The 72089-nt window shown below is 35.8% G+C and overlaps 3 protein-coding genes across 5 annotated transcripts in view; all 3 read right to left on the minus strand.

Moving 5' to 3' along the window:
* The window catches only part of LOC130012418 (uncharacterized), an 8525-nt gene extending 317 nt beyond the window's left edge, over window positions 1-8208 (minus strand). The window contains exons 1-5 of the mRNA XM_056100305.1: window positions 7866-8208; window positions 4816-4961; window positions 3182-4283; window positions 2000-2160; window positions 1-682 (exon numbers count right to left, since the gene is read on the minus strand). The exon at window positions 1-682 is cut by the window's left edge and continues 317 nt beyond it. Coding sequence (XP_055956280.1) covers window positions 521-682; window positions 2000-2160; window positions 3182-4283; window positions 4816-4961; window positions 7866-8058 — 1764 coding nt within the window. The 5' untranslated portion in view covers window positions 8059-8208 and the 3' untranslated portion in view covers window positions 1-520. The remainder of the gene's footprint in view (window positions 683-1999; window positions 2161-3181; window positions 4284-4815; window positions 4962-7865) is intronic.
* A 7398-nt stretch (window positions 8209-15606) lies between these two features.
* LOC126817334 (uncharacterized) lies at window positions 15607-48307 on the minus strand. 3 transcript variants are annotated; one of them, XM_056100303.1, is made up of 9 exons: window positions 47848-48307; window positions 45346-45497; window positions 44139-44583; window positions 43745-43896; window positions 23127-23529; window positions 19838-19983; window positions 18275-19298; window positions 17108-17268; window positions 15607-15931 (listed from the first exon to the last, which is right to left on the minus strand). In XM_056100303.1, exons 1-9 carry the CDS (start codon window positions 47972-47974, stop codon window positions 15770-15772), a joined length of 2772 nt encoding a protein of 923 aa, XP_055956278.1. In that variant the 5' UTR covers window positions 47975-48307; the 3' UTR covers window positions 15607-15769. The 3 variants fall into 3 exon arrangements, with proteins under 3 accessions (XP_055956278.1, XP_055956277.1, XP_055956279.1); XM_056100302.1 differs by lacking the exons at window positions 15607-15931; window positions 17108-17268; window positions 18275-19298; window positions 19838-19983; window positions 23127-23529 and adding exons at window positions 35372-37157; window positions 38159-38313; window positions 39472-40582; window positions 41145-41290; window positions 41687-42089; XM_056100304.1 differs by lacking the exons at window positions 15607-15931; window positions 17108-17268; window positions 18275-19298; window positions 19838-19983; window positions 23127-23529 and adding an exon at window positions 41297-42089.
* On the minus strand, window positions 30508-34308 carry LOC126817337 (uncharacterized). The gene is made up of 3 exons (XM_050544218.2): window positions 33647-34308; window positions 32957-33108; window positions 30508-31860 (listed from the first exon to the last, which is right to left on the minus strand). The coding sequence occupies exons 1-3, from the start codon at window positions 33891-33893 to the stop codon at window positions 31645-31647; spliced, it is 615 nt and encodes a 204-aa protein (XP_050400175.2). The 5' UTR covers window positions 33894-34308; the 3' UTR covers window positions 30508-31644.
* Window positions 48308-72089: the final 23782 nt, after the last annotated feature.

Genomic DNA, 72089 nt, shown 5'->3' on the forward strand with positions numbered 1-72089 from the left:
GGAGTCCATCGTTTCTATCATATTATTTGCATTGCACAGAAAGCGAAATCCGGAAGCGGACAGGATTGTGAAGCAATTTAAACCTGTTGTATTTCCTAGTTCATAGAAACGTACCAGTGTAAATCTCACCAGACTTTCATTTATATCTATGTTGTATATTTATTTTCCGTTTGTTAATAGCAACCACCATCAGAGAGTACAAGCCTTGAAAATTCATAATGCAATCTACAAGGGATCGTCATAATTGTAGAAACATGATCTGATCCTCTTGTCTTACATATTCTGTCCTCTAGACATTATTTTTTCCACAGATGATAAAAAAACGAAGATTTATGCGGGATGAGCAAATATTGTGTGGGCGTATTTGATTCCCGGGAGCTTGGGTGTAACAGTTTTTAAGATAAAATCATATTCCAAAATTATAAGAATAGATGGACAATTCACAAGTTTGTTAATCACTCAATTGATATGAGAACGAAGTGTTCGTGCATAAATCGTGCATGATCACGCAATTGATCTTTTAATCAATAAAACCTTCCTGCCTCATTAGATCATTCCGGATATCTGTTAATAGAGTTTTTAAAACATATTCTCCACTACTTGAGGGTTTACTTGGCTGCTCCAGTATGGTTTTAGGATAAGTGTCATACAGCTTTCTTTTTATTTCTGGGTGTTGTGTTAACTGTAATAAATGAAATGGGTTTTAAATCACTCTACAAAATCATGATAATTTCGAGACTAATGTATTATTTCACTAATTCGCTTGTATGAAGTTGTGGGCGGGGTGAGCCCACTACATTATTACTACCTCTAAATTTCAAGATATGTTGGACTAGAAAGTTCCCACGCCTATCTTTAAAGCCCGAACATGCAAGCAGGACAAGGTTTCAAAATATATGTACATGTACTATACACGATCAAATATACATTTATTCATAAATATTTGTTCACACATTATTCAAACGAATTAATTCTAAATAAAGTTATAGCCATTCAAAATCTCTATTAGTTTTCATTAATTTCAGACCGCCATCTGGGTGTGTCTTCGGCAAACAAAGTAATAACAATTCGGCGATGTTTCATTCTTCATAACAGGTTTTTATACGACCACAGTTTCATATGGAGGAAAATTGTCGTCGTCCTCATACATAAATTGAATGTTTATAACCCAAAGATCTCGATGCCTTTCGATATTCGCGCATATTGGATCGTAACTTCCTGGACCGAAACTGATCGAAACTGCTCCTTCTACGCACAGACTGTAAAAGTATGTAATACCAAGGATCTGGACCATATAGAGGTCATAATTGTGACCCGATTTTGATGAAACATTAAATATTTGTTTATATCCCAAAGTTTTCAGTTTCTTTCGAGATGACATGTACCGGACGGTAACTTTTTTGGATTATGGCGTTTTTAGATTGTGGATCCTCTAGAGGTTACAATTTTTATCCAATTTTAAAAACCGCTCAAATATATCACCGATACATCCTAATGACGTTTAAGTTCGAATTTCGTGAAAATCGGGTCGAGACTGTGGACGAAATGATCGCTTTATGTACGCTAATAGTGTAAACGTAAGTACCAAGGTGGTGAACCCTCTATAAGTCACACTATTTATCCGATTTTGATAAAATTTTAAATATATGTTTATATCCCATAGATCTTGGTTCCTTTAGATATTGTCCCATGTTGGACCGTAACATACTGGATTATAAACCCTGGTTCTCTGCCCAAAATGTAGGCGTATCTTGCATGACAACCGCTTGTTTTATACCCCGATGTGCATAATTAAATAATAACATCGGTTTTCACATTAAAATAGTATACATATTTTTTTTACTTTTGCTGTGCCTTTAAATTGTTGGATATTTTGTGAGTTTGCAAATTTTAAATAAAACCCGAGGGCAAGTGTCTCCAAAATGAGTATTTTATATATTCAATTTATTCTATTTTGATATGGGCTGCCTAAATGTAAAACTGTTTTTAAAATACATACCTTTGCTTGGTATGCTTGTGTCATATATTTGTCGGCGTTTTCACCAAACCATTTTATATTATCAAAGTTTGCTACTTCTCTACCACAATTCAGTATATCATTTTCCTCTGACAACTTCATTATTTTTGCTTTTGCCTTCCGAACGTTATCTTCAAACAATTCTACAAAAATAAATTGTATACATTATGTATAAGATTTAGATAAAGAGATGGTCGTTCTTGCTATAATGATTCAAAAATAGATAATGCAAAAATTGTGAGTGTTTAATTGACAACAAATAGCTTCGAAGGTCAGTCCTTTTATGGAGTGGTGTCCATTTAACGTTAACCGATTATATGGCACGGATGGTTACTTGTTCTTGGTCCCCAACAGAATCAAAACAAACATTTTATGTTTTTGAGGATGGGACTTTCAAGTACTGTAAGGCAGTTCTAGAATTGTTAGCTAATTTTACATGAAGTTACATAGACAAAGCCAGATATGTTTGCTTAACCAAGACAAAACAAGTACAGTTTAAGGAATTGTAAATGCTGGGATATATAATACGTCTATGATATAGAACGCTGTGTCAGTTAATAAAGAAGATATAGACTGTTAGCACATTTAATCAACTCTATGGAGTGATACATCAACTTGTCGGTCGGTTGATAAATACTGACCCAAGGTCATTAATGGTATATCTGTCAAAAGTGTGCCGGGCATAATATGAAGTATATGATCTGTAATGACATGAATGCGAAAGCGTCTTGCCGATTCTCTGGGAAAGATATTTTTTGTACTCGTGATTTATCCACATAAAATAACCCAGGGAAAAATAATTTATCCAGGCTTTATGCAAATTTTGTGTTAGTAGATTGCTTTAACTTTCGAAATTGCCAATAAACGACAAGACCGTGTTCAAAGCTTGTGGCGTGTTACATTGCAAACAATCGTAAGCAAGTACTAGAAGTTCAGATTCTAAACTAATAGAAGTAGTTCTATTTAAAATCCGTCTTTAAAACTCCAGCTCAGTCACGATCTAAAGTCGAATGTAATAGAACATGCTCGATTGCAACACCTTCCGACATTTTAAACCTTAGTCAGCAAATAGAATAACTTTTGAATTGTGACGACAGGCGACAGATACTGACACTGTAAAGCTAACGTAACTTTAGAACATGTACAATAACACAGTTTACTTACCCGTTTTCTTATATTCTACAAACTGAGTAACACTGCAAAATGTAACACCGTCTACTTCAAATTCCCACTTATAGCCCTTACTGAGTGGAGAGTCAGCTCGAATTAACTCATACTCCTTTGAAAGTTTTTGAGATAATTTCCTGTAATCTTTATACTTCAAAGCTTCTTCTTGTGGTTTAGATTCCGGTTCAACAGCAGCTGCTTCATCGGATGTATTATCTTCCTTGGGTTTATGAGGACTTTTCTCAACATGTGTTTCTAACGTACCCTTGATATTGTTTAAAACACCTTTTGGGGGTTTAGAATCGGGTTCAGTGTTCCAACTTTCTTTATCAACCGTTGGTCCATGTGTTCTATCATTTTTGTAACTGCCGTTCTGTTTGTTACCCTTTGGGGTTTTGGATTTTCGTTTTTTACTATCCTTCCACGTTTGCAAATTCTCAGAACTCTTGCGATCCACTCGTCTTTTTCTGTCACCATTCTCATTGATGGTCAAATCTTTAGCAGAACTGGATATGGAAGCATTTGCGTCATGTTTACCTGGCTCTTGGTTGTTCAACTGATCAGTATTCTCGCCAGGCACATCATTTATCCTGTCCTTTATTAAGGATATCGCCATAGCATCTTCTGACGATTCGATTTCCGTTTCCTTGCCTTTAGTTATATAAAAATCCATTGCAGACCCAGAAACTAGTACTGGGGAATCCGAATTTTCTTTGGAAGCCTCAGATTTGTCATATGTATCAGTGGGCAATTGAAATCTATTACTTTCGAAACCTGAATCAGTATCATCGGACTTTTCTGGCGTTTCAGTATGATCCTGTGAACCAGTTGGTTTAGAAGGATGTGATGTGGTTTTATGGCCATTCTCCTCGTTGTTACTTGTAGCCTTTATAGAACGATTTGAAAACTGGTCACCCTTCATAATTTCATCACGGACTTCCATTAGAATGAATTCGCTCCAATGTCGCCATTTAAAAAATGCTTCTTTACATTGATGTAGATGACGTATGATCTCCTCTCTATCTCTTTTCTGAAGATTTAATATTGTCTTTGGAAACGAATTAATAAGTAATTGTTTGAACTCTTCATTTTGGGAAATCTGAAGAATATATATAAAACTAAAATATTTTACTACTTAATCCATGAAGAAAACAAGATTTTAAAGTTAATATTCAAGTGAAACAGTGTTTTCTTAAAGCAAAGAACACCCGGTTAAGACGTTCTTAAAGAGGCGTAATCCTTTATTAATTTTATATAATGTCACATTAAAAATAACTAGCCAAAACTAATTAACGAAATTCTATTATTGATCTATTTCAACGAAGGTTTGCTGAGCTTCAAAACATACTCTGTACGACTCATATAACGAATATGAATCCTAACACCCCATATGTGGTCAAATGCAGTATAAATTCTAATCTAAAAAAACAATGTAACTATGAATAGTCAAATTAAGGCAAATCGATGTGGTGAAGATCTAATAATTACTCTTACCGATACAACTCTTTATGTATCCCCTTCCTTGATAGTTAAATCCTAAATACATAACTACCTATCTAAAATACCCTCAAATTCCACGTGTGGCAAAATATATATCTGTAAATGCTTGAGAAAACAGAAGTGTACGGTACCTTAGCTTTAACACCTTTCTTGTATATATCATTTCTTTGTTCGTACCACTGCTTTGAAGTGGAGTTAGATACCCTGTCGTCCAGTAAATCACCTGGTCTAGATATTCCAATAGCTCGTTTCTTATTTACTTCATCTTTAAAAAGATCTTGACAAAAATAAAATATAATAAATTAGACTGTATTCCAAACTGCTACCATAACAATTTGTCTAAAGAACAAAATCTACACAAGAGAGAGAGAGAGAGAGAGAGAGAGAGAGAGAGAGAGATGGGGTTTAACTCGACACAAACCAGGTAATATTTATTTCAATAATTCGTTTGTGTGTAGGGGTCTTTAGCAATGGCAGGAAACCGAGGGATCCGGAGAAAACCCACGAGGTTAAACAGGCGACCCTACAACGTACAACCAGGGGGAATCGAAGCCACGCCAGTTGAGTCAATGACATATCTTATGATACAGCGCGCATGTGCTAACCATTCGCCCCCCCCCCACACACAAACACCATCTGCACACTAAAGCTGTAATTTTTATCATTGTATGCACAACTATGAAAATTTGTAACGCAACACACTGGATAATGATAACTATGTTGTAAGTTTGTATGCTTGATAACGACTAGTATAAATTCGTCTAAACGTTGTGTGTATATATGATATAGTGATTGCTATCTATGCTTCTTTTTGGAGGGGGGGGGGGCTAGTGGACTAGAGTGTCAGGCTTCGACCTGTAGCCGGTCTTCACCCCTGGCTTGCGGTTGTGGTTTCGATCTCTGGTGTGAGCTTATATGGCTTGGAGATAGGCACGCCTTCTCAGCCTCGTGGGGTTATACCTGCGCGTGCGCTAAATTAATAAATACGAAAATAAAGACAAACTGACTGCAATATCACCTTCGGTGGAAGCGGACGCTGAACTCTAAGAACAATAACATCTATGCTTTAATCCAACAATGACCCCAAATAAACGGTGTCATGGCGGAGTGGTGTAAAATCTTAAGGGTTATAGACTGTAACTCTAAGAACAATAACATCTATGCTTTAATCCAACAATGACCCCAAATAAACGGTGTTATGGCGGAGTGGTGTAAAATCTTAAGGGTTATAGACTGTATCCTTATTGTTACTGTTCATCTTGTTCGGTAAACAAAGTTAATGATTAAAATATATGAGATATAGACTGGATCATTAGTATTACTGTTCCTCTTGTGCGGTTAACTATGTTAATGATTAAAATATTTGAGATAAGTTCAAGTTCATCAGTTAACGAGGATCTTAACATTTTATTTGCCTATCTTGCATTCCATATTTACTCATGAATCAATCAAATATATCATTAGAAACTCTTTATCACTGTATAAGGGTATCTATCACACCAATTAAAGATGGGTTGCCAGGCAACGAAGCATACGCCCACAGCAGCTAAATCGTCCGGGCAGTCAACAAGTGTTGTCGCATATTTTTACTTTTTTCGGTAATGAAACATTTATAATATAATACACTAAAATCTGATTATTTCAACAACTCATGAAGTATTTATCAGAAAACAATTAGAATTTGTTTGGTTTTTATAAAGTTCTGCCCCATGCTAACATTTAGTGTACGAAACTTTTAATATCATGAATTTAGCTGTTCAAGTCAATGAAAATCAATATACTTGTTCGTCTCAAGACCTTAAACTGTGTGTATCAATCTGAAGTGAATCGGATGATAACTTTAGCCTCTAGAGCGTCACAAGATTTTTCAAAGTGATCAAGGGCCATAACTTTGGCAGTCATCGGAAATCGTTGAAAATCAATAGGATTCTTCGTCTTATGATCTCAAACACTGTGTATAAATTTAAAGTCAATCCACAAGATTTTTTGAAGTGATCAAGGGCCATAACTCTGGCAGAAAATCACTGAAAATGAACAGACTTCTTCGTCTCATGACCTTAAACACTGTGTATAAATTTAAAGTCAATCGGATATTAACTTTAGCCTCTAGAGTGTCCACAAGATTTTTTTAAGGGATCAAGGGCCATAACTTTGGCAGTTATTATCGGAAATCTCTTCTTCGTTGCATGGCCTTAAACACTGTATATAAATTTAAAGTCAATCGGATTTTAACTTTAGTCTCTCGAGCGTCCACAAGTAATTGTGGACGCCGGACGAACGGACGGACGGGGGCGACGGCAATATACGACCACATTTCAATGTGAGCGTATAAAAATAATATATCTTTATAAATTGTAAAGGCGTTGTAAAATTATTGTACACCAGTTTATATACACTAATCATATTACATTAATGGTGGGGAGTCAAAAGATCGTATCTGGATTTTGCGAAATTGTCCAGGAGAGCCAAAAAAACACACAGGGGTTAAGAATCAAAATGTCTAATTAAACCGTCACGTCAAAATGTCGTATGTAAAATGTCGTATTTCTGAAGCTTTCTTAAATATTTCTGTACAAAGTGTATGTGTAGCCATTAAAACAATATGTAACTATCCGCGCTTATCAAGCTCAACATTTAGTGCAGAAATAAAGAGTAAAAGCTAGTTATTTGCAATTTTATACAGCAAAGACGTATCTCAAGAAAATATTCACCTTTACCTGCTTCAATTTCATAGAATTCACACAGTAGACGCTCAACAATAATTTCTATAATACATATTTAACTATAAAACAATACTGGCTACATTTTGTTTGATTGTAATACTTTGGTTAGACACAAAAGTGATATTTTTAAAAAAAAAATACGGCATTTTCACTCTTAATATTTTGTTGTTTTTTTGAGAACACCCCATATACGACATTTTGAAACAATATCTATAAAACCTCTTTTTATTGGCTTAGAAATAAGACAACTAGATGAAAAGATGAGGAAGAAAATCCTCATTCTGAAGAAGCAAAAAAGTAAATTTCGCAAAATATGCCGGATACGACCTTTTGACTCCCCACCGACGAACGTGGTTTTCACTCATTTTCGTTCATTTTAGGTCTATGGGGTACATAACCACGTTGACAGACCTCTGGCTAGATTTATTAATTTTACTATACTTCGTAACATTTCTTACCTGCTTTACAATAAAACATGTATTGATCCAGAAAACAAAATTCAACACCATCAACAACAAACTTAATACAATGACGATTACTTAATGGTGAATCATTATCGAAGAATAAAAACTTCTCTGAACGATCCGGGCTTTCCCTGCTGTTCGAAGTTTCCTTAACGGGGGGGTGAATATTTGGGCTTTCTTGTATCATTGGTTCGACGAGAAACGTTTTCCTTGGCTCTTAGCTTATCACGCACATCCATTAATATCAAATCCCTCCAAAACCATATCTTGTTCTCACGTTTCGTTAAGAGATTTGGCCCTTGTTTTTTTATGTCCCGTCTCTCATATCCTTTCACTTGAAGTATTTTCTTTGGATATGATTTTAACAAAGTATTCTTTAGAGATTCATTTTGTGTAAACTGAAACAAAGGGAATATTATTTTATAAAACCATCAAAGAGTCCATTAGCTCCCGAAATCAATTGTGTATTAAACGAAACATGCACTTTAATTTTACAAATAGTAAGATACATGTATTTATCTTAGAAATGCTGTTGATATCGGTTATTTCCTATTTCTCTACATCATAGGTTCATACTATATTAAATTCAAATTTTAAAAGGTCACAAATGAAGGGGAATAATGAATGCCTGTTTTTTTTTATTACAATTGGTGTATTTATTCGTTTTGCCCGTAGATTAAGATCAATGCTTGTATATAATCGTTTTTGTTCGAAGATAAAGGTTAATATTTGTAAAAATAAAGACCAACTTCCAATGTATCTGTTGTAATCAGGATTTAATCTGACAGAGTGCACCCAACCCAGAGAACAAATACACGATATGCAACACATTATTTGGACGAAAAGCAAAGAAACGGTTTATAAGAGCCAGAATAGTCTGTTGTTATTAATCCGTTTTTTATCGTATTAATTGTTAAATATGCATATTAATTTAGAAATTCTCTAACAGTTTCAACTCCATGATATGTATTATTCTTGTCCATCATTAATTTCTCTACAACATCATTTACTTTAAACAAACGTTATTCTGGCAGCCTACTAATTTCAGAATAAAAGTTTTCAGAAGTTCTATTAGAGAAATGATTGTATATGACCATTAATAGTGTATGTTTTAGCCCCGTGTAATGGCTGGGGGTGGCTGGTTTTAGTAAGTTAATAACTCTAGGACTGCTTTAATAAATTCGGATTCAAACAATACCTTGGCTTCAACTCCTTTTCTATAGCTAACTTGGCTTTCCTTATACCACGTTTCTTCATGATAATTATCTACCTTGTCTTCTATATTATATAATTCATGGGCTGATTTTATAATTAGCGCTTTCTCCATCTGAACTCTGTCTTTAAATAACGCTGAAAAGATGAAAACAAATGTTACAATTCCATTTGGTGAGATCGACCATATTAAAAACAAAAGAATAGTGTTACATTGGGCGACATGTGGGTTTGCGAGACGGATGGACATTTTAATTCAAATATACATTCTCATTTATAAGATTTACCAAACAGAGGTTCAGTAGCAATTTTACAAAACCTGGATGCCGCACCTATGCAGATAGATCGGCGTTATAAGAAATATACAATCTTATACGTACCCGCTTTTCTATAGAACATATAATGTTCTACCGAATAGAACGTTTTATCATCAACAATAAACTCACAAGGAGATTCGGAATGAAATGGTGATTCCTTCCCCAAATAGAACAAACACTTATTAGAATTGGGTTCTCTCTGTTTATCCTTGAATCTCCTTTCGAATACTAGAGCGGTTTCTGTTGTCTCGAATTCCCTCTGATCACGTTGTAGAGTAGGGATAGTGGGTTCTTTTATTAGATTTTCTTTCATCATTAGTTCATCTCGTACATTTGTCAGAATTTGCCCTAGCAAATTTCGTCCCCTCCAACAGTCTGTATGTAAAGCTCTTGGGTCCTGTTTGGCGAGCCCGATGCCCCATCTCGTGTCACTGAAACTACATTCCACTAATAACCTTGGGTACGTTTCAAACAACATTTCCTTCAAGGATGTGTTCTGTGAAAACTTAAAATTAAAATTATATATATTTTATATAATTTGTTTACGAAGTGATAATACATAATGAACATTCCACTGCATTCCACTTATAACTTTGGGTTGTGTTCTGTGAAAACTTAAAATTAAAATGATATATATTTTATATAATTTTTTTACGAAATGATAATACATAATAAACATCCCTTTGAAATGGAAGGGGGTTTAACGAAGATGGGAACACCTCATTCGGTGTGGCGGTGTTTCCGCCTGCGCTTCATCGTTTTCCAACTTACCCGGCCGGGATCGAGGACCTTTTGGTTGGTGAGCGCTATACTCACTGAAAAACCGTGGCTCCCAATTAAAATATACACTCTAATTAAAATATACATTCACAGCCATTTTAATATAGTAAGAGTAAGAGTAGCAAAGGCCAATGAATTGATGCAGTGCAAGAGTAAGGGTTTCTAATGGTAATGCAATCTTTGACACGAAGGATTATTGCCACTGCTCTATTTGTGTTCAATATTGTTATTTTCTGAATCCACCATTATCGCTCGGTGTTAAAAGAACGTCGACTATTTGATTTGTCCAGTACAATATATTCTGAAGTGGACTGATTAGTAATTAATATAAACATTACGCTTGTAAAAATTCGAATGGACAAAAAATATTTTAGGTGGAATATTTCATGGTATTTAACAAGTTTTAAGTAAATGTGTTCGAGACAACGGTTTTGATAGAGACATATTCCAGAGTGGTTTCCCCATGTCAGTGTTGCAGGAGAAATTGTCTGGCAAGGACAGTGCCTCGTCGTACGAGTGGTACGAAAACCAAGTAGAAGTGTACCTTAGCAAGATTTGCTGTTTTAACTTTATCTACTGCATGTTCCATCCATGGTATGATTTCAAAATTCTTCACTTCTCGTCCCAGAAGTGTGATTTCAACAGGATCCGTTGCCTTCAAAATCTTCTCTTTTATGATTTCGTCTTCAATTACAACTATGGTAAAAAGAAAATAAAACAATTTGTATAGTTTGTATAAATTAAGATCAAAACTCAAGATGATACAAATTATGCTGTAGTCTATAAACAATAATATCATCATGGTAACGCTAAGTTTCGTAAATACATCCTGCAATCAGGGGCGTAAAAAATAGTCGGTCGCAAAATATATACAGTCGGTCATAAAATAAGTGCAGTCGATCTCAAAATAAGTGCTCACTGAATTAATGAGGTAAACAAACAATGCCAAAATGTAAGGAAAAATCCCAATTTTTATGTATTTTCGTCAATCCGTGCACCTAAATTGCATACGTCACGCTACCCACCAAAACTTTAGTATAAGATAAGTTGTTAACTTTTCATGTTTGAACAAATGTTTTTTACCTCTATTCTGTTGTGAGTTGGAGAAAAAAATTCCCCCAGAGAGAAAAATAGTCGGTCTCAAAATAAGTGCAGTCACTGCAGTCGGTCTCAAAATAAGTGCAGTCACTACAATCGGTCTCAAAATTATGCATGGTCTCAAAATATGTGGTCACTGCAGTCGGTCTCAGACTAAATGAATTAATGAGGTAAACAACGCTAAAATAGAAGGGAAAAATTTTGTGTGAATCCGTGCAACGGTATAATAAAATAACTTAGTCAACTTGTCAATTTCCCTGTTATGAGTATGTTGGTCTAGTAGTAAGTGCAGGGGGGCTGCACCATACGTAATTTACAACAAAATAATGTATGTGGACAAGAAATAATACGCAGAAATCACAAACAAACGAACAATTTAAAACAAAAGTGAATGGATCCGGGGGCTAGCCGTAAGCGTCCACTGCGCTGTGCAGTCCCGGGCCTGTAGTGACACATACTTCACTCAAATTTGAAAACAATCGGGAATATAACCCAGAGAAACCATTGTGTAATGCCGGCATCAGTCATGATCTGCTATATGTTACAAGAAATGTGAATGTAAGTATACTGAAGAAAAATTTAACTATACAAGCAACCACGTCGGTGAAATGTATAAAAATCCAGGTAGTCTAAAACTAAATGTTCTAAGTCAACTAGGAAACGTTTTAGTATTCAATAGATTGAGAGAGCTTTTACGAAAATTTTGATACTTTAAATTATATTATTGATTGTCATACGAATAACATTAGTTGAACAGTTGGTAAGACGTTATCGGAAGCATAGTTTGTTTCAGAAATACGTAAAAATTCTTTAAATAATGAAATGTTATGGCGATCAGATTCTATTGAACTTGAGAATTTTTATTTGTTGCATATTTAATCCCAGTAGAAATTAAAACGTATTTTACTCATATTACTCACCATACAATAAAAGAGAATCGAGCAAGCATATATAAAATAAGAAAAATGAGTTTTGTATTTAACAGAAATTCCTTAAATTAATTTACAAAAATTGTAGAAATTCGACGGGCTTTTTCGTTTTACTAATTTAAATACAGCATATAAATTTCATACAGATACGATGATGATTTTTGTCGTTCGAGCGTTCATAAGGTTCAAGTAAGGTGGAAGTAATTTACAAAAATTGTTAAATTCGATAGGCTTCTTCGTTTTACTATTCTAAATAATGCATACAAATTTCATAATTATCGGAAGATAACTTTTGTCATTAGAGTGTTCACAAGAGGTTCAACAAAGTGAAACAAGGGCCACTAATGAACAAGTTCTTAACGGAAATTGCTGGAATTCAATATGATTCTTCGTGTTACTAATTTGAATAATACATGTAAGTTTGGGAGGGGAGGGGACTTTCTGCTCGTTTTGCATACCAATGGCCAAGATAATATTTACTACCATCGCGCAGGCGTAGACTACCATCCTGTTTTTGTCCGGTCAGATCCACTAGATATTTTAGACAATGCTTTGCCAGGTAATCTGGGCACCGTAGCATCGATGTCATACATAAACAAATGATAAATACTTTTAATGACACCCTTTACGTTTCGTAGCTAATAAATTACCTGCTTTACTAAACACAATATACTGCTCAGAGCAGGAGAACCTCATACCATCCACCTCGAACCGACATTTGTGATATTGACTAAATGGCGAATCACTTTCATGAAATAATTCATATTGGTCGACCATTCTGCTTCTTAAATACTCCCTGTACTTTAGAACCGATAACATCATGTTGTGAAATCCTACTTTCACATTAAGTACGATTGATAAAAGTCAGTTCGCAGAAAACTATGGTGTTCTATTTCAGCCACTTCCATCGTCGCTTATGTTAAACTATGGCGAAAAAAAGCGACGTCGACATTATAACACGGCGTCACACCTGCATTTTTGAAAGTTTTTTGGTCTTGTTTTCATTAAAATTATTATATCCTAATAAATATTTTTTCCAGATATTTTGTACTGGTAGCTGACATTCATTCCAATATTTCATTCAGTGATTATAGATTGCATGTCTGGGTTAAATAATGCAGAAGTGAACGTCATCTTGGATTCTTTCAACATCGGTCTTAATCTGATTTCCTCGGGGTTTGCTTATATATTTGTCGTCAGAAAACCATTAGAATTTGTTTGGTTTTTATAAAGTTCTGCCCCATGCTAACGTTTAGTATACGAAACTTCAATATCAATATCATTTAGCTGTTCAAGTCATATAAATTCATTGAAAATCAATATACTTGTTCATCTCAAGATCTTAAACTCTGTGTATCAATCTGAAGTCAACCGGATGAAAACTTTAGCCTCTAGAGCGTCACAAGATTTTTCAAAGTGATCAAGAGTCATAACTTTGGCAGTAATTATCTAGAGCCTCCACAAGATTAAAAAAGTGATCAAGGGCCATAACTCTGGCAGTAATTATCGGAAATCGCTGAAAATAAACAGGCTTCTTCGTCTCATGACTTTCAATGTGTATAAATTTAAAGTCAATCGGATATTAACTTTGGCCTCTAGAGCATCCACAAGACTTTTTGAAGTGATCAAGGGCCATAACTTTGGCAGTAATTATTGGAAATCAATAGGTTTCTTCGTCTCATGACCTTAAACACTGTGTATAAATTTAAAGTCAATCGGATATTTACTTTAGCCTCTAGAGCGTCCACAAGCAACCGACGGGGGCGACGACAATATACGACCACATTTCAATTTGAGCGTATAAAAAGCAACCTGTGACACAAAGGGCAACGCGTCGCTTTTTGAAGGCCGACGTCGTGTTAAAAAGTGGACGTCAATATTGTCCTTTAACACGGACATGTTTGATATTAAATAATATAGAATTTAGCACCAAATACGAAGAAAAATAAAGAAGTTAAAAAAATATTGAAAAATATGAAGAAAAAGAAACAACAGAAAATCAAAAAATTTGAAAAATCACCTGTACCTAGTTTTCGAACCGCTCTTTCCTGCTCAACAGTTGGTTAATGGGAGATAATTCCCACTATTGACGTCAATGTTACATAATTGAACTGTAACACAATCATCTGATGAAAATATTGAAGGGTATTGGTCATTTCGACTTTTTGCTACTCTCGATCAAAGGAATCTATGGGCTCTCAGACATACTTTAGCACATGATTCCCCTAAATTCATGTCTGATTACTTCCAGATCCTTCCGCCCCTAAACCACGACTTCTCATTAAAACCTGGCAGAAAATGTAAACTCAAACACTCTTCTTTCCATCTAGATCAAAAAGCCAACCATAATTGCAATGCAAGGCGGGATGCGGGTGGCGAGAAAGAGGGGATGTTATATTTATGAATAGCCCCAAGACAGGCAAAAAATATGCTAAAATGTTATTAAACTATTTCTGAAATCAGTTTGTGTCGATATATCTATTATCTTTTCATCGTTTACCGTGAAACAAAGTAGTGCGAGAGAAAGAGAGAGAGAGAGAGAAATGGGGTTTAACGTCATTTCGGGACTCACACATGGTTGAATTTTATTTCAATAATTCGCTTGCGCGTAGGGGTCTTTGGCAGTGGGAGGAAACCAGGGGACCCGGAGAAAATCCACGAGGTCGGCAAGCGACCCTACTCCTTGTCACGTACAACCGGAGATCGAAACCACGCGAGTTGACTCAATGATTGATACAGCGCGCACGTGCTAACCATTCGGCCATCCAACCCCCACAAAGTAGTGCAGCTTTACGGTTGTGCCAGTATTTTTGGATATATGGGAAACCAAAGTCTGAGACCAACCTTATAATCTTAACAGCCGACTGATGGGTATACTTGTTACTTATTTGGAGGAGGGTGGGGTGGTGCAAATATAAAGGCCATATTTACTGCTTATTCATTATTATGTGTCCATCGTTTCTATCATATTATTTGCATTGCACAGAAAGCGAAATCCGGAAGCGGACAGGATTGTGAAGCAATTTAAACCTGTTGTATTTCCTAGTTCATAGAAACGTACCAGTGTAAATCTCACCAGACTTTCATTTTTTTCTATGTTGTATATTTATTTTCCGTTTTTTAATAGCAACCACCATCAGAGAGTACAAGCCTTGAAAATTCATAATGCAATCTACAAGGGATCGTCGTTATTGTAGAAAAATGAAACATGATCTGATCCTCTTGTCTTACATATTCTGTCCTCTAGACATTATTTTTTCCACAGATGATAAAAAAACGAAGAATTATGCCGGATGAGCAAATATTGTGTGGGCGTATTTGATTCCCGGGAACTTGGGTGTAACAGCTTTAAGACAAAATCATTAGTAATGCCAGACCCCATTAGACAATAAGCCAATATCCAAAATATAAAGCGTATTTTCGAAGAAAAATTCCACAATTATAGGAATAGATGGACAATTCACAAGTTTTTTAATCACTCAATTGATATGAACGAAGTGTTCGTGCATAAATCATGCCAAATCAAGGCTTAAACATCGATGATGATCACGCAATTGACCTTTTAATCAATTAATCCTTCCTGCCTCATCAGCTCATTCCGGATATCTGTTAACAAAGTTTTTAAAACATATTCTCCGCTACTCGAGGGTTTACTTGTCTGCTCCAGTATGGTTTTAGGATAAGTGTCATACAGCTTTCTTTTTATTTCTGGATGTTGTGTTAACTGTAATAAATGAAATGGGTTTTAAATCACTCTACAAAATCATGATAATTTCGAGACTAATGTATTATTTCACTAATTCGCTTGTATGAAGTTGTGGGCGGGGTGAGCCCACTAAATTATTACTACCACTAAATTTCAAGATATTTTGGACTAGACAGTTTCCATGCCTATCTTTAAAGCCCGAACATGCAAGGACAAAGTTTCAAAAGTATGTACTAGACACGATCAAATATACTTTTATTCATAAATATTTGTTCACATAAATTAATTCTAAATACAGTAATTAGTTTTTATTAATTTCACACCGCCATCTGCGTGTGTCTTGGGCAAACAAAGTAATAACAATTCGACGATGTTTCATTCTTCATGACAGGTTTTTATACGACCACAGTTTCATATGGAGGAAAATTGTCGTCGTCCTCATACATAAATTGTATGTTTATAACCCAAAGATCTCGATGCCTTTCGATATTCGCGCATATTGGGTCGTAACGTCCTGGACCGAAACTATAGAGGTCATAATTTTGGTCCGATTTTGATGAAACTTTCGAGATGACATGTATCCGACGGTAACTTTTTGGATTATGGCGTTTTTAGATTGTGGATCCTCTAGAGGTTACAACTTTTATCCGATTTTAAAAACCGTTCAAATATATCACCGATACATCCTAATGACGTTTGAGTTCGAATTTCGTGAAAATCGGATCGAGACTGCCGGACGAAATGACCGCTTTATGTACGCTAATAGTGTAAACGTAAGTACCAAGGTGGTGAACCCTCTATAAGTCACACTATTTATCCGATTATGATAAAATTTTAAATATATGTTTATATCCCATAGATCTTGGTTCCTTTAGATATTGTCACATGTTGGACCGTAACATACTGGATTATAAACCCTGGTTCTCTGCCCAAAATGTAGGCGTATCTTGCATGACAACCGCTTGTTTTATACCCCGATGTGCATAATTAAATAATAACATCGGTTTTCACATTAAAATAGTATACATATTTTTTTTACTTTTGCTGTGCCTTTAAATTGTTGGATATTTTGTGAGTTTGCAAATTTTAAATAAAACCCGAGGGCAAGTGTCTTCAAAATGAGTATTTTATATATTCAATTTATTCTATTTTGATATGGGCTGCCTAAATGTAAAACTGTTTTAAAATGCTTACCTTTGCTTGGTATGCTTGTGTCATATATTTGTCGGCGTTTTCACCAAAACATTTTATATTATCAAAGTCTGCTACTTCTCTACCACATTTCAGTATATCATTTTCCTCTGACAACTTCATTATTTTTGCTTTTGCCTTCCGAACGTTATCTTCAAACAATTCTACAAAAATAAATTGTATACATTATGTATAAGATTTAGATAAAGAGATGGTCGTTCTTGCTATAATGATTCAAAAATAGATAATGCAAAAATTGTGAGTGTTTAATTGACAACAAATAGCTTCGAAGGTCAGTCCTTTTATGGAGTGGTGTCCATTTAACGTTAACCGATTATATGGCACGGATGGTTACTTGTTCTTGGTCCCCAACAGAATCAAAACAAACATTTTATGTTTTTGAGGATGGGACTTTCAAGTACTGTAAGGCAGTTCTAGAATTGTTAGCTAATTTTACATGAAGTTACATAGACAAGGCCAGATATGTTTGCTTAACCAAGACAGAATAAATACAGTTTGAGGAATTGTAAATATATAATACGTTTGTGATATAGAAAGCGTGTCAGTTAATAAAGACGATATATAGACTTTTAGCACATTTAATCAACTCTATAGAGTGATACATCAACTTGTCGGTCGGTTGATAAATACTGACCCAAAGTCAATAATGGTATATCTGTCAAAAGTGTGCCGGGCATAATATGAAGTATATGATCTGTAATGACATAAAGGTGAAAGCGTCTTGCCGATTCTCTGGGAAAGATATTATTGTACTCGTGATTTATCCACATAAAATAACTCTGGGAAAAATACTTAATGCAGGCTTTATGCAAATTTTGTGTTAGTAGATTGCTTTAACTTTCGAAATTGCCAATAAACGACAAGACCGTGTTCAAAGCTTGTGGCGTGTTACATTGCAAACAATCGTAAGCAAGTACTAGAAGTTCAGGTTCTAAACTAAAAGAAGTAGTTCTATTTAAAATCCGTCTTCAAAACTCCAGCTCCGTCAAGATCTAAAGTCGAATATAATAGAACATGCTCGATTGCAACACCTTCCGACATTTTAAACCTTAGTCGGCAAATAGAACAACCTTCGAATTGTGACGACAGATACTGACACTGTAAAGCTAGCATAACTGTAGAACATGTACAATAACACAGTTTACTTACCCGCTTTCTTATATTCTACAAACTGAGTAACACTGCAAAATGTAACACCATCTACTTCAAATTCCCACTTATAGCCCTTACTGAGTGGAGAGCCAGCTCGAATCAACTCGTACTCCTTTGAAAGTTTCTGGGATAATTTCCTGTAATCTTTATACTTAAAAGCTTCTTCTAGTGGTTTAGATTCCGGTTCAACAGCAGCTGCTTCATCGGATGTATTATCTTCCTTGGGTTTATGAGGACTTTTCTCAACACGTGTTTCTAAGATGTCCTTTCTATTGTTTAAAACATATTTTAGGGGTTTAGTTGGGGAGGTTTTGCAACCTTCTTTATCTTTACCAATAGTTGTTTCGTGTGTTCTATCATTTCTGTAACTGCCGTTCTGTTTGTTACCCTTTGGGGTTTTGGATTTTTGTTTTTTAGTATCCTTCCATGTTTGCAAATCCTCAGGACTCTTACGATCCACTCGTCGTTTTCTGTCACCATTCTCACTGTTGGTCGAATCAGGCACACCATGTATTCTGTCCTTACTTAACGCTCTCACCATATCATCTGACCATTCCGTTTCTGCTTCATTTCCTTTAGTTATTTCAAAATCGATTTCAGATCCAGAGACTAGTACTGAGGAATCCGAATTTTCTTTGGACGTGTCAAATTTCTCATGTTTATCAGTGAGCAATTGAAATCTATTACTCTCGAAACCTGCACCAACATCCTCGATCTCTTTGGGCGTTTCAGTATGATCCTGTGAACCATTTAGTTTAGACGGGCGTGCTGTGGTTTTATGGCAATTCTCCTCGTTGTTTCCCGTAGACTGATTAGAACGATTTGAAAAATGGTCATCCTTCATAATTTCATCACGGACTTCCATTAGAATGAATTCGCTCCAATGTCGCCATTTAAAAAATGGTTCTTTCAATTGATGTGGATGACGTATGATCTGCTGTCTATCTCCTTTCTGAAGATTTAGTATTGTCTTTGGAAACGAATTAATGAGTAATTGTTTGAACTCTTCATTTTGGGAAATCTGAAGAATATAGATAAAACTAAAATATTTTACTACTAAATCAGTGAAGAAAACAAGATTTTACCGTTAATATTCAATGTTTTCTTAATGCAAAGAACATCCATTAAAGACGTTCTTAAAGAGGCGTAATCCTTTATTAATTTTATATAAAAATAACGAGACAAACCTATCTAACGAAAATTTATTATTGATCTATTTAGACCACAGATATTTCCACAAATGTTTGCTGAGCTACAGCCTATACTCTGTACGATTCGTATAACAAATATGAATCCTAACACCCCATATTTCATGTGGTCAAAGATCAGTCTCCAATGCTGAATAAAATATAATCTAAAAAAATGTAACTATGAATAGTCACATTAAGGCACATCGACATGGTGAAGATATAAAAATATTATTACAACTCGTTATGTATCACATGCCTTGATAGTTAAAACATGAATATATACATAACTACCTATCCAAAATACACTCAAATTCCACGTGTGGCAAAATATATATCTGTAAATGCTTGAGAAAAAAGAAGTGTACAGTACCTTAGCTTTAACACCTTTCTTGTATATATCATTTCTTTGCTTGTGCCACTGTTTTGAAATGAAGTTAGATACCTGGCTGTTCAGTAAATCATCTGGTGTAGATATTCCAATAGCTCGTTTTTTACTTGCGTCATCTTTAAAAAAATCTGAACAGAAAATAACATATTATAAATTACATTGACATCCATGGCTGCTACCATAACATTCTGTCTAAAGAACAAAATCTACAAACTACACACTTTTATCATTTTGTTTGAGTATATAACACAACACAATGGTATGGATAATGATCACTATATACAATGTCGTGTGTATATATGATAGTGGTTGTTATCTATGCTTTAATCCAGCAATGCCCCCAAATAAACGGTGTTATGGCAGAGAGGTGTGGAAACTTAAGTAAGCAAAGGATTATAGACTGTATCATTATTATTACTGCCCATCTTGTACGGTTAACAATGTCAATGATTAAAATATATGAGATAAGTTCATGTGTTATCGGTTAACAAATATCTTAAAGTTTCTTTACTTATTTTGCCTTCCAAATTTACTCATGAATCAATCAAATATATCATTACAAACTCTCTATCACTGTATAAGGTTATCTATTACTCCAATTACACATACGGTAACGACTCGGCTAGTTCAACGGACATTGACAGGAATATCGGTAGAAACCAGGTGTCATTGTGGGGGAAGTCTGTAAGGGGTTTGAAGACACTGATCAGACGGAGGATGACCACAGCCAGGTTGAGCACCACAGCAACGAGGACCTCTTACCAACTGATGCTACTCAGGCCGACATGGAGTCAGAGCCAGATGATACAAACCCTCAAGAACAACAACAGAAAACCAACAGTACAATGGTCATCAACAGACGAAAAGAGATGGGAAGCATTTGACCAACAGATCCCACGGAACACACTGGTTGGTGATGTGCAGAGAAAGATAACATCATTATCAACAATATGCATTAGACATGGAAAGTTTTGGGGCTACAGAATGGAAGAATTGGGGGAAACCACAGGAAATACCAAACAGACACTAGCAAGATACAAAACCCAAGAACCCAGATTAATAAGATCACTAGATAGTACAGAACAGCAAGGGAATATGAAAAGATATGCCTCAGTGAGTTACGATCAATCCTGGGGGAGAAGAGGAACAACTTACTGGGAGCAGAGAGAATAAGGAAAGAGGGCAATGTTTATATCAAATCCATACAGATTTACGAAAACAACTCTTGTTAAGAAGGGCATCAGCACCTGGCCCCAACAGTATCCCATATAAAGTTGACAAGAGATGCCCAAAGATTTTGAGTCACCGGTGGAAGCTACTGAAAGTGGTATGGAGGAAAGGAAAGATTCCATCTTGTTGGCAGATGGCTGGGGATGCTTTGTATCAAAGAAGGACAACTCTGAAGGAATAAATCAATTCCGTACAATATCTCTGTTAAATGTAGAAGGGAAAATAATCTTCTTCTCAGTACTAGTCCGGAGAATGACACCATACATGAAAAAGTACAGAACGGAGGAGTGCCTGGGTTCTCCGAATGCATTGAACACACCAGCTTCCCAACATAATTAATCCACGAAGCAAAGATCAACAAGAGAGATCTCACTGTAGTATGGCTGGATTTAGCGAATGCCTATGAACCATTCCACATATGCTCATAGAGTAGGCTCTTGTACACTACCATATACCTGAACACTTCAAAGGGCTGATTAGAAGTTACTTAAATATACATTATGTAAGAGTTAAACCTGCCTACATTTCTGTAGGCCTGAAATGTTATATAAACTATTAATTAGACATTAATTAACAAAACAAGACCATGATCAACTCCCGATGGCATCGGATACTCGAGATTTTACCTAGATTAGAACGGTTCGCCATTTAAAAATTAAATTGAAAAATTATGGGAAAACGAAGCTATGTCTTGAATATACTAGTTCCAGGGTTACCACAATGGACACATCTTGTCAAAACTACAAACAGTAATAACATGGCTCAGAATTAAGTAATTTGAATGAAATTTGCAATATTTTCATGTTAAATTATCTATTTTGAGCTATATAGCAAGAATGGTCAGTTAACGTAAAGTTTTACTCTAGAAAAGTTGGGTCTGGTTTTGTGCCAATTTGATGGACCCCCCCCCCCCGCGCTTAGTCTCCGGTCTAATGGGCATGAACGTGACACTCAAAGCATGAGAAACAGAAACTAGGGGCCCAAAGACACCAGGCAACATCCAAACAGGGGCTTTATGGACAATCTCGCCATCACTCAAATACAAGCTAGGTGGATACGAAATACGTTAGAGGAAACTGCATCATGGGCAAGAATGACCTTAAAACCCAGGAAGTCGAAATCCCTTAATAAAAGGGAAGGAAAAGTTTCAAGGCAGTAAAAGCTCAAGATCCAGGATGAGAACATTCCATCTATCATTGGGAATCCAGTCAAGTGTTTAGGCACACATCAAAAGGATTGAACAGCAAGTTAATGAGGGGATTCGGAACACAGGGCTTCCTGGGAAATTCAAGGCATGGGTCTACCAGAATGGTCTCTTACCATGCATACCCTGGCCCTTGATGCTTTATGAGATATCTGTTTAAACGGTGGAGACGCATCAACAAAAACCTCAGGAATCAATGGTTGGAGAATTAAAGACTGGCAAGACAAGACTTCTCGTGACATTAAAAGATTCCAAAGATGACGAGGTGAGATTAGCAGGAGTGGAAGTATGAACAGACAGGAAGTGGCTTGTGAACAATTGCTGGGGCATAACGGGGTGACCCCTTATCTATAGAACTGTGTTGTGATATGTTCAATGATAGCATTAATGCTATACAAAGAATATTTGATTGATTGGGAAATATCGAGTAGACGATTAAAGATCGTAAAGCTATAACTAAATATTACCTAGAGTATTCGACATTAGAACCACGAATTATTGGTCCATTCAAATAAATAGTGATGTTGATATTTTATCGTGAAAATATGGGCTCTGTATCAATTATTTAAGACACAGAGAACTATTTTAAAAACAGTACAAGCCGGCGTATACTCTATGCTCTCGAGCGCGATTTATGACGAGGCGACTTCATGAAAGAGGCTATAAGCGTCAGTGCGTAAGTGGAATTTCAAAATGTACTTCCTATGTAGACTGGACTAACCAAATGAATGTGAACCAGTTTATATACATTCATATTGCATCATACGGGGACATAACCACGTTGACGGAACACTGGCTAGATTTAATAATTTTATTATACTTTGTAATAGTTCTTACCTGCTTTACAATAAAACATGTATTGGCCCAGAAAACAAAATTCAACACCATCAACAACAAACTTACTACAATGACGATTACTTAACGGTGAATCATTATCGAAGAATAAAAACTTCTCTGAACGATCTCGGCTCTCCCTGCTGTTCGAAATTTCCTTGATGGGGGTTGAATATTTGGGCTTTCTTGTATCATTGGTTCGACGAGAAACGTTTTTTTTGGCCCAAAGCTTATCACGGACATCCACCAATATCAAATCCCTCCAAAACCAGTCCTTGTTCTCACTTGTCGTTAAGAGATTTGGCCCTTGTTTTATTATATCCTGTCTCTCATATCCATTCACTTGAAGTATTTTCTTTGGATATGATTTTAGCAAAGTATTCTTTAGAGATTCATTTTGTGAAAACTGAAACAAAAAGATTATTATTTTATAAAATCATGAAAGAGTCCATTAGCTCCCGAAACCAATTGTTTAATAAACGAAACATGCACTTTAATATTACAAATAATAAGATACATGTATTTATCTTAGAAATGCTGTTGATATCGGTTTTTTCCTAGTTCTACAAATCATAGTTCATACTATATTAAATTGAAAATGGAGGGGAATAATGGGTGCCCGTTTTGATTACAACTGATGTGTTTATTCGTTTTGTCGGTAGATCAAAGTTAATATTTGTAAAAATAAAGACCAACTTCCAATGTATCTGTTGTATTCGGGATTTAATCTGTCAGGGTGCACCCACCCCAGATATGCAACACCTTATTTGGACGAAAAGCAAAGAAACGTTTTACAATAGCTAGAATAGTTTGTTGTTATTACGCCTGTCCAACCTCGTGGGTTTTCTCCGGGTTCTCCGGTTTCCTCCCACTGCTAACGACCCCTCTCTCTCTCTCTCTCTCTCTCTCACTCCCTGTTTGTTGTCATTAATCAGCTTTTTATCGTACTAATTGTTCCATTTGCATATTAATTTAGAAATTCTAAACCCCATGACATGTATTATTCTTATCCATTATTTCTCTATAACCTCATTATTTTGGTAGCCTACCAATTAAAGAATTAAAGTTTTCAAAAGTTGTATTAGAAAAATGTGGAAGATTCAATAAGTTTATCTGTGTAGGATAAAGCACGAGGCTGAGGTTATGCTGGGGAAAGAAAGACTGAAGAAAATAACTCGAGAAAAAGAAAAGCCGGGGCCGACAGGCCGAGGTTTTTCTTTCGAGGTTTTTTTTCTGAAGTCTTTCTTCCCCAGCATAACCGAAGTCGAGGACTTTGTCTTGCTTATAAACCGTCTATGTTTATATGTTCGTAAAATGAGACTATTCGAGAATTCCAGGAAGAAAACCTTATATCATGTTTTCTTATAGAAAATAAAAACCTATCCTGGAAGAATAACCCGATACAGGTTTAAAGTAAAACTTTCAGAAGAATAACCCCAAATTCCCCTGTATATATTCAAAGCGGCCCCGACTCTCGGGCAAGTTATTCCAGGCATAGAATATACCGACAAACATCAAAGAGATTTACTGTTAAAGGTTTATAAGTGACCATAATATTGTATGTTTTAATCCCGTACAAAGGCTAGGCGTGGTTATTTTTAGTAAATTAATAACTCTATTGCTGCTTTAATAAACTCAGATTCAAACAATACCTTGGCTTCAAATCCTATCTTATAGCTAACTTGGCTTTCCTCATACCACGTATCTTCATCATAATTATCTACCTTGTCTTCTATATCATATAATTCACGGGCGGATTTTATACTTAGCGCCTTCTCCATCTGAACTCTGTCTTTAAATAACGCTGAAAAGATGAAAACAAATGTTACAATTCAATTTGCTGAGATCGACCATATTAAAAACGATAGAATAGTGTTACATGTGGATTGGCGAGCCGGATGGACATTTTAATTCAAATGTACATTCTCATTTATAATATTTACCCAACAGAGGTTCAGTAGCAATTTTTACAAAACCTGGATACCGTACCTATGCAGATAGATGGGCGTTATAAGAAATATATCATCTTATACCTACCTGCTTTTCTATAGAACACATAATGTTCTACCGAATAGAACGTTTTATCATCCACAATAAAGTCACAAGGATATTCTGAATGAAATGGTGATTCCATCCCCCAATAGAACACATACTTATTAGAATTGGGTTCTCTCTGTTTATCCTTGAATCTCCTTCTTTTTGTTGTCTCGAATTCCCTCTGATCACTTTGTAGAGTAGGGATGGTGGGTTCTTTTATTTGACTTTCTTTCATCATTAGTTCATCTCGCACATTTGTCAGAATTTGTCCTAGCAAATTTCGTCCCCTCCAACAGTCTTTATGTAAAGCTCCTGGGTCCTGTTTGGAGAGCCCTATGCCCCATCTCGTGTCACTGGAACTACATTTCACTAATAACCTTGGGTAAGTTGTAAACAAACTTTCTTTTAAATATTTGTTCTGCGAAAACTTAAAAATAAAATGATATATATTTTATACGCACACCCCTTTGAAATTGAAGGGGCTTTGACGAAGATCGGCGTACGCCATTAAGTGTCAGGATTTGTCTTAGCAAATTCCGCCCCCTTCAACAATCTTTCTGTAATGCACTAGGGTCATATGTGGCATATACGGAGTAACCTATGCCCCATCTCGTGCCACTCGGAATACGTGTCAAATAAACTCTGTTTTACAACTTTTAACCATTCGTTCTGGGAAAACTTAAAAATAAAATTATATATATTTTATACGTACACCCCTTTAAAATGAAAGGGGATTTAACGAAGAAGGTCGTACGTCGTTCAGTGTGGCTGTGTTTCCGCCTACTCTTCATCGTATTCCATCTTTCCCGGCCAGCGCCGCGACCTCCTGGTTAGTAAGCACCCTACTCACTGATCAACCGTGGCTCCCAAAATACACCCTGATTAAACATTCACAGCCACTTAATTATAGTACCGTAAGTGTAGTAAAGACGAATGAGTTGATAATGATCGTAATCATGTGATGTGGAATGTACCAACGTAACACGCATTCCCATTGGCAGATGTCTCAAAATAAGTCAGCATACTCTGCCATTCAAATAGGAATATTTCCTTGTAAACCGTAATAGCTTATATCTAAATTTAGCATGCAGTGCGAGAGTAGGGGTTCTAATGGTAATGCAATCTTTGACATGAATGATTGTTGCCACTGCCCTATTTGTGGTGTAAAATACGACTCGGTTCAATATTGTGGTGTAAAATACGACTCGGTTCAATATTGTTATTTTCTGAATCCACCATTATCCCTCGGTGTTAAAAGAACGTCTTCGATTTGATTTTTCAAATACAATATATTCTGAAGTGGACTGATTAGTAATTAATATAAACATTACTCTTGTAAAAATTCGAATGGACAAAAATAAAAAAAGGTCGAATATTTCATGGTATTTACCAAGTTCTATGTGTATGTGTTGATCGAGAAATATTCTAGTGTGGTTTCCCCTTGTCAGTGTTGTAGGACAGTGTCTCATTGTACGGGTGGGATGAAAAACCAAGTTCACGTGTACACGTTGGCGTGCACGTTGAAGCATGTTGAACAGTTGTCAATATTACAAGTCATTTATAGCACGCTTCATTCGTTAACAGGTTTAACCCCTCGGCCTTCGGCCTCTGGTTAAACCTGTTAACTCATGAAAGCCGTGCAATAAATATAACGTATTTCATTTCGTGTATGTGTTCTGTGTGACTATAAACAGAAGCATGGTGTAATATTGCAGACAGCTTCAGGGATTTTATTCACTGAGAGGTTTTTTTTACAACGTTTCACTAACGGCGAGGGTACACTCATTCAAATGTTATCAATAAAGATGCATGCATTCCTATATGTTGCTTAATAGAATGCTTGTAAAAGATGGTGTATTTTATTTTCCGACCTGTGATAATGTCCTGTGTGAATAAATATTTCACGTTTACCGAATTACATGTTGGAACGGCTTAATAGATTACTTAAACATACATTATGCAAGAGCTAAATCTGTCTATTGCAGGTCTTTCTTTTGGTCTGAAATGTTATCTAAATTATTAATTAGACATTAATTAACCTATCCAGACCATAATCAACTCTAGATGGCATCGCTAGCCTGCGATCTCTAGTGGATTATGAGCCGATTTACTGCATAACTTTCCTTCACGATTTATCGATTAAATCGATAATCGAGACTATGCTGTTTAACGTACTGACTTTCGTAATGATGACCAAGGCTAGTCGGAAATTTCAACCGCTTAGTTCCCGGTTCATAGTGTATCAATTTGAATGAAATTTTCGGCAAATCGCCTTTACATTATCTAGTTTTTAACTATTATAGTGAGAACTGCCAACTTGTTATCGAATCTCCCATAATGTATCTTTAAGCTATAACTCTTGTCAATGCATTTGTAAGGAAAGGCGTATATAATTCTATCATCGAGAACTCTTCAACTTTAATCTATATAGTAATGTATACCTTAGCAAGATTTGCTGTTTTAACTTTATCTACTGCATATTCCATCCATGGTATGTCTTCAAAATTCTTCACTTTCCGTCCCAGATGTTTTATTTCATCAGGATCCGTTGCCTTCAAAACCTTCTCTTTTATGATTTCGTCTTCAAATACAACTTTCGTAAAAAGAAAATAAACAATTTGTATAGAGTTTGTATAAATTAAGATCAAAACGCAAGATGACACAAATTATTTTGTAATCTATAAATTACATCTATAGCTTTTACAATAGTATCATTGTGGTAACGCCAAGTTTCGTAAATGTATCCCGCAATATCAATTCTATATCCGTTTCTCAACACTCAATCGGGAACTGATTAATGATATTATCCCTAGAGTATAATTAGGTCATCAGTTCGTAAAACACAATTGATATAGTATTTCTAATGACATATAAAAATAAAATGTCCCTTATATACACACTTTCATTTCTTTTGCTATCGCCGCACGTTGAGCTTTTCGGAAATGTATAGTTTCGATTTCGGTTTAGCCGACCTTTAAGTCGAAATAGAAAACCCCACCCAGGAGAAGAATACTAATCAGAAGATAGGTTGCTAGGCAACAAAACAAACGCCCACAACAGCTAAATCGTCCATGCAGTCGACAAGTGTTGTCACATATTTATGCTTTGGTAGGTAATGGAAGCATTTACAAGAAACTGATATCACTTTCATACACGTCGAATGTTCACAAGGAGGTTTAACAAAGTGAAACAAGGGTCGTAACTGTAGTTATTAACAGAAATCCCTCAATTTACAAAAATTGTTGAAATTCGACGGGCTTTTTCGTTTTACTAATTTAAATACTGCATATAAATTTCATACAGATATGATGATGACTTTTGTCGTTCGGGCGTTCAAAAGGTTAAAAAAATATAGACTTCTTCGTTTTACTATTCTAAATAATGCATATAAATTTCATACGAATCATAAGGTAACTTTTGTCATTAGAGCTTTCACAAGGAGTTCAACAAAATGAAACAAGGGCCATAACTGTAGAAGTTCTTAACGGAAATTGCTGAAATTCAATACGATTCTTCGTGTTACTAATTTGAATATTACATGTTATTTTGGGGTGGGGTCGTTGTGCATGCCAACTGCCAAGATAATATTTAAGCTTAGCCTACTACCATCGCGCAGGCGTGGTCTACCATCCCGTTGCCAGGTAATCCGGGCACCGTAGCATCAATGTCATACACAAACCAATGATAAATACTTTTTAATGACACCCTTTACGTTTCGTAGCTAATAAATTACCTGCTTTACTAAACATCATATACTGTTCAGCGCAGGAGAACTCCATACCATCCACCTCGAACCGACATTTGTGATGTTGACTAAATGGCGAATCTCTTCCATAAAATAATTCATATTGGTCGACCATTCTGCTTCTTCAAGTCCTCCTTGTACTTTAGAACCGATAACATAATGTTGTGAAATCCTACTTTCACTTTAAGTATGACTGATAAAAGGCAGTTCCCAGAAAACTATGGTGTTCTGTTTCAGCCACTTCCCGCGTCGCTCTTATCAATGTTAAACTATAGAGAAAAAAGCGACGTCGACTTTACAACACGAAGTTGAACCTGAAATCGGTAAGTTTTTTGGTTTTGTTTTCATTATAAATTATTATTTGATACTTATATCCTAATATATTGTTTTTCCCAGACATTTTGTACTGGTAGCTGACATTCATTCCAATATTTCATTTAGTGATTATAGATTGCATGTCTGGGTTAAATAATGCAGAAGTGAACGTCATCTTGGATTCTTTCAACATCTTTTAATCTGATTTCCTCGGTGTTTGCTACGTAAAGGGCGACGCGTCGCTTTTTGAAGGCCAACGTCGTGTTAAAAAGTCGATGTCGTCTTTTTTTCTCGATAGCTTAACATTTTAAAAAAAAAACCGACGCGCAGCGCGAATTTTGCGTCGCGAGTCACGCGTCGCTTTTTTTAAGGGCGACACCATATAGAACACCATAGAAAATGTACCAAATAAATATTTTTACAATTCACAATATTCTACTTTTAATTTCGTTTTCATTGTAGAGCAGCTCACCAAATATTCCCTGAAAAACACTCATGGAGCACATGCAGGACAAAAATGTACGGGCTTCCCTAATCGACAGTGTTATTTTTAGTCTTTCTCTCCCTCTCCCCCCCCCCCCTTGCATGGCGATTTTTGTGGACTTTTTGGTGTAAAATCGAAAATACATTTTCTGCCAGTTTTTGGTGAATATTCATGATTTTAAGGCGGAAGGATACAAAAGTTGAGAGGTTGGTTAGGTTGAAATGTGTGGCGGAAAATTGAGAGGTCAGCATTCCATTAATAGTTTCATCTTTCACCGACTCCATACTGATAAGCAGTGAATATTCGCTAGTCCGCTAAAATCACTAATAGGGATTACATTGGTGCGGTTAATGAGCTCGCAATATTAACTTGTTTCTTCGTTCAAATTAAATTCTAGAACATTTACTTGACGTATACGAAAAATAAATAAAGGTGTTTGAAGTATACCTAGAAAAAAAATATTTCGTTTTTAGTGTACATGGGTAGATGAAATGAGTAAAAGACACCAATATCCCTGGACCGGTATCGACGGCCCAGGGCATCAATCAAAGACGGGAATAAGAGAAGGCCGTAGCGCCGCTGTACGGGCAAATTGTCCGTTATAGCACACTGCGTGGAATATTCCAGTCTTGGTTAGCACGAGTGGGCAGAATAATAGGGTGTTAAACGCCATTTGGTATCATCTATATTTTCTGCACTGAGTTGAGTAATATTTATTTGTAGGGTAGACCTATGTAAGATTCTGGAGTATGTGTAGGCCTAGTTTATTGCTTCACGTCTATATCAAAATATAAACAAAATGCCACAAACAAATGGTTTTATTTTGCAAAGAATATTACATAAAATTTAAATATTACTAAACAATTCATACGTTTTTAATTTATCAAAATAAAGATGAAAACAAAATAGGAGTTTTATTAAATTCAAATTTAAATATGATCTGTCAAAATGTTTAAAAAAAAGTATTAGCTACACGGTCACAGTCACGCATATTAAACTAATAAAGATATGACATGAGGCTAAAAATATGCCCTCATGCGCCATTGGCATTTGTAGCTAAAATATCAAATTTCTTACGACTTAATCCGCGTTAATAGGTACTCAGATTGATTATTTAACATTTAATTAAGAAAACAAAATCAAAACAGCCACTTTACATAATGTCCTGACTTGAATTCAATCGGATTTAAACTATCCATCAGGTTTTTCCGCTACCAATAAAAGATGGCGGCGTCTTGTTTGAGCAGCATATTCTAAGATCTATAAAATTTCACTTCCACATATCTATGTAAACACTGAACGGAACTGAACCGTTTGCAAGTCTTAGTGATTCCCCTTGCTTAAAATGGCGCATCACGACTTGAACTATACTTGAGCACTATTTTCAGGCAATCGAACAGCAAAGTAGAATCGTTTTGTTAGCCTAGGCAATATTCTATCAAATGTAAATTTGACGATATACAGAATGATCAAACTGTAGGGTAGGTGAGATTTAACATGTACAGTACGAGCCGTGTGAGACGCACGGTCGAAAGATTAAGACAATGAGCAATCAATAGAAAAATCGTAGTAGCGATAATAAAATAGTAAACACTGCCCGAAACCGTTGAACGACTTCAGGGGAAACAACTCTTAATTTTCGTCATGGGTTCGCACTACGGATTCTAACCCTTTTCATTAATCTAATAATCTAATAATAAACAAAACAAAAACTGCATGTAAAAGGCGAGAAAATATAAGAGGGAATAGATATATTTATAAATAACTGACACAATTACGGTGTGAGGTCAATATTATTACATAACATTAGAAATCTCGTCTTAAATGATCGGAATAAAGCTGGTTATTTCATAACACTAAATTATTTACAAATGTTGAATATCTTTAAAAATTTGTTTCTTTTCAACACCAGTGCGCAAAATTAAAAATATGTAGATTCATCAATCAATTAAATCTTCATCTCGCATGAGTTGGTCACGTACATCAGTGAGGGCATATCCTAGAAGATTTTTACCCCTCCATGTTTTCGAATCCCAAGCCTTTTCATTTTTTCCAGACATTCCTATTCCCCACCGCCTATCTCTTGGACTGGCTTCCACTAGAATTTTAGGATAAGTGTCAAATAACTCTTTCTGTAAATCTTTGTTCTGTGAAAACTGCAAAACACAAAGTCATTTGTTAACATATCATGAGAAAATAGATGTTGCTAGTGATTGAAATAAATGTATTTACTGTCGTGGTCTTTAATTATTGATGAAAACGACACATCACGAAAAAATTTTGGACCAAAGATAGAGCTATAGTCAATGACTCAATGCATTAATCAGCAGGACTTTGTTGGTGAGAAATACAAAAAAAATCTGGATCTTTTTTAAACACCTATATAGTTCATCAACATCGATGTTTCTGTATTTATAGTAGTGGTGGATGTTATGCACGAGGCAGAGTATGCTTTACACAATTCTTTGCAATCGGAAGTCGGTTACATTGCCACGTTCCCCTAGCGCGCTTCATGCACTATTACATATTTAGACATATTCCCCTGAAAATACCACGCTTATATCGACGATACTATATTTTATTTGGCAAAAAGAGCGCTTTCTAACAATCGATGGTAAATATACAATTATACGAACTATATTGTTTGCGGTGCATCAATGATCAAGCCAGCTTGGAAAGAAAATTGAATACCGGTGCTAGCGAAGGCAACTTCAACCACAGATGTAAATACTCCAATTCCATAGAGCAATATTTACCATCTTGTGGTCCACGACAACGAAGCCCGCAAAGGAATTAGAATGTAAATTGCCGACTGGACAATACATATTGTTTCGCGCATATTTATTTCATAATTAAATTTATTAGATTAAAGGGAGCATTTCATATTTTCTCAACTCACTATTATACGATCAAAGGTATCATTCTCCCACTTATAAATCCTTGACCCCAGAAATAATAACACAATAACCTCCCTTATTTTTCTATCCCCCCCCCCCATAGAATAGCTATCTTCAAACTTTTGAATTTGAAGTTGAAAATGATATTTTTGCCAATTTCTCAACTGGCAATAGTGAATTATAGGATTAATAGGATTATTCTTTAACAAGGTAGGACTGTTTATAGATACCATCTATTTTAAGGCTTTATTTTAATACATTTTAAAAATATAACTGAAAAATATGAAATTGAAACTTTAAGATGACCCATGGGAATTTACATCCCTGCATTAGAGAAATTTCCTTTCGGTTTTACCTTAGCAGCATTTCCCCTTTTTACAATATCAACAGCCTTCTCGTTCCATTTGTCTAGATCAAAGTTCTTTACCTTTCGTCCGCAACGTTTCATCTCCACTGGCTGCGTGGATTCTAATATGGTTTTCTTCATTATTTCATCACCAAAAGTAACTAAAGTAAATGCAGAAGAAATATAAGATTAACATGGCATACATTGTATCAATAGCAATTATATTTATAATTTTCCCAAAAAAGTTATTAGCGCACTTCCCGCAAATTGAATTTAAGGCAATAAATTCTCCCCTGAGTGCTATTTCAATAAAAGGTTACATACTCTACTCTTTTCAATCATTACCTACCTACAAATTCACACGAAACAAACAGTTCTTCTCTGAAATGGGGTATAAACGTAATTTAGACGAATTTTACTTGATTGAAATTGATCGCGAAAACGTTATTTCTAATTTTGAAATGATAGGCTAATCGTTTCTTTAACAGAAGAATTGAATTCAATCTTCATATTACAACATCCTTTAAACGGGTCGATTCTCGCGAATTGAGAATATTGATCGGAAATATAAAACCGACAGTTTGGCCTACAGTAAACCGCGTCCCCACAACTAAACAGGACTGTGACAGTTCTCGGAACTATGAATACTTATTAACCGAGACTATACTATTTCTTTCGACGCATTATCCAGGAACTAACCTGCTTTCATATACATCATATATTGTTCCGCACAACAGAACTTCACACCATCAATCTCAAATTCACATTTATGATGTTGACTAATTACGGACGCCTTTCCATAAAAATAGACATAACGATCCTTTCCTTTCAGATCATCTTTTGATAACAGCCGATAGTTTGTTTCATCACTAGTTTCACTTTCACTTACACTGTCCCCATTCACTTCCTTGTCACTGTCAATCACATCAACATTTTTCTCTGTCATTTTGGTGTTACTTGTTTACTGGTTTACCTTCAGAAAGGATTAGCCTTTACCTCCTGTCTTAGTGGATTTTTGTACATGTAAGCATTAGGCTATCGTTACACACGACTGTGCAATTTGAATAGGTTTTATTTATAGCCTATGGCTTTACTATAATATCCATATAGGTCAGTACGTTATACAAAAGGGTTGTCGAAAGCGTTATGGGTAAGATCTTGTCCTCATATTGCTTGTATTTACAAGTTGGCGGTTTATCTCGTGGATAATTCTATACTGACGTACTGTTACGTTCGGGTCATTATTAGTACACAGTAGCCAACAAACAATCCCGGATGTTTTACGAGTTTTCAAAACCTTTGTTTCCTTGTCAAAAATTGGTCAATGGGAGATAACTCCATTTTTATAAGGAGTCGTTAATTGGGATTAGACTAGTAATTCCCTCCCAATTACCGTCAATGTCACATCCTTAACCTGTAACATTTTGAAAACAGTCATCTGATGAAAATATTGAAAGACATTGATCATTCTAATTTTTTGTTACGCCCGATCAAAGGATCTATGGGCTATGGCGTAATTTTTGAACATGATTTCCCTAAATTCATGTCTGATTATTTCCCGATCCTTCCACCCCTAAACACGGCTTCTCATCAAAACCTGGCAGAGAATGTAAAGTCAAACAGTCTTCTTCAAATTTAAATTTTAAAAAAGTCAACAATAATTGCAAGACATCTTTGTTATTGTACAAAAATGAAGCATGATCTGATCCTCTAGTTTTAGATTTTGTTTCCTCTTTGCTATTTTTTATAAATATCTTCGAGTCCACAGATGATAAAATAGAAGCATTATCGAGGATGAGTCTATGTTGTGTGGGTGTTTGTGGTGTCTGGGGTCTTAAGTGCAACAGTGTTTTAGGTAAAGTCAATAGTAAAGCCAGATCCCACGATACGCAGACCGTCCGCGACACCTATGTCTTTGGCAAAAGAGAGTGAGAGAAATAGGGTTTAACGTCCACTCAATACAAACTAGGTCATTTCGGGACTAACAAATGTTTCAATTTTATTTCCATAATTAGCTTGCGCGTAGGGGTCTTTAGCAGTGGGAGGAAACCGGAGGACCCGGAGAAAACCCACGAGGTTGGACAGGCGACTCTACTCCTTGTCACGTACAACTAGGGATTCGAAACCACGCCAGTTCACTCAATGACAAACTTTATGATACAGCGCGCACGTGCTAACCATTCAGCCACCCAACCCCCATGTCTTTGGCAAAGCTGTCTGTTTGAAATATTGCATGGCCTGATTAATGAAAATTCACCTTAAGTTTTAATGTATTTTTACAACAAACCAATTACAACAGTTTTTAATTCAGAAACCTTCAGTTGAAACTTCATCCACTCAATTTCTTAGATCCTGAAGTATTATTCTATTTTCTCTTTTTCTTGCATTTAAATGAATATTACTTATCAAAATAACAAGAAGTACTAAATATTTTGTAAATTTTATTAATCAACTCCATATATTAATAAACATAACAACATACTTTATAATTGTCACAATATAATAATATTACACTTCTATGTTTCAAAAATTTAAACAAAAATGAGCATAGTAATAAAGATAAAAGATTAAAAAATTTCATAATTCGAACGAATGTTTCTCGATCGTCCATCATGAGACTCAAATTTTCAAATATATGTAATACAGAAAATGTGATTGGTCAGTACGATCACGTGATCTAATTTTAATGTGGCACACAATAAATGGAACGCAATGACATCTGTAATGATAGTTTCAGAAGATATAAATCTACGCTGTTGGTCAGACGGTCTATAAATGAAAAAAATGTGTTTTATTACAAATGGATAGTAATCGTTAGTAAAACAGTGTGAACTGGTGTAAACACCATACTTACATTTTTATTTACAGGTACACGGTTTAAAAAAACCCCTTCAATTATCAGTAAGTATAGGATCGATGTAGGTCGGCATAGGCGTACGTAACTTTCGAGCAATCTGACTTTCCGGCAGACGGGTAAAGTGAAAACAAAAATTATTATTTCATCTAGCTGGCAAAATAAAGTGCCCGAAATCTAATAAAACACTAATTTGTACTGAATTGGCTATTGATTAAAACATTTTGTCTGGAGCCACTCTACTTTGCGCGACATTTTTCGGGCTTAGATTATTATTTGTGAATGGAGCTGCAACAGTCTGATTAGATGGTTGGATTTAAGGTCGGCATAGAGTGGGATTCCGGTTACAAAACAACTTTAAAGTTGCTGAACTTACAGGCTATAATAGGAGAAAAACGTATTTGCGGGGGTTAAATTTTCAAAATTTTCGCTGGGAGAGCGAGGGCCTCGTACCCCGCGGCAATTAATTGGCTTTATTGAACCACGTTTCATTCAGGGGCTGGAAGAGCAGAAAAACGCGTTTGCGGTAGTTAAATTTCTCCGTGGACTGTAAACGATTGATTAGTTTACTGGATTTCGAGTCAGCCACCCAAATTAGGCAATATTAGACCACTTTGAGGTCGCTGTAATCACGGACTAGAATACAGCAAATTTTCCAGATGAACTTGGAGTGTCCCTACACCGTAAGCTCTGCTCATTCGCCGCTAGCAGAAGACCGGCGCCGCCGTCTGTAACTTGAAATTGTTTCGGGCATTTCGTGTTCTGTCCCCTTAACAGCCATCGGGCCCGTACGTCTATGTAGGTCGGGTTAATGCTGATACATATTATGTTTTAAAACGCAAATCAACTATGTCCAGTTCCTTTAAATCTTGAAAAAATTGGTAAACTGTCACACTTTGGTTTTCTTAAATATAATTGAATAAGTACATTTATATATCAACTAATACACTAAAAATAAAGAAGACGAAATCAGTAACCTATTATAAGCGGACTTCAGTCATATTATACTAATCATGGAATTTGATTTTCAAGGGAAAATCACACTATTATAATATATAGATGGACAATTCACAAATTTGTCACTTAATTACAATGCACGTGTTGGTATGCATAAATGATGTGGAAAATCATGGCTTAAATATCGATGACGATCGCACAATTGGCCATTTAATCAATCAAACCTTCCTCCCTCATCAGATCATCCCGAATACCTGTTAACTGAGTTTTTAAATCATATTTCTTCTTATTAACTGTTTTAGAATATTCTCCACCTCGTGAGGGTTTACTTGGCTGTTCTTGTATAATTTTAGGATAAGTGTCATACAGTTGCCTCTTCATATCTGGGTGTTGTTTCAACTGTAATAAGGATATAGAAGAAAATTAATTTCTGGAAACGAAATGGGATATATTTAACCACTCAGTCAAATCAAAATCATTTCGAGACTAAGATAATAATATTATGTTATATCTCTATTTTAGTACTTCGATTGTACGCAGTTTTTTTTTTGGCGGGGTGGTGGTGGACTGCAGAAATATCACTCACTACACTACTACTGCCATTATAATTCAAGACATACCATTATATTTCAAGACAGTCGAAATGTGGGACTAGACAATTTCCTTAAAGCCAGAACATGCAAGAACAAGATTTAAGCATATGTACTAGACACGACCAATTATACTTTTATTAAATATTTATTGATCCACAAATTATTCAAACCTATCAATTCTAAATACAATTATTGCCATTTAAAGTTTACATTAGTTTTTATTAATTTCCAACTGCTATCTGCCCATGTCTAAATCCTAGTTCACAGCCTGTCGTACTGTTGACACACACCGATCATATGGTTTGGTAGCCCCAGAGGGCAAGTGTCCCCAAAATGGGTATTTTATATAGAAGTTGTCTCATTTTAATAAATTCAATTCATTTTATCTTGATATACGCTGCCTTAAAGCGAGAATTTCATATTTTCTAAGAAAGTCAAAACATAATTATTTCTATGTCTTTTGCTCAATAGGTTATCAACTCACTATTATACGACCATGGGCATCATTTCCCACATTTAAAATCATTGACACGGGAAATAATAACACAATTACCTCACTTGTTTTCCTATTGCCTCCATGCAGTAGCTACCTTCAAACGTTGGAATTTGAAGTTGAAAATGATATTTTTGCCAATTTATCAGCTGGCAATAGTGAATTATAGGATTAATAGGATTATTCTTTAACAATCTAGGACGGTTTATGGATACCATCTATTTTAAGGCTTTATTTTAATAAATTTTAAAAATATAACTTAAAAATATAAAATTGTAGCTTTACGTTAAGAATTTACTGTTTTAAACGCTTACCATTGCTTGGTATCCTTGTGTCGTATATTTGTGGGCGTTTTCCCCAAACCATTTGGCAGGATCAAAATTAACCACATCTTTACCGCAATTCTGGATTTCAATTTCTTCGGAAAACTTCATTATTTTTTCCTTCCGAATGTTATCCCCAAATAATTCTACATAAAATAAATTGTATACCTTACAGTTATCCATTAAAAGTGGATTATGTATAAGATTTTGATAAAGAGATGGCCGTTCTTGCTATAATAGATAAAAGTGGATTTTGTATAAGATTTAGATAAAGAGATGACCGTTCTTGCTATAATAGTTCAAAAATAGATAATGAAAAAAGATGTTAGTATTTTAATATTGACAAAAAATAGCCGATTGTAAAGTATCGTTGCCATATTAATAAACTAAGTCTCGAAGGTCGGTGCTTTTATGGTCTGGTGTCCATTTAACGTTAACAGATTATATCACGCTAGTCTCGAAGGTGGGTGCTTTTATGGTGTGGTGTCCATTTAACGTTAACAGATTATATCACGCGGATGGTCTAATAAATTCAAAGTCTCAGCCTTTAGAGAGAGAGAGAGAGAGAGAGAGCGAGTGAGAGAGAGAGAGAGAGCGAGTGAGAGAGAGAGAGAGAGAGAGAGAGAGAGAGAGAGAGAGGAGGTGGGGTTTAACGTCCACTCGACAAAAACTAGGTCCTTTCAGGACTAACACATGGGTTCAATTTTATTTCTAAAATTCTCATGCGCGTAGGGGTCTTTAGCAGTGGGCGAGAGGTGGGTTTAACGTCCACTCGACAAAAACTAGGTCATTTCGGGACTAACACATGGTTCAATTCTATTTCTAAAATTCGCTTGCGCGTAGGGGTCTTTAGCAGTGGGAGGAAACCGGAGGACCCGGAGAAAACCCACGTGGTTGAACAGGCGACCCTACTCCTTGTCACGTACAACCGGGGATTCGAAACCACGCCAGTTGACAGACCTTATGATACAGCACGCCCCCCCCCCCCCCACCTCAGCCTTTAGTAGAAGCTGTTGAGTGTTATTGGTGGCCAACAGAATCAAAACAAACATTTTATTTCTTTTTGACAATTGGGCTGTTTTATCTAAATATAAAGTACCGTTAGTTAGTTCTAGTAGTGTAAGCCAATCCAAAGTCGAATAAAATAGAACAAGCTCTATTTCAGCGACTCCCACACTTTTGAAACCGACTGACATTGCTTATTGCAGAGTTAGAGTTTGTCAACAAATAGAACAATTAATTGTGGAATTGTGATGACTTACACTGAGATATTGACATTGTAAACCGAACATTAATGTACTTACCTGCTTTCTTATATTCTACAAACTGAGTAACACTGCAAAAAGTAACACCATCTACTTCAAATTCCCTCTTATAGCCCTTACTGAGTGGAGAGCCAGCTCGAATCAACTCGAACTCCTTTGAAAGTTTTTGAGATAATTTCCTGTAATCTTTATACTTAAAAGCTTCTTCTCGTGGTTTAGATTCGGGTGCAACAGCAGCTGCTTCATCGGAGGTATTATCTTCCTTGGGTTTATGAGGACTTTTCGCGACACGTGTTTCTAAGATGTCCTTTCTATCTTTTAAAACATCTTTTGGTGGTTTAGAATCAGTTTCAGTTGGGGATGTTTTGTAACCGTTGTCTTTATCAACCGTTGTTTCATGTGTTCTATCATTTTCATAACCTCTGTTCTGCTTTTTATCCTTTGAGGATCTGGATTTTTTTTGATTTTTTTTACTAGCTTTCGACGTGTCCAAATCACTGCGATCCATTCTTCGTTTTCTGTCACCATTCCCATTCATGAACGAATCTTTAACACGGTCATCGACTTTGGTTTTTCTAGAAAGTAATATGGAAGCACCCGATTCCTGTTTATCGGGCTCTTGGTTGTTCAACTGAACAATATTCTCTTTTGGCTCATCATTTATTCTGTCCTTACTTAAATCTCTCGCCATAGCATATTCTGACGATTCGGTTTCTGCTTCATTGCCTTTAATTCTATCAAAATCTATTGCAGACCCAGCAGAATCTAGTACTTTGGAATCCGAATTGTCTTTCGAAGCGTCTGATTTATCATTTTTATCAGTGAGCAATTGAAATCTATTACTTTCAAAACCCGAATCAGTATCATCGGTCTCTTCGGGCGTTTCAGTATGGTCCTGTGAACCAGTTGGTTTAGAAGGATGTGATGTGGTTCTTTGGTCGTTAAAAGGATCTGAAAATTGGTTATCCTTTATAAGTTCATCACGAACTTCCATTTGAATGAATTCGCTCCAATGTTGTCGTTTAAAATAGACCTCTTTACATACAGATGGGTCGTTCATGATCTCCTGTTTTTCTCTTTTCTGAAGATTTAATATTGTCTTTGGAAACGAGTTAATGAGTAATCCTCTAAACTCATCATTCTGAGAAATCTAAAGAATATAGATTATCAATAAATCAATGAAGAACTTTACTTTGATATTCAAGAGAAACAGCTTTTTCTTAATGCAAAGCCCACTGTTAGTAAAGGCGTTCTTAAAGAGACATTGTTCCTTTCAATCGGATAATAAATGTTATTAAATTTACATATATCACATTTAAAATAACTAGACTAAACTGACTAAAAACTATTATTGTTCTACTTACAGCCTATACTGTGTACGATTGGTATTACGAATATGAATACTAAAACATCCATATTTCACAGGCTGAAGGATCTGTCCGATGACAATGTAAAATTAAATCCTAAATACACCGATCCAAAGCCCACGTATGCCAAAATATGTTACAACTTTCGACTTTCGATACATTTTATTGAGAAACCTGTTGGACAACTTTCAATTTTAACGTATCTGTCATTATGTAGAACAAACGATCAATGGGCGAACGCCTGGCCTAACCCCGTCATGTGTGAGCAGACTCAGTGGTTAACTCATGTAATGAGTTTGTACATACATGTATATATGTGTTTATGAGAAAAGAAGTGTACAGTACCTTAGCTTTAACACCTTTCTTGTATATATTATTTCTTTGCTCGTGCCACTGTTTGAAACTGAAGTTAGAAACCTTGCTGTCCATTAAATCATCTGGTGTAGATATTCCACTAGCTCGTTTCTTACTAGCGTCATCTTTAAAATAATCTGAACAGAAATTAACATATATAAAATACTCCGAATTCCATGGCAATTGCCATCAAAATTTGTCTGAAGAACAAAATCTACACAATGTTTGAATTATCATATTATTCATAACTATGAAAATTTGTTTTATTGTATTACACAGCACAGTACTATGGATAACAATCACTAATTTGGTATGCTTGATAACGACTACTGAAACCTTGCCCAAACGTCATGTGTATATCCATAGAACTGTGTTGTGTTACGTTATGCTCAATGCTAAGAGGATTAAAATAAATTGTTTAAATGGAAATTAAAACAGTGGCTTCTATCAGTTAAACGTTTACCAGAGCACAACCACCTGGAAGAGCCTGCATGCTAGTATTAATAAATGTATTATTTTGTAACGGTTCTTACCTGCTTTACAATAAAACATGTATTGGTCCAGAAAACAAAATTCAACACCATCAACAACAAACTTACTACAATGACGATTACTTAACGGTGAATCATTATCGAAGAATAAAAACTTCTCTGAATGAACATGGCTCTCCCTGCTGTTCGAAGATTCTTTAACGGGGGGTGAATATTTGGGCTTTCTTGTATCATTGGTTCGACGAGAAACGTTTTCTTTGGCCCAAAGCTTATCACGGACATCCATCAATATCAAATCCCTCCAAAACCAGTCCTTGTTCTCACGTTTCGTTAAGAGATTTGGCCCTTGTTTTATTATATCCTGTCTCTCATATCCTTTCACTTGAAGTATTTTCTTTGGATATGATTTTAACAAAGTATTCTTTAGAGATTCATTTTGTGTAAACTGAAACAAAAAGATTATTAGTTTATAAAACCATGCACGACTCCATTAGCTCCCGAAACCAATTGTGTATTAAAGGAAACATCGGTCTCGGTCCCTGGGGCCCAATTCATGAAAACTTAGATAAAAATATTTTAATGATGCAAGCATTTCATTGGTTGAAAGTTAAAATCCTAGTAATTTTTTTATTTATCTCTTAGCCAATGACAGGGCTGAATTCTTAAAAATATTTTAGTTTCAATATTGGACCCTAGGAAATATTATCATATAAATGCTGTTGATATCGGTTATTTCCTATTTCTCCAAATTAAAACTCACAAAATGGGAGGGAATAATAGATTTTGTCCGTAGATTAAAGTTAATATTTTTTAAAATAAAGACCGACTTCCAATGCATCTGTCGTAATGAAGATTTAATCTGAGTCCACCCACCCAACTAATTGCAATAAACACCAGAGAACAAATACATGATATTCAACACATTATTTAAACGAAAAGCAAAGACATGTTATAAACCTATAACGGTAAATCTCTTTGATCTTTGGTGTTTATTCTATGTCTGGGAAATTTTGGGTTATGCTTCTGAAAGTTTTTCTTTAAATTCGTAACGGGTTATTCTTCCAGGGTAGGTTTTTTCCCATAAGAAAACATGATACAAGGTTCTTCTTACGGGAATTCTGGGATATTCTCATCTTGCGTACATGTAAACATAGACGCTTTATAAGCAAGATAAAATACTCGACTTCGGTTATGCTGGGAAAGAAAAAAAAACCTCGACAGCAAAACCTCGGCCTGCCGGCCTCGCGGTTTTTCCTTTTTCTCGGGTAATTGTCTTCAGTCTTTCTCCCCCCAGCATAACCTCAGTCTCGTGCTTTATAGTCATTTATCAGCTTTTATTGTACTATTTGTTAAATATGCATATTCATTTAGAAATTCTAACAGTTTAAACTCCATGATATGTATTATTCTCGTCCATTATTTCTCTATAACCTCATTTACTTTAAACATTATTTCTCTATAACATCATTAACGTATGCAAGAGCTAAATCTGCCTATTGCAGGTCTTTCTTTAGGCCTGAAATATTATCTAAATTATTAATTAAACATTAATTAACTTATCTGGACCATAATCAACTCCCGATGTCATCGCTAGCCTGCGATATTTACTGGATTAGGATCCGATTTGCTGCTCAACTTTCATTCATGATTTAATCATGAAATGGATAATCAAGACTCTGTTTTTTATCTTACCGACTTTAGTAATGATGATCGAGGCTAGGCCCAATATTCAATCGCTAAATTCTCGGTTCAGGGTGGATCAATTTGACTGAAATTTGCAGCAAATTCCCTTTACATTATCTTGTTTTTAACTATTATAGTGATAACAGCCAGCTCTTTATCTAATTGCCCATAATGTATCTTTAATCAAACTTTATTTTGGTAGCCTACCAGTTAAAGAATTAAAGTTTTCAAAAGTTGTATTAGAGAAATGTGGAAGATTCAAAAAATTCATATATGACCATAATATTGTATGTTTTAAGCCTAGTCGAAACGTCGCTCATTAATAAGCAGTAATTGTATTCCATAGAATTGTGACCTGTTCAATTACTAAATGCCACTGAAACAATTTGCTTTAATAAATTCTGATTCAAACAATACCTTGGCTTCAACTCCTTTTTTACAGCTAACTTGGCTTTCTTCATACCACGTATTTTCATCATAATTATCTACCTTGTCTTCTATATTATATAATTCACGGGCTGATTTTATACTTAGCGCCTTCTCCATCTGAACTCTGTCTTTAAATAATGCTGAAAAGATGAAAACAAATGTTACAATTCCATTTGGTGAGATCGACCATATTAAAAACAAAAGAATAGTGTTACATTGGGCGACATGTGGGTTTGCGAGACAGATGGACATTTTAATTCAAATATACATTCTCATTTATAAGATTTACCAAACAGAGGTTCAGTAGCAATTTTACAAAACCAGGATGCCGCACCTATGCAGATAGATCGGCGTTATAAGAAATATACAATCTTATACGTACCTGCTTTTCTATAGAACATATAATGTTCTACCGAATAGAACGTTTGATCATCAACAATAAACTCACAAGGATATTCTGAATGAAATGGTGATTCCATCCCCCAATAGAACACATACTTATTAGAATTGGGTTCTCTCTGTTTATCCTTGAATCTCCTTCTTTCGAATACTAGAGCGGTTTCTGTTGTCTCGAATTCCCTCTGATCACGTTGTAGAGTAGGGATAGTGGGTTCTTTTATTAGATTTTCTTTCATCATTAGTTCATCTCGTACATTTGTCAGAGTTTGCCCTAGCAAATTTCGTCCCCTCCAACAGTCTTTATGTAAAGCTCCTGGGTCCTGTTTGGAGAGCCCGATGCCCCATCTCGTGTCACTGGGACTACATTCCACTAATAACCTTGGGTACGTTGTAAACAACCTTTTTTTTAAAAATTTGTTCTGCGAAAACTTAAAAATAAAATGATATATTTATAGATTTTTTTTGAAGAAGTGATAATACATAATGAATACCCCTTTGAAATGGAAGGGAGTTTAACGAAGATGGACATACGTCATTTGGTGTGGCGGTGTTTCCGTCTACGCTTCATCGAATTTCAACTTTCCCGGCCATCACCGGGATCGAACCAAGGAACTTTTGTTTAGTAAGCGCCCTACTCGCTGACCAGTCGTGGCTCCCAAAATACACCCAAATTGAAACATAATATATTCACAGTCACTTTAATATAGTAAATGTAGCAAAGGCTAACACTCGACAAACCTCGGCAGATTCCGTTACTCTACATCTAGCCTCGGCAGTATGACGGTATGTGATATGTGCCCACGCCTATACAATTATTGCGATGCGACACCGGTTTATTTATTGGAAAAACTTTCCGCTTTTAAAAAGAAGTTATCAAAACTGTGTCGTTCGAAGCGTGTTTAGAATTTTCAGTGCAAAGTTGTCCTTGTTTGAAGAAAATCAGAAAAAACAGCTTCAGACTTTGAAATATTTGTATGATAAAACATTCTTCAAAGGCGTCGTCATAGGCAACGCCGATGGTAATCCGGGAACTTGAAAGTAATTCCAATACCGGACTTCGTCATACAGCCGAGGCTAGATGTAGGGTACTGAAATCTGCTGAGGGTTGCCGAGTGAAAGACTAAGAAGAATTTTCTTATTGAGAACTCTTCTTTCTGATTTATTCAACTTCAGTCTATAGTAATGTCTACCTTAGCAAGATTTGCTGTTTTAACTTTATCTACTGCATGTTCCATCCATGGTATGACTTCAAAATTCTTCACTTCCCGCCCCAGATGTTTTATTTCAACAGGATCCGTTGCCTTCATAATCTTCTCTTTTATGATTTCGTCTTCAAATACAACTATCGTAAAAAGAAAATAAAACAATTTGTATAGAGTTTGTATAAATTAAGATCAAAACTCAAGATGATACAAATTATGTTGTAGTCTATAAACTACATCTATAGCTTTTACAATAGTAATAGCTTTTACAATGGTTATTAAAATGACTAAAAGGCAGCATTCTGCCCGAAGCAGTAACGTCTTGTGTAAACCATGCACGCGCCATTCAGCCAATGATTGACGCCACGTGCTGTGACGGCACGTGTTAGAGGCAGTCATCTTTTAGAGAGATATTTGAGAAGACTCGTAATTCTCTGTAAAACAGATTGGACGAAGGGCCGTTCGGATTTTGAGGAAAAGACGGGCAAAATATCCCGCACATAATTCACTTTCATTTCCTTTGATATCATCGCAAGTTGCACTACACATAGGCGAACGCTCGTCCACCTATTGATTTTCAATCTGAGTGACGTGTCAAAGGAAATACATCGTTAAACAAGCATTATATAAGGACAATAATTTCAACCATCGTACTGGTTATTCGAAGCTAAGTCTCGCTTCTCCATTTCTACATTAAATCAAAATATGGCTGAACCTTTCTAATCTATTTAATATCGGAGAAATCTGATGTCATCGAGAGTTGATTACGGCCTGGATCAGTTAATTAATGTCTAATTAATAATTTAGAAAACATTTAAGGCCTAAACAAAGACCTGCAATAGGCAGATTTAGCTCTTGCATAATTGTATTATCAGAATCTGTAATAATGTATATATCACGTATATTTAATTGTATTATCAAAATCTGTAGTATGTTTCGCCGATTTCAAATATGTACAATATCTATATGTTTGACTTTTGTTATTATTATTACTATTCGTTCTTTGTCTGAAATTTTTCATTCTGGTATGTTTATTATTATTATTAACTTATATTTGATAATTTGATTCTCAATAAAACTCTTTAACCTATATATAAATACCTGCCAGGTCTTCATTAATATAATAATTGTAATTTGCTGTTAATAAATACGCATTTTGTATAATTTGGACTTCTCTCATTTAGGCTACCTTCTGACTAATTCCTAACCTTGTCTCTTGATGGGGAGCCTCTGCGTTTTGCTTACTTTAACCGATGAGAGTTACTACCATTGACGTCATATATATGACGTAAATGGTTACTACCCTTTACCAACTTCCTTTGCAGTTAACGATTTATGGGATTGGTCGATGAAAATAGGACAATCATCAAGGGCAGCTTGAAAACGTGCCTGCCCCCCCCCCCCAGAGCCCATAGATTAACACAGGAGTTAGTGGTGTAAAACGGAATGAGACAACTGGGGATACCGAGGATGGATCAACTCAGACATCTTGTCAAAACTACAACCATTGATAACTTCGATTAATATAAAGTACTTTGAATGAAATTCTCAATATATTCATATCGCATTATCTATTTTTGAAATATTATAGCGAGAACGGTCAGCTTTATATTCAAATCTTACATGATGTTCCTTTAAGCTTTTCAGAAATGTATAGTTTCGATTTCGTTTTAGCCGACCTCTGAGTCGACGTATAGAAACCAGATCTACATCCAGTAATGGGCTTTGCAACCTGTATGACGTGTCAATTGCAAAGAATATAATTATATCGTTAAGCTTTTCGGAACTGTATAGTTTCGATTTCGTTTTAGCCGATCTCTAAGTATAAGTAAAGCCCTGTGGTGTCATAAAGTAAATCCTTTTTTTAGCGCCCATCAGAGGACAACAACAGTCACACAGTTGTTCTAGGCACAGGTGATATCATGAATGATATCTTTAACACCTGTCAAACAAAATTAAGTTGATAGCATAAAGGATTCGAATTCTTACCAACGGCAACAAGAATGTCTAATGTTGGAACTGTCTATAGCAAGAAAAGGTAGTTTGATGGTGGGATTTAAAGTCTCTTCAACAGCATTGGGGTGGGGGGGGGGGGTGGCGACGTTTCTGCTCGTTCTGCATACCAACTTCCAAGATAATATTTAAGCTGAGCACACTATCGTCGCGCAGACGTGGCCTACCACCCCGTTTTTTGGCTCGTCTGATCCACTGGATATTCTTAGACAATGCTTTCCAGGGCAATCTGGGTTACGTCGCGTCGATGTCATACACAAAGCAAAGATAGATATTGATATCTACCTATTAATGACTCCTTTTAATCTACCTATTAATGACACCCTTTAGTAAAGGTAAATACTAATAATGGCTTTACGTATCGTAGCTAATAAATTACGGCGCAGTACGTTGATCCGGCTACTTAGCCCGGTTAGGGTTAGGGTTAGTAGTGGAAGTCAAAAGCAGCCGGGTCAACGTATATTAGGCCTAAATTACCTGCTTTACTAAACATCATGTACTGTTCAGCGCAGGAGAACTCCATACCATCCACCTCGAACCGACATTTGTGATGTTGACTAAATGGCGAATCTCTTCCATAAAATAATTCATATTGGTCGACCATTCTGCTTCTTCAAATCCTCCTTGTGCTTTAGAACCAATAACATAATGTTGTGAAATCCTACTTTCACTTTACGTACGATTGATAAAAGGCAGTTCGCAGAAAACGAACCAAATAAATATTTCCGCAATTCACAATATTCTACTTTTGCTTTCGCTTTCTTGAACTGAGAGACACACAGCTCTAAATTGACATGTCAGCATTCCATCACACATGGCCATGTACAGTACAGATATGTATTACAATAATGATTGGCATATTTCAGTGCTGTTCGTCGTCACAATCTCAAATATTAAAGCAGAATACACTAAAAAGACGTAATAGGTTTGTCCTTGACCGACACGACAAAAATAATAATAAAAGAGTTACCTCCCTTGAATCATTAAGATTAGCTTTTCGTTCGTGTATGGACTCGGACTAGCAATTATTTGCCCATTGACTTCAATGTTAAATGGCTGTAACATCACAGGCTGTAGCTTTTTGCTCAACATTCCGTTGGTTCCAATCTTTATAGGCACAATGGGGACCACATTTGGCAATCTCCTCATTATAATTTTGTAGGGGTTGACCGTTTAGATTTTTTGCTACGGGGATTTGAAGTTGACTGGGGTGAAAATCTCACTTCCGACACAATGCTTGCCTCTGTAATATCATCAGTATTACCCAAAACTGCTATGAAACTGCAAATTTGACCCCTTTTCTCCAATTCTAGACCAAAAAGTCAACCAAAAAATGCAGGAAGAGGGGAGAAAAAAATAAGGAAAAAGTTGTCTATTTATAACTCGCACTACTACTGAGTAGTGCAAAATAATTTAAACAGTAGGCCTATTTATTCAGATATTTATATACAATCATAAAGGGGATATCATAAATAACTGGATAAAGTAACACGCAACTTAACGCTTATATAAAACTGCTTCCAGGATAGGACTGATATGAATATCATAATTAAATAAAATAAAAATGACTAGGGTTTTAGTCAATGATGGTATGAATAAAATGTGTTAAACAAACAATAATATGAATAAATAAAACAAGGTTTGTGGTGCTCGGGGCCAACTCCTTGTATACCACAAGACGCAAGCTGAGGGCCCAATACGCAGAACTGTGAGAAAGAAAGACATTTTGAAAAACAACAAAAAAAAAAAAAACAACAAAAAAACAAATGAAAAAAACATTATTGAAATCAAGCAGAGCTGTCGCCCCCACCCCCACCCCATGTCCCTCTCTCTCTGCACACTACTGCCATATATCAAAGTACAATAATTAAATATATATTGGTTGTTGATTTATAGCGAAATGAAGAAAATAACAACAGTTTTAAAGAAAGCCCACGCATTAAACATTAAAAAAAACAACCTTAGATGTTTGGGGTTTTTTTTAGGAAGGGGGGGGGGGGCAAAAGGTCTGCTTTATAACTTTTAAAGCAGCAAAATATGAAGTCGGTCTGCTTCAGATTTACCATTGCATGGTTTATGTCGGCCTTCATTAGCCCAGTTAGTTGACGACTTTCAACCCCACTTTATTTCAATTCATTGGCAGTAAGTACTATATAACTGGCAGTTTACACATCATTAAATCCACCAGTTGAATAGACTTCGTTTTACATCGGTTGAACTTAACATTATAAATGCATCTTTTCTCGTCGACTACTGAACCGATTTACTTCATTTATAGCCGTAGTAAGCCACAAGCACAGATTGGGCACTGGAAATTATTATACTATTGTTAATTTCTCCTTTGAAATTTATTTGTAAGAAAAGTGAGAATTCGATCCCAACGTTCCACGAGATTTACCAACCTGGTTTCCCACAGTTGTTCAGGACGGAAAAACGTCTAGGCATTAGGGCTGAACACTTGACCAGGGCGTACATATCGATTTTATTTGGGGATTGTGGGGGGTGTTTAGGAAAAATGAGACCGATTGATGCACAGGCCCTAAGACGAGTGACGCAGCCACGAGCCGGGCACCGTAGGTGCGAGCTTTGTGTGTGTGTGTGTGGGGGGGGGGGGGGGGGGGTCCGGGAGCATGCTCCTCCTAAAAAAAATTTGAATCTTTGAAATGCCATTTCCTGGAATTTGGAGGAAGATTTTGCAGATAACACTTATAACATGAGTAGAATTGGGTACTACGCATGGGAATTCATGTTATTTATTAAGAAATTTGCAAGAAGCAATAAAGTACTGTTAATCTCTGAAAGTTCTAATAATTATCATTTACATGGACCTATATCTTCAGTGTTTTGTTGTGGTGAATATACACAAATTAGCAAAAATATGACTATGTCCTCATATTTTCATCAAGCGTACACTCTAAGTCAAGTTTGACCTTCGATCGGCGATTCTGTCAAGATCGACCGCGTATGTCATTGAGGCGTTCCTGTTTCATTACTGAACGCGTAACAGCTTTTACTAATTTGAGCTTGAAAAACTGGCGCGTATTGTGATATCGAATTAAAGTAATCATACTATACACAGATATATTCATATATATATATATATTAAGTATTTGGGATTTTCCCTTCTAGTTTAGCATTTTTTGTTTACCTCATTTATTCGTTTAGTCGCTGATGCATAATTTTGCGACCGACAGCACTTAGTTTTCGAACGACTATTTTTTTTCCGCCCCCCCCCCCCCGATTTACACCCTTGTATTTGATAGTTGGAATTTGATGAAAATAGAGGGAAACGCCACTGTCCGTGCCCCTAAAGTACGTTAGTGAGACATATCCTTCTTTATTACTCTGGTTGGTGTAGAAAATAAACCCCATTTCACGATGATGGGGATTTGCAATGGTATAAATACAATAGGCCATGATACTTAGGTTTCTGCATTATGCCCCTTTAATGCCGGTAGATAGCCTATATATGTGGTTTTACCTTTATACCTCATTATTTTATGATACTAAATCTAAAGTATCGCGTTTAATGTAATTGTATGCGTATATATGGCGGACATTTTTCCCGAAACAAAAGGGGAATAACTCTGGGATACTGAAGTCTAGAATATCTAACAAACTAACTTATAGCCTATATACAAAAATATGTTAGCTCCGAGAATTACCCAATTGATATATGGTATTATATGTTCTAGAATGAGAAAGCATTTACAGTTTATTGATATGGGGCGAATGTGACACATATTTTTTCATAAATAGTCCTATATCATAACTTTATGTGTTAATATAGGCTTTGAATTTAGATTCAAAAGCTGGACAAAAAGGTTCAAACTAAAGCCTGGGTAATAAAGTTTAAATTTCTAATTCCAATACAAATGAATTTACGCAGAAGCTTAACACTATTCGCCTACGCTAACCATTGCTTGTTAAACAATCATGGTTGTGACAAAATTAAGCCTGGTAATGACACTTTGACTGTCGTGTAAAAGAGGAAACATGTCGAAAGAGAAAAATTTGCACATCGTTAGTTTAGCAAGTAAAGAAACAGAAGGAGATAACCTTTGCAATTAGTGAGATAAAAGGACAGAAAAAGAATGAGGAGTATTTTGTGCCTTTCTATTTGTGTGACATAAATGAAAGCCAACATGATGAGTGTGTCAGATAGGATGGCATGGATCCAAGTGCAAGTCATTCTAAGAGTTGTTGACGAGTAAAGAACCTATAAGAAACAGATCAAAACCAACTCTTGGAACTGATGTGCGTCCTTTTGAATTTAAACACAAGAATCTTGAAAGGTCTCCAAATCACATGAGAAATTCCAATGCAAATTGTCAGTGCGACACGCAATGTATTAGACGAAGAAATTATCGGGCAGCTTTTTATGGGGTGATTTGAATTCACATCACGCGACATTCTATAAAACTTAGTTAAATATGAATAAATATATCGCAACGAAGACATCGGATGGTGGCTCACAAATAATGTTAAATGTATTGATCTCAAAGGGTTAGGATTTTCAGATATTAAGCATCAGGAAGAAACATCGCCCCCAGGTATTGTGGAAACCTAAAACATCGTTATCTCTTCAAGATCCTAGTTAAACCATTCTATGAGATAATTGGGTTGAAACTCGAGCAAACCAGGAATTCAAATGAAGGGCATCCAAAGACTTTTTATAACCACATCGAATTTTTTTAAGGTGATTCAAATATTGAAGGTGGCAATACGACACGAAGCAATTAAAATTATTTTAATTTTTTTTAAAATTCAGATCTTAAGGGCTAAAAGTATTATTTATATAGTAATTAACCGGATCAGAACAAATCATGTAGGATTTCAGTTACAGAAACAAGAACGTTTTCATAATAATCAATAGGGTTTAAAAACCTTGTCAACATTTGAAATATATATGGATGTAGCTATGAATGTATTAAATACAGTGGGGATGTTTCAAAAAAATGTTACAAGGTTACGCTTACTGTAAACATGCATTATGGTTTGAATTTAAAGATGCATTATGGTTTGAATTTAAAGATGCATTATGTAAGAATTAGATAGAGAACCTGTCGTTCTAGTTCAAAAAAAGATATTGAAAAATGAGTACATTGAAAATTTCAATCAAATTACTTTATTCTGTTTGAAGTTTTGACAAAATGTAGCATAAACTGTTTTTATAGTAGCAACGGTACTTGACAATCGAGACTATCTGGATTTTATTTAGTTTTTCGTTAAACTTTCAATTGGCTCTGGTGTTCTAATGTACTTAAAATCGGAGCCACCCGGCGTCCCATAAAGTTGATATGGGCTTGTCATGTAAACAATTGTTTAAGTAATAATTTATTTAACATATACCATTCAAAAAAAGTAGGGGATATTTGATTTTGGGGGCATAATACTAAAATATGCAAATGACTACGAAAAAAGTCACTATAGAACCTAACAGAAGAAACATTTCCAGTTACATGTGACGCCCAAACGCACCAATAGCTACCGCATGGAATGCAGGTGATGCTTGGGATCATCATGGGGGTCCAACCCAAGATTTGCACGACTCTGACTTTGAATGTTACAGTCATTGTGGCAATGAATTCCAGGGTGGAAACATCAGTTTAATTGTTTTAGTGACCAGAAAACAAATTTTGATATGCGTCGGCTTACCCAAAATGAAAGGTTACGTGCCCTTGGCATGCTACAGATCGGCACAACACAGGCGGTTGTGGCGCGGACGATGAATGTTTCTCAGTCTGTCATAAGCAGGCTATGGTCCAGATACCGTGATACACAATCTGTACAGGACAGACCACGCTCAGGTCGACCAAGGGCGACAACTCAAGCCCAGGATCGATTTATCCGTACCTTGGCCTTGAGAAATCGTGTCATCACAGCAAATCAGATCAGCGCTCGTCTTCAAACAGACACTGGTGTGAGAGTGAGTGGCCAGACGATTCGGAATCGACTGCATAGGGGTCACCTTCGCGCCCGACGTCCTCGCGTGATCCCTTGTTTGAGAGATCATCACATTCAGGCAAGACGTCGTTGGTGTAGGGATCGTCAACACTGGGATAATCGACGCTGGAGCAATGTGATGTTTTCAGATGAGTCAAGGTTCACTGTTGATTTTTTGGACAGACGTAGGAGGGTGTGGCGTCGTCGAAACGAGCGCTTCCAAGACGTTAACGTCATCAGACATGATCGATTTGGGGGTGGTTCTGTTATGGTGTGTGGAGGCATCACTGTTGCTGGAAGAACGGCTTTACATGTTGTTGCAGGGCGTGTTACAGGCCAGTACTACCGGGACAACATCTTGACAGTCCATGTTGTGCCGTTCGCACGACGTCATGGCCGCCGTTTCATCTTCCAGGATGACAACGCAAGATGTCACAGGGCCAGGATCGTTACAGGTTACCTCCAACAACAGAACATCACCACATTACCTTGGCCAGCACTGAGTCCCGACCTCTCCCCCATCGAGCATGTCTGGGACATGCTTGGACAGAGGTTACGTCAACGTCAACAACGTCCTGCCAATGTCCAAGAACTTGCTGCTGCGTTGCAACAGGAATGGGACAATCTGGACCAAAATGACCTTAGACGTCTCATTAGGAGTATGCCACGTCGGATCAATGCTTGTTTGGCAAACAGAGGAGGATTTACCCGTTACTGACTTGGTTGTGATGCTGTGGTAACTTTGCTGTTTGACCCCGGGTATCATTTTACCCTTATAATGGTCAGTCTGTGCCTTACTTAGTCTAACGATCATTTGGAATAAATCGATGAATGTGAACTTCATTTCATTTTGTCATTTGTTTCTTCGTCAGTTTCATTAGGTGACTTTAATAACACTTAAAAATCAAATATCCCCTACTTTTTTTGAATAGTATATCAGGCCAAAAATCGACCTTCACTAGGCAGATATAGCTCTTAAACAATTAACTGTTAATAAAGACATTTTTTAAAGGAATAACAATGATTTGTTGTACAGTCCAGTCAGAAAACGTATCCTATCCCCATCATATTATCTGAAACTGTTTAAATAATAAACACATAATAGTTGTTTAAATGAAATACAGACAGTTTTGTCCGATTTATATAACTTCCACTGAGTCAAGACCCATAACTCTCGTCAATAATTCACAGATTGAGCTCAAAGTCGAAGTGTAATTTGAAATATGGTTTAGAATTTTGAGCAGTAACCGGGCCAATGAAGAACAATACTAGGCCAATAGTTTGTATCTGTTACGTATCTCAACCAACTTTTTTTTAGCGACCATTGGCTATCTTTTGGTGATTGATATGCATGCCTACTTGTATATCTTGGGAGCTTTGGAGTTCTTCCTTTAGTGATAAGATGATACAAATCCGAATCTAAATAATTGGTACACAGAATATTTTTATACGAAAAACAGTACTCTTAGTTATTTCCTTCTAATAAATTGTTATAATATTTTTAAACCTATAATGACACCTCTCAATCTCTGTTTTACCAACAATTGGACATTTCTAAAGCTAAATATGTTTTGGGTTGTGCACAATTAACACAATTCGTTTGACTGAATTCGTACCCGGAATATTGATAACGGCGACAAGATATATAACCGGAAGCAAAGAATCAATGACATTTGGGTGGACAAATGAGACGTAGTTTACTTGTGTGTTTAATTGTGACAAAATATTTTACATATAAGCTTTCTGGTTTTTTGAACAAAGACTCTATACATTACTTTGATATGCCACAACAGGTGTTTAGTATGTAAATTAATTATTACTGAATCATAATGTTATATGAGAGTTTACGTAGAAATGTCAACTATTTGTGCGTCTAAACCGTAGAGAGGAGGGTAGATGGAAACTCCGTACAAGGGTCCAAACGCCCATATCTAAAGGAGCTGAAACCGTCTGGTTGAATAAAGTGTACATCTGCATGTTGATCGCAAACTGTAACTGATTATTTTTTATTTCGATAATTCAGTAAATAGTATGTTAATTTACTAATTTTAGGTTCATTTTTGTTATACTACTGTGTCAACAACAGAAAACAAAATAGCTTGTACCTCGATACTGGCTTATCTTTTGACGTTAAGCTTGCCACGAAGACAAAACAGGTTGTCGCCCCCACATAGAATCCAAACAGATCGACAATTTTGTTTTATTTATTATACCCAAGTCAAGGCGATCTTGTCATTTAAACCTTTGTTAATATTGCCCGTGCAGGAGCTGGTTAAAGTCACCACATATAACTGGATGGCTTAAAACCTCCCGGTGTGGTTGAAGTCATTACATAAATAACGACCGTATGCAAACCAAAAACGTAACACGAGAAAGCTCAAGTTGTTTCTAACGTTATTATTCTTCCAGAGTTAATCAAGCCTTAAATCAGGGCCACTAGTGAACGTGTTTGCCAAACAGGCGAGAAATTATCTCTTGTCCTGGGATAGGTACAAGCAAAATACCATATATTGTTGCCAATCCTGTTAATGAGAATGTCAGATCTTTCACCGATCTTTGACATGAGGCGATTACAGCTAGCCGATTTATTGACACTGTCTGTCACTTGGGGGTCCAATATTTCTACTACAAGAACATGTTAGGACGAACTTCTCTCCAAAATTCAATAAACTGAGCAAAAGTCCGTACTTGAGATATCGAACAACTTGCTAAACTGACTGGAGAGGAAGAAATAAATTGTTTCATCCCTTCTGGATTCCTCTAATCACCCGATTCATTATTAAGGCCATAAATACGCTGCTGATAAATTGACTTTATTGCTAAGAGATTAATATTAGAGGATGATGCAAATAAGTTCAGATTACTTCAGCAGAGATTTCTTTCGGCGTATTTAAGAAAAGCGTGAAATGCATTAATAGAGGAAACAATACTGCGGTGATTTAGAACTAAAACCGCAACTGATTTATGACGTATTACGTTACCATACTGAATCTTGAAGTGACTAAAGCGCATTATATAGACGAAGGCCAATCTTCATTTGACTAAATTCGCAATAAATTATAGGCTAAGTTTGCACATCAGACCGGATAATTTAAAATACACCTGATGCCAATGTTAGAATGGAATTGAGTTTCATTCACAGGGGCTTATCGGGTCGATATGATTTCATACGTCAGCAACGGAATGTTGCAATGTGTTAAAATTAAAATGAACAAACACAAGCATCACCGAAATTGTTAGCAGTATATTATCTCAACTATCCCAGAATAAATCTGTTTTAAAGTCTTATAAGTTTCCTGTATGCTCTTATTTTTGTTAGCGTTGTACTGTGTATAATAATATTCACAACGATATCAAATTAGAATCTGTGGTAATTTTTCCTAAGGCGAACCGGTCCTAAATTTGACCCACCTCGCCCCATGACGGACTAAATGTGGATTTTACAGTTATAAATAAACAAAGAACACCATTGCTTTACCAAAAAGGGAGTTTACCGGTAAACACTGAGCGAGAGAGAGATAGGGTTTAACATCCACTCGACACAAACAGGGTCATTTCGGACTAACATATGGTGCCATTTTATTTCAATAATTCGCTTGCGCGTCGAGGTCATTAGCAGTGGGAGTAAACCGGAGGACGCGGAGAAAACCTACGAGGTTGGACAGGTGACCCTACTCCTGGTCACGTACAACCGGGGAATCGAAACCACACCAGTTGACTCAACGACAGACCTTATGATACAATGCGCACGCGCTAACCATTCGGTCCCCCCCCCGACCAAAAAAAAACACTAAAAGAAGGTCCCTATAGAAACGAAATAACCATACATTATATAAGTTTTACAAGACTTTTTTTATTTACTTTACAAATATGTCGTAGAGATAGCCAGAAGAGCCATGCCAAACATAAAGCAGAACTGGAGGATGACACCATCTATGATGGAAAATTAGCATCAATGGAGCACAAAGGAGGACACCCTGATATCGACGTAATGAACAATAATCTTTTTACTTTACAAGCGGCGCCCTTTTACAAGTATAAATTATGATTGAATATTTTGTAAAAGAAGAAAAACCATTAGCAGCAACATGTCATCAAAATAATGAGGTGGAACCTGTGGAGAAAATGACGTCTCGATCTTTTAAACTGACATGATTTGAGATGAAAAATTGGCTTCAGATTTGTTTTATTTGGTTATATTTGTTGTACTTTTTACGAAAAGGCAAAAAACTATTTACGTGCCAGAAGCACTAAGGACCGGACCTCACAAAAGCAGTGCATTCACCAATACTAATAGATGTACTTTACAAAGGTAATCGACGTTGTTATTTTACAAATACAAAAACAATATCTAATTTTATGACAACCTTACATATGTCTCAATTTTTGAAGTGGGAACTTAATGTGATTTGGTATGGGTAATTGGATAATACTTTGTTTAATTCAGCTTTACTGCAGAATTTCGTACCCCCTATGTCCATAAGGTGGTATTGGTGAATATCTTGCCGGCCATTAGTTGTTCATGATACAAATAATTTCATCGGGTTATAAAGTTCAAACCCGGTCTGGATTTGTTGGTGGTTGGGCCTGCGTGGTCTGAAAAGTGTGCCTAATGGTGACCATAAGACCACGCCCCAAAAGTCAAAACATGCACTGCGTGCTTTAGACTTTTTTTTTCTTTTTTTTTTGGGGGGGGGGGGTGATGGTCTAGTATTTAACACGTGCGCGGAAATCACAAATTCTGTAATTGAGTCACATGGCGTGGCCGAATGGATAGCGCGTGTGCGGTGTGTAATAAGGTCTGTCATTGAATTAACTGGCGTGGTTTCGATTTCCCGGTTGTACGTGACAAGGGCTTTCTCCTGATCCACCAGCTTCCTCCCACTGCTGAAGACCCCTACGTGCAAACGAATTGAAATAAAATTGAACCATGTTAGTCCCGAAATTACCCAGTTTCTGTCGAGTGGAGGTAAATCTCTCTCTCCCTCATCTTTAAATTTAAATTTTAGATATCTTTTTTAATTCACTGCATCCAGCATGTTTTTTGATTTTCCAACAAAATTATTCATGAAATGTTTAAGTCATGCGGAAGTAAGAGATTTGTTTTCGTTCTTTCGTGACCACTAAAATCTACATATTTTCTATTTTTGCTAATGGAATATCATGAAATGTGACAAAAAATTAAAAAATAGCGATCTGGCTAGACCTACTTTGTCATTGCCTGTCTCAAAGATTCTAAAATAAACAGACCTAAAACTCATAAATACAGAAGTAAAACAAATAACGTCAGCCATGTAAGATGTGGGCAATGGACTATGTTTACCGAATTTCAGGAGAAGTCTCTAGGTTTGCTCCCCAAGATTGATATAACTTTGCAATTAATTGCTAGGTTGCGTCCAAATTCTGCGATTCCATGTCACATGTCAAGCTTCATTAAAATGGATGGTAAACTCCAATGGTTTGACAACCATGCGAAGACGCACACGCGGTCAGATTGACGGTAAATATATTGAAATGAAATGAAATGGAGTTTAACGTCCTGCTGTTCTGCTCCGACTGGGCTTATGAAGACGGGTACTGTCATGTTAATGTGGACGTCTGTCAATGGGCATACAAAATGGTAGAAAAGTCCATCCTGATAAAGACAGCTAATTGTTTTCCTTGATTCCATGAATTTAGTTTGTATAGTTATAGCAATCAAAGAAGGGTGTATGCATCGTCATTTCGTTTTGGTGAATATGCAAGATTTTGATGGATGAGGACCTGAGGGTAAAAAGAGGAATTAGGGAAATCACCTACAGAAACAGAAAATCGAGCTGGTCAACCCCACCATTATTATTATCAGCTGTTTGTGGCTATATAGATTAAAATAAATGGCATGGATTTAACAAGTTCAGTGCTAAGGAGCACGGTTATTGCTCACCCAAAGTCATCTAAAATAGTCCAAGAAACGGCATGAAAATAACATCGGAGTCAATGTGGATAGATTTACCCGTACAGCGATAAAAAAAAACCAAGTGTTATCATTCATCCAAAGTAAATTCAAAATCCAAATGTGCACTGAACCCTTTCTTTGTTTTCCCTTATTCTTGGATATCGGCATTAATTTGTTCATTAAGGGCTAAGAGTTTCTTGGGCATCAAAATTTGAATGACAAATATGTCTCTCTTTCTCAAGGTCTAATTTTAATATCTCATTTTTTTTAAAAATATATAACTCAGGATTACATGATAAGATATTTCTATTTATATAGTAATCTTTTACAGGCATTTAGTAACTAGTGGGTTTTTTTTCAAGTGACGTCATAGAATGAAATGGCAAAGGTTGTCTACCTGATGTAAGGATTAGCCCTTACTGTACAAAATCCCACCAATTGCACACTATATTTATTTTTATACTTGTGGATACCTAATTTTTGTCGGATTTCGTAAATCGTAAACACGATCCCTCATTTAAATACCAGAAGGAAATAAAAATAAAGCTCAGTAAAAGTCTTTGAATTCGTGGGATATGATGTTTGAGCGGTCCGAATTAAATTGTTTCAGACACTAAACTTATTCTTATAAAAATATTGTCTTCAAGGTCGAAGTGGCTTTGTTAAATCGTATTCTTTGATCTTTAATTTTGACGTCATAGCTATACAAAAGGAACCATTTCACTCTATTGTTTAAAAAAAGTGTTTCAGCAACTGAGTTTAGTGTGAGTTAAATTTAGAAATATCACATTACTCAAAAGAAAGGGTCTTGAAATTGATGGATAGCGTTAATGTTTCGTTATTCGGATAAACCACATTAAAAAGTTAGAATACCCAGGAGTGCTTATGATGTAATTTGGCTTCTTTTCCTATATTGCATTTCTTTAGTAGAAGTATTTTTGTGGGCGATATTTTATCGACTAACGATAGTTTATCAATATTTCCTAATAATGAGTTGATTTTCCGTTCGACTGCAGCTTAGAATTGGTTTGAATGAGATTGGGCCTCGCGGGAAACGCTTTCTGTCTCAGCTCGAGAATTTGATGACTTTTCCTGACAGAGAAAGAAAAATAACGAGGCAAGGAAATTGCGATAGGCCGCATATGTCACTCTGAAAGATGTTTAAGTTTAGTCCTTCATTACAGTTTAAGGAAATGTGCTGAGAAGCTCTTCGTCATTGTAATTAATTTTAACAGGACGTGTCATTCGAAACATATCAAAACATGACCTATTCGTCAACACTGGGTCACACCCATTCCCTAAGATTGCAAGTTGTCATATCCCTTGGAGGCGTTGTAGCTAAAACTAGTTATTTGCGTGCAAATTATGACCACTACTCTCGCCATCTTTTATTCACGTGAAACACCGATGTATGTCGAAATATATCGATTATCTCCCAAAAGGTCAATTTCCAGAATATAGTTCTAGATGGATGTCAGGATGTATTAAGTCATTGAGCGAGAACAAAAGAGAGAGTTGTGTGTGTGTGTGTATGGGGGGAGGGGGGTGTACGTTATCCACTCACCATGTCTTGGAACACAATAACCCTTCTTCTAATTAATGTATCATGCTCAAACTCGGTATGGGTTTTTATTTGGTGAATGCCTTGACTGAGTATGATGCTGGACATTTTTCACTAAGGCTAAGCACGGATGCACAATTTGATTGGTTTTGGCTTTAACTTTGATTCTACTTGGGCGGGAACGATGGAATTCCTGAGTATTGTTTCACTACATTAATGCCTTGACTAAGTTCGATAAGTATTGTTTACTTAGGCCACGAAGCAACCAGCGGTTTGATTGTTCATGTCTTTGGAACACATTGCTTCTGCAGGTTCAATATTCAAGCTGATGCCTTGACTGGATGTTTGATGTTTTGAGACACGATACCTTTGATTCTAATTGAGGAGAGTGATGAAAATTAGTGTAGACTTTTCCTACATAAGAAAAAAACCTTGACTAAGCTCGATCATTACATTTTTCTCCTTACGTTATATAGAAAGAAGTTTGATTGGTCGATGCTTTACAAAACGGCAATGGCGTAATTTATTAATTTTACTATTTAAAAACACATATAACACCATCTTTCACACGCGTGTTCGGATGCGCTTTATAATTTGAAAACATGTCATCTACTTGTTTATGGGGTATGTCAGCTTTACTCTTGGCTTATTTAAATCCGCTAAGTCATCCCCCGTTCATCGCTGCTAAAATATTGTGGGCGTCGGGTGACAAAAAGTGGAATTCCCCTTTAATTTCTAGCCCAGAGCCCTATATATCGACCTCTTTATACTGTCGGTGGCTACTTAACCTTATTGATGAAAGGGCTCCATGAAAGACCTTTCACATTATCCAGATATTAGACGGGTTTGTCTATTCTGGGAATAAATCTGAAATAGGTTCTTAGTTGTAGGTCAATATGTATAGAGAGTCTGGACTTTTCCAGAAATTTTGAAATGTTTTGTTATATTTTGCAAGTAATTATTTTACATGGAACATTATGTTAGAAACTGGCGTTTCGATATAGTTAAGACTTTTATGATGACCTCCTAGAACATCTCATTCCATAGGCAAGATAGAATAATACCAAGTATTTAATCATATTATATATGAAATGATATAGGTTTTAGCGCCCTGCTGTTCTGACCCGACTGGGCTAATGAAAACGGACATACGTCATAAAGTGTGCTATGACGGAAATTTTGCCCGAACAGCGGCGCTACGACGTACTCTTATGTCGAATTCCAACTACCAAGGGTTCTTTCATTTGCGCGCCAATATGAAAACAGGACATTGGTTTTCCATCCCATCCGAACGACTATACGTATTATATAAGATCACCGTGTTGTAAATATAATGATATCTTAACATCCCATCACTACCAACACCTGGCCAAGTATACACAGAAACCTATTCAGCAAATACGCGTAGGCCTATATATTCTGGTATATGCTACATTTTTAGGATTTCGACATAAGGATAATTTTATTGATTCTGTCACTTGGGTTTTAATTGTGTGTGATGCGGTCCACCCGCATTTACTTGTTAATTAACATTGGATATTTACCTTTAGTATTTTTGTTAATCGACACTGTCTCCCAGTATGTCCAGGAAAACGTTTTGCCTGTTCAGTATAACCTAATGATAATTATCTGTAGCATGTTTAGTTATTATAAACAATTTTATTAGGACTGGAATTAACTTTGTTTATTAATATTCCAAATGTTATCTTTTCATTGATAACACAATTTTATTAGTATTGGAATTTACTTTGTATATTAGCCTTTGAAATATCTATTTAGCATTGATTTGGCTGTATTAATTTGATTTTTCATATCATTTAAAGATACATTCCCGGGTACAAACTGGGTGATTTGATGCTATATTTGGACTAAAAGCATATTCAAACTAATTAATTTATCATAAAACTAATTAATTTATCATAAAACTAACTAATTTATCATAAAACTAATTAATTTAACATAATTTTGCTTCAAATCCTTCTCAAAACATTGCAATTGTCGGGGAATACCCTGGCTATAAAAAAAATCGATCAAAAGAGGTCATGTTTGTGTCACGTGATTTACCTCTCAGTACCTAGCAACGCAAGCGAAGTTGGGGGCGAATTCATTGCATACACAAGACGATGCTGTCTTTAATCGCTGACTATTTATCCACTGCCCGCGTCTTTTTCCGTGATTTTTATCTCAGAAAATGTTGTACGTCTAGTTCTTCCTAAAGTTTATCAAAATGTACATCAAGCGCTCAATCTCCGCGTGCAACCTTCAACGTCACACGTGCAGACACTCCTAAACTGCAGGCTGTCGATTACATTTTTGTCCTGTATGCGCTACATGGGTGTTTTTCAGGGAATCCAGTATTTTTCTAGTAAGAGTGGATATTTCTACTTTCCATATATACCAAAATTGCCATACTTTTATTGGAAATAACCACCCGATAAATACTTTTCTGGGAACGTAGCTTTATTGAATAAATAATAATTTAACAAACAAATGTATTGTTATGTCATTTATCAAACATTACAGTTTAATCAGAACAACTTGAAGGGAATGCTCAGGAAAGGTTGATATACTGGATATAAATTGGTAAAATATAGCATAAGCTTTCGTTTTTGGTTATACACAATTTTGTATTAAACCACACAAGTTTCAGAAATGTCAACACAAGTTTTAGAAATTTCAGCACAATTTATGTGTGGATGTTCACTCAAGTGTCAACACAATCTTGTGTTATTTGACCATATTTAACGCAAGCTTTGTGTCGTTTCAACATTTAACGCAAGCTTTGTGTTGTTTCAACATTTAACACAAGTTTGTGTTTTTAAATAGAGACAGTAACTTGTGTTGAAAATATATAACCTGGAAAGTGATCGTGTAACCCATGTCAACTGATATTTCTTCGTTGTGCTTGCGTTTATCCTAAGGTTTGGTCATTTGGGGCTCAATGAATACATCACGATACATCAATTACGGACTTTAGGGCTTCCTATTGGTGTCGGGGAGTGCAGGTGAGGGGGGGGGGTATAGCCTGTTGATTATCTTTCAAAAACATTTAAAATATTTGATTTGGGGACCAACTGTAAACAAAACTAAAATGTCCAGGCCCCGCTTTCACAAAACGCTCTCAGACTTAAAGTAGCTAAGTCCGTAACTCAATATCATCCAAAATCTTCGACATTGAAAACACGATTTTTTTGCAATTTAAATCAGCATTGGTATTGTGATCTTACCTGGAAAAGATGGGCTTCCGATATCCAATATTTAAGACAAAATTAAACATTTTACCATATTTTAACATTGCAATATTGGTACACGAATCGTGTACCATAATGCGTTTCAGCGCCATTTGTAACAAGGTGCTCAAAGAATGAGGCTAGACATATTCCACAAGTCATGTCAAACGGTGATATCATTTTTTTTTTGAAGAGCATGCACAATAAATAATATCGGTGTTGGCTGGAATAACCAGACGCTAGAAACTGACTTGCGGTTGAGACTTCTGGCTTATTTCGCCGAACATAACTGATGACAATTTACAGTAAAACGGACACGATTGAATGTAAAACAGTTTATATAAATTCATATTACATTACTATATGTGTTGCGACTAATTTGTGCCAATTTCTAGTTCCAAAATATTAGCGATTTAGCTCCTTTAAGTTAAGAATTTACTCAAAATTATTCGCCCTATTTTAACAAAAATCTAGACCTTTATAAAACTTTTGTTGTTAAGATACAGTAGTTAAAAACTAAATATGCCTATTGCAAGTCTTTCTATAACTTTAAATGTTACCGAAATGATTAATTAGACCTTTATTTACATAACAAACCCAAAATCAACTCTGTAGACCCTCGGATGGCTTGGATACAGTTTGAATTTAAACAGTCGTCAATTTAATAATTAAATCATTAAATGGCTGACCAAGCTAACATTTACCGTTAATCACTGGCGTCACCCTCGGAGATTGCTGATGACAGGACTGACAATCGAGGGTACCGTAGGCATTGAGAATGTTATTTGATATAATTTTCAGTTTGGATGATTAGTTGAACAGTTCCGAAACTAGAATATAGGGACGGTGTGCCTCGACCCCTCCCACCTTTTGTACGCTGCATAATACGCGTGGCAATAGTAATATTTTTAGACAAATTACATTCATCTCCTAGGGGTACATGTATTCATGCACTTCGTGCTTTCAAGATATTCAGAACGTCAGTCCATATAGTTTGCCAGTCGGCTATTATTAGACAACATATCTTCTATAATGAATAACCTTTAAATCCAATCGTTAATACAACTTCGGAATTCCTGGTCTTAAATATGTGCATCGACCAATTTCTAATTACTGGATGTGTTCATAGAACTTAAAAAGCCGAAGGCGTTATTCAAATTTAATAAGTGTCTTCTTCAGACTACTATGTCCATATTGCTGAAGGCTAAGTGTTTAGTATGTATGACTCTGTAGTAAAGGTCATGAACTGGATGTGTGTATAAAATGAACGTATAATAATTGATGGAAACATCTCAATACAAGATTTACATTAACACCTTCCACCAAGAGAATAACAAGTATAAAATAATACAATGTATCTCTATGTCATCCTACCACATTCCATAGTATATAAATTCACCACCATTTCTTTTCAGATGACCATGGCGATGTTTATTATATGCTTACACAATCTTAATATTTATTGTTACTTATAATATCATTCAGATTTTTTTTATCTATATCGGGCGAATAGATAGAGAACAGTAGACAAACTACAAATAAATAAAACATTTAGACCCCCGCTTTGTTGGCAGTGATTAGCAATTCACACAATTGTATCTCATATACAAATTTAGACAAAAACCGTAAAGCATGTCGTACCTTCTATTGGCAAAGTATTGCCAACATCTTACGGGAATTGGTTTGTTACTGACTATTATAAGATGATTAAAAAAGAACTTCAGGGATATAAATCTCAATATTATAGTGACACAAGTTACCTTTATAATACAAAGGGTATTCATCATTCACAATAACGAAACGTATACCAGTAAATGGTGACTCTAAACCTATATTCCTTATATAAAGTCAAAATATTAATTGTGACCGTCATAAACTATGAGTTAAATCATGTTTTATTTCATATATTCTAATCTTTACTCTATTAATAAAAAGCATTCAACCGTTTATTAGAACCGTAAATATGCCACAGCCGATTCAAGAGATAATACGTAACCATAATACATGATGTTTGACCATTAAAATATCCCATCCTGTAGTCATACTTAGATTATTGGCGGCCGTTATGTGTTTATGTAGTATGGTATAAGAGAGTCGGGTCAAAACCCAACGTGCTGGCCTTTAAATCTGATCAAGTTAATTACTGGAGCTGTCTGAAGCTTGATTGACATGGACCAATGTTTTGAAAAGTTTGAATGATCAGTATATATAGTCCACGATTCTTTTGGACACTTTAATTAAACCAGCGCAACGGCAACTAATTTCCGTCTCCAATATTGAACCACTTTCTCATTTCAGGGTCATCAGTGCTTTAAAAGGTTGAAACTCATTTTGACGCTCGTAATGACGTAAATGTCGTTCTCGCAGTTTGCAACTTGGAGTCCTGGAGAGTCGATCATTGGCTTGCTGGATGAAAGCAGTTCACGATAAGAATAGACAGTAGTCTTATCAACGGTTACAATTTATCATGAAGGAGAGGGGTTAAATTGTATTCTCTAATCCCATTCCTTTATGAATAAAATATTGTTTAGAAATAAAAGTGTTTTATCCAAAGAAATCAATTCGTACATTTTCCATTCTGTTAGCTAACAATTAAAGGGGAATTAAACTGAGATGGTGAAGTAATAAGACGGCTTACCATTACAAAAACGTGGAGAGAGAGAGAGAGAGAGAGAGAGAGAGAGAGAGAGAGAGAGATTAGCCTCCATTCAACACAAACTGGGTAATTTCGGGACTAACTAATTCAATTTTATTTCAATTCGTTTGCACGTAGGTGTCTTTAGCATTCGGAGGAAGCTGGTGGATCAGGAGAAAGCCCACGAGGTCGGACAGGCGCCCTGCTCCTTGTTACGTACAACCGGGGAATCGAAACCACGCCAGTTGACTCAATGACAGACCTTATTACACACCGCACACGCGCTATCCCCTCCTCCACCTTCTTGTACAGTTGACCACATTATTTGGTGAGCTCACATACGTACCACATCTACACTGCGTGTCGCATTTTTAGGTACAAATTTAGCAGGAACACCAGATGGTAATAGAGATTTTACCACATTTGGTAATAAGAATTGCTGTCCTAGGCCGACAACTAAATAACAAGCATGCGATATTTAGTATATTACATTCATTTCAAAGGCAGAGAGTGTTTATAAATTGTACTATATGTATTGTTAGTCCCGCAATGACCTAGTTTGTGTTTACTGGACGTTACCCCAGTCCCCTCCCCCCTCAATAAAATGATGCGTTTTATTTTAATAATATGATCTGTTGTAGGGTTGTCTCCCTTGCATCAAGACGCGCCTGATTTACAATAACATGTTGTTATTCCTCAAGATTGTGTGAAAATATACCGAGTTGTTACACTACACTAGCTTGTTATTGATCTTGCTGTTTATTGTCTCTGTCAGAGGGTCATACCGATAGAGATTTTCTTTACACACCACCAAAGTAACTAACGAAGTAAATGGACGAACTTAAACATTGTGCTTTAATAAAGGCAGATACGATCAGTGTTGCGTAGCAAAGTTTCCATCAGGTCGGCACCTTAACTGTCTAGATTATAAAAGGAAGTGTACATAAAAGCTTGCAAATTGCTTTTGGCCTGTAATCAAGCATGGCTGATGAGGTTTTGCTAAGACCGCATGCGCAAGAGATTCTTAAATTGACAACTGAATTGTATTAGTCTCAGGAACAATGAATCAATCAGGGCGCCCGCTTCACGCTCGTTCCAATCAAAGACGTTGCCAATCCATCGTCCAGCAAATTCTAAAGTAGAGTTGGGCAATATTGTCTATTTACCCAATTTCTAATTGATCTCCACTTTTAAGAACCCATTTTCATTTGATCCCCAACTCGTCTCCCCTCAATGCTTCCGAAATTGTTGAAAAAGCTTTTGCTCCAAAACGACCATACTATTGACAGATATGGGTGACCTCGTGTGCGTGGGCACGAGCTTTTTGGATAACAGTTTCAGGTCGATGGGAAATGAAACGGCACAAATAACATTATTGTAGCTGAAATTTAGTAGTGGCTGTACATGATTAACTGATTGAGATTTCGGTCGTCTTCCTATCAAAATGAAGATTGCTCACTGCAAGAAGAAAATTAGCGAAAATTGTTTCTTTCTAAATAAATCTCTTGGGTTTAAGACGTCTATCAAAGAGTGTTGAAGCTCTAATCGACAATCAGGCAAGTTCTTGTTGGGTGCTATCTATTATTAAATAAGGTTTAGCGTTATTGCTGAGGATAAACTTTTACATTTTATAGTCTTGTAATTTGGCATTTGGATAATGGGTTTCTTTGCTGACTTATGGTCGCCATATTGTTTAGCAGAGGACATAACCAATTTATTAGTTGCATTCTGTTTATTCATCGAGTTCTGTGCAGCGACATTCATAATAATTTTATTGTCATAGCGCAGTTTTGTTTCCCGTATACTGGTATTTTTTTTACATAATTTAATTGCTATTTAAGTCATTGTTAATTATGGAATCCATAAAAACACCTTTTTAAATATATTATCCTATTCTGGGCATACATATTTTCTAGGAACGTATTTTGTGATTTCGCGATGCTTGTTAAATTGAAAATGTATTTAAACAATTTTCAGTTGTAAGTGTATATTATGTTTATTTATACACCGCAATGAGTTTAAATGATGTATATGTGATGTAATCTTTACAATCGCTATTTAGATTTTAACAGTATCTGTGCATCTTCATAACATACCACGCAAACAAACACAGTTACGTTTTAAGATATGATTGTGAAGAATATTATCAGTTTAATGTTTTATTAACCCCCTTGAAAACAACCACCATCTTTTTCTCAGCATTATAACTAGCTATTGCACGTTCATTACCTCGGCTAATCAGAATTTGTGTAACAACCCGACTCTTACAGGTACGTGTATTACCCCGAGATATGCCCGTTATGAGTTTTTGTTTCATTTCATTAAAAAAAATCGCCTCGGGTCAGTTAACCATTTTCTTTGAAACTGTTGAGTCATCAAATGGAATCAGTGATGAGGAAGAACTATAGCTACACGCTACTCTGTTATTTTAGTTTTTGCTGGAAATAACTCTAAAAATAAAAGAGGAAGATAAGTAACACATATTTTCTCTTCTTCTATTTAAATATTAATTCTAAAAATATCTGGGTAATCTAATGGATACTTCCTCGCAAAACAAGGTTTTCTCATTACCCATATTGAAACTAGTTCTGCCGAATTAATACTCTATTGACACTCTTACTTATATTAATTGATACTGTATATTGGTATTACATAGTTCTGATTTTGCGCGCAAGCCACCCTGAAATGTCAGTAAACCGTTTCCGGATTCCCTGTTTCTTCTCGTTATATAGCAGACAAATTTTCGTGCCATCTTAAACATTTACAGTAGGTCGTTTCAAGATATTCTTCGGTTTGTTGAACTGGTGTCATGTCCTCTAAAAGTTCTACATTTATAGAAACATATTTAACACCTCGCCATCTTCTCTATCAAATCGTGTTACCCAGGTGCTGACTTCCGACTTTTCCATATTCAAAAACAACATTTATTATATTACTAAAATCTAGCTTCTTTCAATGTACGCATCACTCGTGATGCTCTAATTCGACTGGCCAGATTGTCATTATCATCACTTACATTGGGGTCCCTCTACACTTACTATTAGTTAAATTGGAAATAAATCTAAACACGTGTTTGTCTCAAAATGATCGCACTATATTGTTAAGATGTTAAATCGTAGTCCTTCCCTTGAACAACAGATACACTATGCAATCCGTGAATATAATAATAGCACCGTGCGCAAGTTAGTATCGCTTGACCTTCGCAAAACATCTAAACCCTTCAGTAGATCCTGCTGGTTCCTTTGATTCTCATAGAATTTAACCTCCTTTAAAATTGTCTGCTTTCTTGTTTCAAGAATGACACAGGCAGAGCGGTCTGATTTATTAGTTAATTGTCATCCGAAATAGATTATTTTGTCTCAACTAATTATGTACTGCTTTTAATTGGTAAAGGAATGATTATATATTTACTTATTCCATGAAGCTACTATATAACAATAGACTAAAAATAGTTGCGAACTAGTGTAAATTCAGAACGTATAGTCAACCGGCTATATCACAAACTTAATTCATCTGTCAATTCCCTAGTATTCTGTTTGTGTTTCCCCAAAGGCCCTCTAGATGACTTAAAATTTAAAAGTGCACGCTAGAAAGCCATTAGTTGTGAAATAAATGCATTACTTAGAACAGAGCTTTATGCTAGCTCCCTTGCAATAATTTTCATTCCTAAATTAGAAAAATAATTTAGCAGAGTGTAATTTGAAAGCATGTAAGGTCTTGTTAATTAAATAACTCAGTCCACCATCATGTGTCCAGAACCAAAGTCATTAACTGTACAGACCATTTGCTTTGTTCCATAGATGAAGCGGAGTAATTATACCTTGGGCATTATATTTCCATTTTGCATAAAGTGCTTTAATAACTGTTTTGTAGCGAAATTATTGTTTTAGATTGTTTTTGGATTTTATTATTTCTCGGGATATTAGGTCTTTTTTAGCTATTAATGTCAAAGATCCAATAAAGTGGAGGAAAATCTTCTTCACCGAGGTTGTCTAAACGGAAAGCTTTCTAAACTAAGCACCGTATATTAAACATACATTATGCAAGAGCTAAATCTGTCTATTGCAGGTCTTTCTTTAGGCCTGAAATGTTATTAATTAGACATTAATTAACCTATCCAGACCAGAATCAACTCTAGATGGCATCGCTAGCCTGTGATCTTTAGTGGATCATGAGCCGATTTACTGCATAACTTTCCTTCACGATTTAACGATTAAATGGATAATCGAGATTATGCTGTTTACCGTACTGACTTTAGTAAAGATGATCAATGCTAGCCGGAAATTTCAACCGATTAGTTCTCGCGGTTCATAGTGGATCAATTTGAATGAAATTTTCAGCAAATTGCCTTTACATTATCTAGTTTTTACATATTATAGTGAAAACTGCCAACTCGTTTTCGAATCTCCCATAATGTATCTTTAAAGATATATTATTGGAGATTGGATAAAGAGCTGATAGTTCTCACTAAAATAGTTAAAAACTAGATAATTTCAGTCAAATTCATCCACTCTGAACCGAGAATTTAGCGATTGAATTTTGGGCCTAGCCTCGATCATTATAACTAAAGTCGGTACGATAAAATACATAGTCTCGATTATCCATTTCTTGATTTAATCATGAATGAGTGTAGAACAGGAGATCGGAGCCTAATCCAGTAAATATCGCAGGCTAGCGATGACATCGAGAGTTGATTATGATCTGGATAAGTTAATTATTGTCTATAATTAATAATTTAGATAACATTTCAGGCCTAAAGAAAGACCTGCAATAGGCAGATTCAGCTCTTGCATAATGTATGTTTAACTACTATACGAGCTGACATACATTTCTTAAATTTTACGATATTGTAAATGTTTGCTAGAAATCAATTTACAAAAACTGAATGTTGTTGCTTATATTGATCTAAATATGTTTAACGTTATTCCTTCGATTTTTTAATTATTTTCATCAATTTATTTATAAATTGATTTACTGGAACATATGGCAATAAAATTACAGAACGGACAGAAATTTATTACATAAAAGTAATATCATATATCCGGAGAGGGTCCAGAAAATATTTCTTTTTAAATCATAAAGATAAAGTTGTGGCTAGAAGGAGATATTTATCTTAAGACAGAAGAAATTTATCATTAAGTTTATTATGTGTGGTACGAGGGTAACATAGAGAAGACATCCCTTATATTGATTACATCGGTTATAAATACCAAACTCGTTAAACTACTGGCAACCTCATAAAAGACTAGGGAGGGAAAGTAATTTACCGCTGCCTCTCAGCAAAAATGCGATAAAACAAAATTTATGGCATGTATTGCACATTTTAGATATTGGATCGTGTGGAAATTGATGAAGAGGGGTTGTAAGAATTGATCGACGGAACTTGAGGTTTTGTTTTTTATATTTCTTGTA

This window comes from Patella vulgata, chromosome 4, assembly GCF_932274485.2.
Source record: "Patella vulgata chromosome 4, xgPatVulg1.2, whole genome shotgun sequence".
NCBI lineage: Eukaryota > Metazoa > Mollusca > Gastropoda > Patellidae > Patella > Patella vulgata.

Bases quoted from the DNA above. Each gene is read 5' to 3' on its own strand.
- LOC126817334 (XM_056100302.1), bottom strand. From the start codon at position 47,974: ATGGTCGACCAATATGAATTATTTTATGGAAGAGATTCGCCATTTAGT. The intron at 40,583-41,144 runs GTACTGTACACT...TATATTCTTTAG, and splicing joins AGAAAGGTGTTAAAGCTAAG to ATTTCTCAGAATGATGAGTT. The intron at 37,158-38,158 runs GTAAGCGTTTAA...TCCTTATTACAG, and splicing joins CACAAGGATACCAAGCAATG to TTGAAACAACACCCAGATAT.
- LOC126817337 (XM_050544218.2), bottom strand. From the start codon at position 33,893: ATGACAGAGAAAAATGTTGATGTGATTGACAGTGACAAGGAAGTGAAT. The intron at 33,109-33,646 runs GTTAGTTCCTGG...CATTTACTTTAG, and splicing joins TATGATGTATATGAAAGCAG to TTACTTTTGGTGATGAAATA. The intron at 31,861-32,956 runs GTAAAACCGAAA...TGTGTTTTGCAG, and splicing joins AAAGGGGAAATGCTGCTAAG to TTTTCACAGAACAAAGATTT.